Raw genomic sequence first — 72,089 nt, 5'->3', positions numbered from 1 at the left:
AGAGCAAAACTATATAACTCAAAAGATATAAGCGAAGCACATAGAGTATTCTAACAAATTCCAAATCATGTATGGCTCTCTCAAAAGGTGTGTACAGCAAGGATGATTGTGGTAAACTAAAAAGCAAAGACTCAAATCATACAAGACGCTCCAAGCAAAACACATATCATGTGGTGAATAAAAATATAGCTCCAAGTAAAGTTACCGATGGAAGTAGACGAAAGAGGGGATGCCTTCCGGGGCATCTCCAAGCTTTGGCTTTATGGGATCCTTATATTATCTTGGGGTTCCATGGGCATTCCCAAGCTTAGGCTCTTGCCACTCCTTGTTCCATAATCCATCTAATCTTTCACCCAAAACTTGAAAACTTCACAACACAAAACTCAACAGAAAATCTCGTGAGCTCTGTTAGCGAAAGAAAACAAAAACCACTTCAAGTTACTGTAATGAACTCATTATTTATTTATATTGGTGTTAAACCTACTGTATTCCAACTTCTCTATGGTTTATAAACTATTTTACTAGCCATAGATTCATCAAAATAAGCAAACAACACACGAAAAACAGAATCTGTCAAAAACAGAATAGTCTGTAGTAATCTGTAACTAACGCAAACTTCTGGAACTCCAAAAAATCAGACAAAATAGGACGACCTAGACAATTTGTTTATTGAACAGCAGTAATTGGAATCAATATTTTATCACGTTCTGGTGATTTTTAACAATTATTTTCGTGAACAGAAAGTTTCTGGAAATTACAGCAAGATCAAATAACTATCATCCAAGAAGATCCTATAGGTTTAACTTGGTACGAACACTAATTAAAACATAAAAACACATCTAATGAGAGGATAGAACAAATATTTATTCCTAAACAGAAGCAAAAAAACTAAAAATAAAATTGGGTTGCCTCCCAACAAGCGCTATCGTTTAACGCCCCTAGCTAGGCATAAAAGTAAGGATAGATCTAGGTAGTGCCATAGTAATAGGATAGATCGGTGAAACTCATCTCATACTCTCTATGTTCGGCAGCAAGTTTTCTTTGAGGCAAGCAAAAGTAATCAAAAGGGCTAAATTTAATGGGACAAAAGTCCCCAAGATCAGTTTTAGGAGGTATAGGTTCCTCCTTCAGCCCTTCGTATTGCACAACCAATTCATCATTATAAGCATTCTTTTGACAGAACTTTGTGAGCCTGTACTTAAGAGAATATCCTAGCTCATTATTTCGAATAGCCAGATCATCATTAAGTCATAAACTCTCTCAACTAGAACATTGGTAGGGACCTTTTTTCTAAGGTTTTCATTGAAAGCAACATAGTCTAGAGATTGAAAACGCATTATTTCTTCTTGATCAAAGATGATAGCTTCTATGGGAGGATGGCCAGCGTCCACCCTATAATGCACAAAGATTTCTTTGGCCTCTTTTATTATAAATCTGAACTCATTAGCCAAAAAGATAGTAGCGACACGCTTAACAGAAGAGTGCTCTATAATAGAAAATTCTAGGAAAATCCTTTGTATGCAAGGGTGCATGTGCATAAATTGCCTTTCAAGTTCAACTATAAGCATGGCAATAGCGTCCGCAAGACTACTAGTTCTATGAAGAATAGAACCGCCCATAGAAGGCAAAGCACCGACACAAGTAAAGAAATCTTGAATAACCCCTTTTCCAATAATATTACCACTACCAATTCAAAAAAAATTGTATGCAAGGTAGGGGGTTCTTCAGCAGGAGCATCAGAATTTTCCATGATATTATTATTGTCCATATCGGCAAAAATTTCCCCAATTTCAGACATAACGATAGAAAGAGCAAGGGGCAAAAAGAAGGCGAACGGAAAAGAGGGGGCGAATAAAACGGCAAGGGTGAAGTGGGGGAGAGGAAAACGAGAGGCAAATGGCAAATAATGTAATGCGGAAGATAAGGGATTGTGATGGGTACTTGCTATGTTGACTTTTGCGTAGACCTCCCCAGCAACGGCGCCAGAAATCCTTCTTGCTACCTCTTGAGCACTGCGTTGGTTTTCCCTCGAAGAGGAAAGGGTGATGCAGCAAAGTAGCATAAGTATTTCCCTCAGTTTTTGAGAACCAAGGTATCAATCCAGTAGGAGGCTACGCGCGAGTCCCTTGCACCTACACAAAAAAATCCTCGCAACCAACGCGATAAGGGGTTGTCAATCCCTACACGGCCACTTACGAGAGTGAGATCTGATAGATATGATAGGATAATATTTTTGGTATTTTTGTGATAAAGATGCAAAGTAAAATAAAAGCAAAGTAAAAAGCAAAGGAAATAACTAAGTGTTGGAAGATTAATATGATGAAGATAGACCCGGGGGCCATAGGTTTCACTAGTGGCTTCTCTCAAGAGCATAAGTATTCTACGGTGGGTGAACAAATTACTGTTGAGCAATTGACAGAATTGAGCATAGTAATGAGAATATCTAGGTATGATCATGTATATAGGCATCACGTCTGAGACAAGTAGACCGACTCCTGCCTGCATCTACTACTATTACTCCACTCATCAACCACTATCCAGCATGCATCTAGAGTATTAAGTTCATAAAAACAGAGTAACGCCTTCAGCAAGATGACATGATGTAGAGGGATAAATTCATGCAATATTATAAAAACCCCATCTTGTTATCCTCGATGGGGACAATACAATACGTGCCTTGCTGCCCCTACTGTCACTGGGAAAGGACACCGCAAGATTGAACCCAAAGCTAAGCACTTCTCCCATTGCAAGAAAGATCAATCTAGTAGGCCAAACAAAACTGATAATTCGAAGAGACTTGCAAAGATAACCAATCATACATAAAAGAATTCAGAGAAGATTCAAATAAATTTCATAGATAAACTTGATCATAAACCCACAATTCATCGGTCTCAACAAACACACCGCAAAAGAGGATTACATCGAATAGATCTCCACGACAGAGGGGGAGAACATTGTATTGAGATCCAAAAAGAGAGAAGAAGCCATCTAGCTAATAACTATGGACCCAAAGGTCTGAGGTAAACTACTCACACTTCATCGGAGGGGCTATGGTGATGATGTAGAAGCCCTCCGTGATTGATGCCCCCTCCGGCGGAGCTCCGGAACAGGCCCCAAGATGGGATCTCATGGGTACAGAAGGTTGTGGCGGTGGAATTAGGTTTTTGGCTCCGTATCTGATCGTTTGGGGGTACGTAGGTATATATAGGAGGAAGGAGTACGTCGGTGGAGCAACAGGGGGCCCACGAGGGTGGAGGGCGCGCCCTGGGGGGGTAGGCGCGCCCACCTACCTCGTGGCCTCCTCCTTTATTTTTGACGTAGTGTCCAAGTCTCCTGGATGTTGTTCGTTCTGAAAATCACGTTCCCGAAGGTTTCATTCCGTTTGGACTCCGTTTGATATTCCTTTTCTGCGAAACTCTGAAATAGGCAAAAAAGAGCAATTCTGGGCTGGGCCTCCAGTTTATAGGTTAGTCCCAAAAATAATATAAAAGTGAATAATAAAGCCCAATAATGTCCAAAACAGTAGATAATATAGCATGGAGCAATCAAAAATTATAGATACGTTGGAGACGTATCAGAGCCCATCGTGGAGGTGGAGCCTGGTCTTGGTACCCACGCGCCGCCACTGCAGGCGGCGGGTGATCCTCAGGTGGCAGTGCGGGGAGTGCGGGAGCATCTTCTTGCGGCCGCAGGATTTCCCGGCAGCTTCTTTCTTCATGTGCGGGCGCCCTGCACGGTGGGTCGCGCCGTGGGGCCGCGCTTCTTGGTGTAAGGGCGGTGCCTTGATGTGGAGGTGGTGGAGGCACTCCATGGGCTACGTCGCCCACAGCAGGAGGTGGACAAGGCAGCGAGAGAGACGGTGCGGGAGAGCCCCCAGCAGCGTTGATGAGCTCGGCGATGCGGTCCAGCTAGTCTTCGTAGAGGTCGTCGACCGGGCGGTAATGCAGGAGCTCGCGCGCCATGAGCAGCGCGGCCTGCGCGTCCGTGGGTGCGTGGGATGACGAGCCGGTCGGAGTCAGCGACGGGGTGGCGGTACGTCCGTCCTGCCGCACAGAAGGGTGCAACGATGAAGCTTGCTGCTCGTTTCCCGCCGGGCCGGTGGCGGCGTTGGCAGCGGGTGATGGAGAAGGACGGGGAGGTCCGCTGACGGGCGCCGTCTAGGCGACGCGAGCAGCAAGGGCGTCCCGACGCTCAGCACGGGCTCGGCGAGCGTTAGCCATGGATGCGGTGGAGCAGTAGTGCGTCGATCGACGGAAGAAAGGCTTCAGCACACCCCTACCTGGCACGCCAAATGTCGGATTACGGATTCCGACAAACCCTTCTGAGGTTCGAACTCTGGGGTGCACACAAAGAACACTCTCTTCCTAGCTCGCTCGCTAAACGATCTCGCGGCCTAGCTCGATGAACCCGAAGAACAAGGGACACAAGGGTTTATACTGGTTCGGGCTACCTTGCGGTGTAATACCCTACTCCTGTGTGGTGGTGGATTGCCTCGAGGGGCTGGGGATGAACTAGTATAGTGGATGAACAGCCTCAGGAGGTGAGGTGTTCTTGGCTCAATTAGTTGGTGAACTCATCTCGGTGGAATCCCCTCTCTATGGTGGTGGCTCATCCTATTTATAGAAGCCCTGGTCCTCTTCCCAAATGTTAGGCGGGAAGGGATCCCACAACAGCCAAGTTTGAAGGGGGACAACTAGTACAAGCCATCCTGACAAAAGGTGGTCTTCGCCTGTCAAAGGCTCTGGTGGTGACGCTGCTGTGGGCTCCGCGATCACCTCCGTCCTGCCGTCCCGCTGGTCTTGGTCTTGTTGCACCGATATGGATACCTTTGCCTGACACCTCGGGGCTTCTCTCCTGCGCTTGCCTCTTTAGCACCAACGAGGAAAATGGTACACTGTGCCCACTGGCGCCTGCCTGGTGTTGGTCGTCTTGGCTCACGTCACATGAACCTCGCGAGGGGCCCCTTGCACGGAGATCTCCGCTCCTTGGGAGCCAACCTAGTGAAGCTACCGCTGAGGAGGTCTTGGTGTCATCCGCCTCGCGAGGCTTGGCTCCTCGTGAGGGTCTTGAGTCGTCGCTGCTGAAGATGGGCTGTACCAGGCGGTAGGTGGAGCCACGCACGAGCCCGTAGGCAGGCAAGTCTGGGCACCCCCGATCCCAGAACGCCGACAAATTCATTCCCATTCCTTAAATGAGACCTAAACATGCACCCAATGACACATGTACGATTTCCCACCCATTTTTCTTCACTAGAGCATGTGCTTGTAGTTCAAAATTGAATTATGGACTACATTAAATGCCTAGAAAACTTAATTAATATATACAATGGCCAAACGAACAATGAACAGTTTCAAATTTCAGCACAACACTCTTTATTCTATTTTGCCTGTAGAAAACAAAGTTCAACGCGAGAAGAGGCAGCGATTATCATTTCTCCCACAAGAGGGGCAAATTTCCCTACCAGAGCCACGAGGGTTGCGAGAAGCTTCGATTTGTAAGAGGCTTGTAATATAGCTTGGCCCAAATTGGACAATTATTTTACCATGACATATGTGTGCCATGTAGTGACACCATGCCAAGTTTCATGATTTCCTGGTGAGTTTTAGATTTACAAAGATTTAAAAACCGAGATTCGCAATGTTTGTGGCCAAGCCAGGACGCCGAGACGGTTGAATACATTCCCATTCATTCCATGGGACGTAAACATGCACCCCAAGGACACATGTACGTTTTTTCTAGCCATTTTGGTGTACTGAAGCATGTATTTGTAGTTCGAATTTGAATTATGGACATTAAATGCCTATAAAACTCAATTAATGAATAAAAAAGGTCAAAGGAACCCTGAATAGTTTCAAAGTTCAGCGCGAATCTCCCGGTGTTCCGTGTTGCATGTAGAAGAAAATACAAGGCTAGAAGAGGGAGCGATAATCGTTTCGCCCACAAGGGGACACATTTCCCTATCGAAACCATGAGGGTTCTTGCGACATGCTCCGGTTTGTAAGAGGTTTGTAATAAAGCTTGGCCCAAATTGGACAATGTTTTTACCATGACATATATGTGCCATGACGTGACACCATGCCACCTTTGATGACTTTATGGTGAGTTTTGGATTTATGGGGTTTTAAAAACCACGATTCCAAATGTTTGAGGATGAGTCAGGATGCCGGTACGGTTGTAATTCATTCCCGTTCCTAGCATGGGACCTAAACATGCACCCATGGGCACATATATAATTTTTCTAGCCATTTTGGTGAACTGGAGCATGTATTTGTAGTTCAGATTTAAATTATGGACATTAAATGCCTAGGAAACTCAATTAGTGTATAAGAAGGCCAAATGAACCCTGAATAAGTTTAAATTTCAGCATGGATATCATGTCATTCCATGTTGGCCGTAGAAGAAAATACAAGGAGAAAAGAGGCAGTGATTATCGTTTCGCCCAGAAAGGGGACACGTTTCCCTATCGGAACCACGAGGCTCCTTTGAGAGAAGCTCCAGTTTGTAAGAGGCTTGTAATGAAACTTGCACCAAAATGGACAAAAACAATTCCTCGACATATGTGTGCCATGTCGTGACACCATGCCAACTTTCATGACTTTCCGGTGAGTTTTGGATTTACGGAGATTTAAAAACCGAGATTCCAAATGTTTGAGGACGAGCCAGGACGCCGGTACGGTTGTAATTCATTCCCATTCCTCGCATGGGACCTAAACATGCACCCCAAGGACACATGTATAATTTTTCTAGCCATTTTGGTGAACTGGAGCATGTATTTGTAGTTCAGATTTGAATTATGGACATTAAATGCTAGGAAACTCAATTAGTGTATAAAAAGGCCAAACGAACCCTGAATAAGTTTAAATTTCAGCACGGATATCCCGTCGTTCCATGTTGCCCGTAGAAGAAAATACAAGGCGAAAAGAGGCAGTGATTATCGTTTCGCCCAGAAAGGGGACATGTTTCCCTATCGGAACCACAAGGCTTCTTTGAGAGAAGCTCTAGTTTGTAAGAGGCTTGTAATAAAACTTGCGCCAAAATGGACAAAAAAATTCCTCGACATATATGTGCCATGTCGTGACACCATGCCAAGTTTCAAGATTTTCGGGTGACTTTCGGATTTACGGGGATTTAAAAACCGAGATTCTTCTCACGAAATGTTTTCAAATAGCACACGGTTCACTCACAAAAGCCATGTGCCTACCAAACCATAGCCGATGCCCCCTCCCCCCTACTTCGAGCGCGATCTTTGTCGTGCATTCTGATTGGCCAGAACCCAAACCCCACGGATCATACGTCTGCACCATTGGATGCTCCCAGATAGAACGGCAATCCTCAGCCCTTGCGACAACACATGCAATATATGGTAAGCACTATGCGCATGCGTCGTGCTAGCTCACGCTTCCTTCTCTACTAAGTTTTGTATATTAATGTTGTTATATATCCAAGTAGGCTACCATTTCCCGCCACTCCTCTCATCGGTTTCCCGCCTCTTCTCCCATCATTTTCCCGCTACCAGTGTCAGTGCTCATTGAAGGCTAAGCGGCGACACACCGGCCATGTAAATATCGCACACAGTTTCTAAAAGCACAAATGTGTGTGATAGGAGGGAGTAGGTCCCATAGGGTGACCAGCGTGAAACGCCTTAAAGGCAAGGAGGCAATTCCTATCAGAAAGGTGCCACTTCCCATCCGCTAGCCTAGGCGAATAGGACGCAGAAGTTAAGCGTGCTTGGGCTGGAGTAGTCCAAGGATGGGTGACCCGGTGGGAAGTTGCATATCTCAAGCTTCATTTTAAATGCCATGACACGGTCATTATAGAGATAAATATCTCTATAGTGTCCTGTCATGGCTATTATATAAACCTTGGGATCCTTGTTTTGCTAATTTGTAGACTATATTTTTATTGATTATTTTTTGCTCTAGAAAATTAAAGAATGATTGACTCTATAGTGACCTCTCATGGCCATTATATAAATCTTTTTTAGGTCGCATGCAGGGTATATGGGGTAGGGTGTTCTGATCGAGCATGTCTCCCTTGTGCGGTTTATAGACGCTGCACATATCTGTGGGCTCCCCGAGGTATATATATATATTATCCTTTACCCACAATGAGGGGGGCCCACACAATCTATCCCTTTGACCCAACAACGAGAAGGGTTTGACCATGATGGTTTCCTATTTCTATGTGTGTCATGTTAGACCAAATAAAGTTTGAGTGCAGGCGTTGGACGCCCCCTCCCCCCCCCCCCCCACCGCCTCAAAGTTGGGAAACCGACATCGTACGTATTGAACCAGGCTTGGGGTCGGGTACGGTGTTCGGTTTGTAATGTAGTTGGTGGCCCATCGAAGTTGTGCATTCGGGATTTAAACACATCACACACCACCATACCCATACATATTTTTGGGCCGCATGCAGTGTATATGGGGTCTTCTGATCGACCACATCTCCCTTGTGCGGTTTTTTGCGAAGACACGCATATCTGTGGGCTCCTCGAGTGTATATATATCATCCCTTTGACCGATAACAAGGGGTATGTGTTGGCCATGAATGGATTCCTTCTAGTTCGTGTTAGGGCCGATCACCGTCACATGTCGTTCAACCAAAGCTCGAGCTCATGCGTTGTCAGGATTCCCCCCCACATGCTCGGATTGCTAGGTTCGACCTACACCGTACCCTGTGTATCTCGTCCTTAACTACCTGGCCTTCATGGTTGTTGTGTGTATCAAGAGGTAGGAACCACATCTAAATTGTACATTATTCTATATTGAAAACACACATCACACCATCCAACATACATCATTTTGGGACGCATGCAAGAGGTGCTGGTTTTGTGGTCCCTCTTGTGCGATTTTTATGATGGTTCAATCTATTGTCCCAAGCAGTTTATCAACAAAAACAGTTGTCATTTGACCAAATGATAGATTCACTGGTCCGTCTTATGGTAGGTCATGGCGACATGCATGTATGACCAAAGTATTATTATGTGCATCCGCCCCGCTGACACGAAGTGGGAGGTGGTGGGTCAAGCAACCTAGCTAGCTACGGCATTATGTCATTATAGATATATCCAAGGGTGCTTTCGGGTTTGCGAGGCAGATGCCACCAAAGTTTTGCATTGTGTATTTAAAGTTTTAAACATCAAACCCAATATTCCTACATATATTTGGCCACTTCCAGGTGGTTCCTGACTTCTGGCCCCTCTCATCGATCTTCGACGACGCGCCCAACCGTGGGCCTGCACGGTCAAAGTTGTGCATTGGGATTTTGAACATCACAGACCACCCTTTTCACTCATATATATTTGGGCCACATGCTGGTGTGGCTGTCTTCTGACCCTTTCTAACGTTTTTTTCCTGCAAAGACTCTGATGACGCTCAACGGACACGGGTATAATGTCTTAACCGCGTGTGATGCAAGTGTGCTGTGAATCACCACGACTGCTGATACGTCTCCAACGTATATATAATTTTTGATTGTTCCATGTTGTTTTATTATCAATCTTGGATGTTTTATAATCATTTTATATCATTTTTTGGTACTAACCTATTGACATAGTGCCAAGTGCCAGTTGCTGTTTTTTCGATGTTTTTTTACATCGCAGAAATCAATACCAGGCGGAGTCCAAATGCAACGAAACTTCACGATGATTTTTTTATGGACCAAAGGGAAGAAGTTGGGACCTGGTTGCACCTGGAGGGAGTCCCGAGGAGGGGAAACCCACCAAGGCGCACCAGGAGGCCCAGGCGCGCTCTGGTGGGTTGTGCCCACCTCGGGTGCCTCCTGGACCTCCTCTTTGCTCTATAAATACCCCAAAAATACAACAACCCTAGAAGCATCGACGAAATATTCATCCAGCCACAGCAGAGTCCAGAACCACCGGATCCAATCTAGACACCATCTCGGATGGGGTTCACCACCTCCATTGGTGCCTCTCCGATATTGCGTGAGTAGTTCTTTGTAGACCCTCGGGTCCGTAGTTAGTAGCTAGATGGATTTCTCTCTCTCGCTGAATTCACAATACAATGGTCTCTTGGAGATCCATATGATGTAACTCTTTTGTGGTGCGTTTGTTGGGATCTGATGAACTTTGAGTTTTTGATCAGTCATATCTTTTTATATCCATGAAAGTTATTTGAGTTTATTTGATCTCTTATATGCATGATCTCTTATAGCCTCGTATTTCTTCTCTGATACTTGGGTTTTGTTTGGCCAACTTGATCTATTTATCTTGCAATGGGAAGAGGTGCCCGGTAGTCGGTTCGATCATAAGGTGCTTGATCCCAGTGACAGAAAGGGAACCGACACGTATGTATCGTTGCTACTAAGGATAAAAAGACGATATCTTTATCTAACGCCATAGATAAATGGATCTTGTCTACATCATGTCATCGTTCTTATTGCATTACTCCGTTTTTCCATGAACTTAATACACTAGATGCATGCTGGATACCGGTCGATGTGTGGAGTAATAGTAGTAGATGCAGGCAGGAGTCGGTCTACTAATCTTGGACGTGATGCCTATGTAATGATCATTGCCTGGATATCTTCATAATTACTTGAGGTTCTATCAATTGCCCAATAGTAATTCGTTTACCCACCGTTTGCTATCTTTCTCGAGAGAAGCCACTAGTGAAACCTACGGCTCCCTGGTCTTCTTTCTCATATATTTTCTTGCGATCTACTTTTCCTTTGCATTTTTATTCAGATCTATTAAACCAAAAATACAAAAATACTTTGCACTTTATTTATTTGCGATCTATTATTTCAATCTACTACAATTTTCTGGCATCGTTACCCGAAAGGGATTGACAACCCCTTTAACACGCCGGGTTGCGAGGTGTTGTTATTTGTGTGCAGCTGTTGTTTACGTTGTGTTGCTTGGTTCTCCTACTGGTTCGATAACCTTGGTTTCTTCACTGAGGGAAATACCTACCGTGCTGTGCTACATCATCACTTCCTCTTTGGGGAAATACCGACGTAGCTCAGAGAGCAGTCAACTGCGCAAGCGCGAGCAAAGGTGGAGGTACTGGCTAAACCGTGTGCGATGCAAGTGCGCTGTAAAATCACCACGACTGCGCAAGCGCGAGCAAAGGGTGGAGGTTCTGGCTTAACCGTGTGCGATGCAAGTGTCGTGTAAAATCACCACCTGCGCAAGCTAAAGGCGGGTAGTTTATTTAGAAATTAGGACAAACCATGTGCGATAGACTAGCTAGCTAGAAATCTAAAAACAAACTACCCGCCTTGAGCGTTGCACAAATCAGCGGTTCCGCCACTTTTCCTTATTATCATACACGCATATTCTTATTCGACCGTGCGCGATCTTGGGTACTCCCGCCCCACATCAATTCCTTTACCCAAATTTTAGTAGCCGCCGTTGCCCACACTCCTCAAGCACTGACCTTATAGTAAAATTGCAGTAGCCGAGGCATTTGAACTGTCGCCCTCTGTCGGTGTACAAAAGTAGGGGCCTTTCTATACCCCTTTACCTGTGCACGGGCAGTCGTAGCCACACATGCGGCCATGCTTGGCGGGGTAGAGAAAGCAAAGGTACAAGACTGCCAAGGCAGTGCTCAAGCTAGAAGCATGAGGAGCGAAGGGACAAGATGGATTTCCCCCGGCAACACCCTTGCCGGGGCGGCCTACATAGCCCCGGCAAGAGCCTTGCCGGGGTGACCTGCCCAACACCAGCAAGGCCACCACCCTTGAGCCTGAGAGCTCTAACGCCATTAACAACGTCAAGACCAAGACTCAAGGGCACCTGTGTGGTGGCATGCAGATCTTTGTAAAGACCAAAGGCCTACGAGTCTAGATTAGGACCAGAAGATGAAGACCCCCAGCGAGATCCTTGCCGGGGACAGACGAAGGCCCCAGGCAAGATCCTTGCCGGGGACAGACGAAGACCCCCGGCAAGACCCTTGCCGGGGACGCCCGCGAGACCCCGACAAGACCCTTGCCGGGGGTGTCTCTGGGGCCAAGGCCAGGCCAGCACCTGCCAACGTTTCGCTGCACCACAGCCGTTCCGACGTGGCAACCAGCGCACCAACTTGGCAAGCACCTGCTTGGCAGCATGCAACTTCTAGGCCAACTAGTCAAGCACCTGCGTGGTGGCATGCAGATCTTCGTGAAGACCCTGTCACCATACCAGCTCAGCAACCAGCCAGCCAGCATGGCGCTGCATGCCTTGTCAGCTTGGACGCGCGTCGAAGCAAGGCAAGGCGGCGACGGACGGGATGAGCTTCGTTGTTGTCCCCGATAAAGCAAGAGGGCACGTAGGCGGCGCATTAAATGTGTTTGTCCTACGGTGTCAGGTGATAAACTTGTAACACTATAGATACTTTCCACCTCCTGTGTGCCACTGTGGCAACCCCTTTGACATATAAAAGGAGGCCCGAGGCGTACTATGGAAGGATTTGGACTTTTTGGACTGGGCATGCACCGCAACTAGTTCAAGAGCTCAAGAACACCAAATATACACGGACAAGTAGGACTAGGGTTTTATGCATCGTTTGTGGCCCGAACCTGGGTAAAAATCCCCTCGCGCTGATCTTTTAGACCTACTCTTTGCGCAGCTCCACGCCCCGCCAGCCATAGAAGGGATTCCCCAGGATCCCATAGGTGTCGTTTCCCCTGACATCTTTGGCGCACCAGGTAGGGGGTGCTGAGGCTGTGAAAATCTGGTCTAGAAGTTAGCGCATCGACTTCTTCATGGCCATGGCTCCCAAGAAGAAGGTGATCACAGCGATCGGTTCGTCTGGAGTCGAACCGCCCATACCAGCACGGGCGGGCGACGAGGTGGCTGAGGTGGTGGCGGAGGTGTGGCCCGTGAGCATCCATGACACTCTAGCAATCGGAGCCAGGCGAGCGGCGTCGTTCGTGCCCAAGACGACGAGCCGCACGCCGCTGGGTCCAGGGGCAGTGCCGTGCTGCCCACAGGCGGTGCGGCGACCTCTAGGACGCCCCAGCCGGTGCCCGCGCCTCGGTCTTACCAGGCCGCGCATGATGAGCAACGCCGCGATGTCGGTGCCCCCGAGCACCATCGCGGGAAAAGCCCTTTGCGCCACTCTCGAGATGCACCGGGCCAGCATGCGCGGCAAGACGCTGGCGGAAACGGCGCGCGACCGCAAGACCGTGATAGAGCTCCTTCTAACATGGTTAGGAGTTGGAGCGCGTCACGGTCCATGCAGCTTTCGCCGCCACCCACGCCAGCGGAAGCGTTGGCGCACGTGCAACTGCTCCTCGACTTTCCTCCTGCCGCGGAGAAGCTCTACGAGTGGAGAGCCACCATTCGGAGCCTCATCAGCTTCGCCAATAAAGATGAACCACGGCCAGCGGGACCCTTGTGTCGGCGCTCCGTCGAGCCGGTGCACGCCAGCGGTGGAAGGACCAGAGATGCTGCAACCACGATGCACTCTCCTCCCCCATGCCAGCAACAGCAGCCGCTAGCTCATCGGGCCGACGCCCGCAACAACGTTTCCACAGCATTGTCTGATCCGCGAGCCCGCTGCGACCAACGTCAAGTTCTTCGGGTACGAGCTCAGGAAGACGCTCGGACCACTATCGAGCGGCGACGGGAAGCGCGCTATCAGTTAGATAGGCGTGCAGGGCCCACTATGGACCGCCCAGCGCCGGGGGGTTCAGTTGACCTACCTTACGAGTGGGTTGTCCAGCCTTTACCCGTGAGCTGCGGCTGTTCCAGTGGCCCACCCACCGCACATTCAAGCCTGAGGTCGGAGAAAAGTACAACGACAAGACTCACCCGTCGGAGTTCCTCAGCATCTACACTATCGCGATGCAAGCTGCCGGGGCTCGCGACAACAAGGTGCCTGCCAACTACTTCCTGTTGGCACTTAAGCCCAACGTCATGTCATGGTTGATGCACCTGCCAGTGGATTCCATTTCTTCTTGGTCGGATCTGTGCCACGAGTTTGTTGGCGCCTTTGCCAGAGGCCACCAAGCTCCTGGCCAGGCAAGTGATTTGCATGTCATCCTCCAGAAGGACGGCGAAACCCTGCGCAAGTACATACAAAGGTTCAGCCGTGTGCAGTACAACATCATAGATGTTCATCCCGCCGTTGTCATCAGTGCATTCCATCAGAATGTGCGTAACCGCAAGATGCGTGAGGAGTTGGCGATGAACAAGGTTAAGGATGTAGCTGAGCTTTATGTTCTGGCCGATAGATGTGCTCGGGCTGAGGAAGGGAGGAAGTAACCCGACGCAGAAACCGACTCCACAGACGAAGACGCCATTGCCCCAGCAAAGAATGGCCGACGCTGCAATAGGAAGCGTAAGGGCAAGACCGTGCTTGCTGTCGAGGGGTCCGGCGGCCCCGGCGCTGCCAAGAAGGCCAAGGCTGACGACCCTGGCAAGGAAGGGTCCGGGTGCGCTGCCTGCCGGGCCTTGGCGGCTGCCGACAAGCCGGGAGGCTCCGACAAGCAATACTGCAAGATCCATCGCACCAAGGGCCATGACCTCCAGAATTGCCGGCAGGTTGAGCTGCTTGTAGAGAAGCAGAAAACTGAGTATGAGAGGCGCGATAAGGAGAAGGTCCAGGATGGTGCTGAGGCATCCGGCAAGAAGCGCGGCGGTCGAGGAGGTCGCCGCGACAAAGAAAATCAACAAGACATGCCCGCTCAGGGCCGCGACAAGAAGGAGGGAAACGATGATCATGATGAGGAAGACGAGTCCGGCGAGCACGAGTTTCAGAAAGCAAGGGAGGCCATGTGCATCGACGGTGGCGCCTCATTGCACACCTCTCACCGCCAACTAAAGCAGTGGGCGCGTGAAGTCACTGCGGCGGAGCCATCGTTCGATGCCCAGAGGCCACTGAAGTGGTCCAGCACGCCTATCAATTTTGACACCGAGGATCACCCTGATCACACGACTGCGGTCGGGTGTTTGCCGTTGTTGGTTTCACCAACAATACGCAACCTCAAGGTGACCAAAGTGCTAGTTGACGGTGGGGCCGGTCTGAACTTGATCTCGCCCGCCGTGATCGAGAGGCTGCAAATCCCCGATGGAGATCTCGAGGAGACGGGCACGTTTCAGGGGGTCAACCCAGGGAGGAGTCAGCCGAAGGGTAAGATCACGTTGCTCGTTACATTTGGGGGCAAGCTGAACTATAGGACGGAAAAGATTGTTTTTGATGTTGCCAAGATCCCCTTCCCTATAATGGGATCCTCGGCCGCCCACTGCTGGCCAAGTTTATGGCAGCATCACATTATGCCTACAACACGTTGAAGATGTCGGGCCGATGAGCATCATCACCGTCCCCTCCGACAAGAAAGACACGCTCATCTGCGCCGACCAACTCTACCAGGAGGCAGTTGCAGCAGCTGCCGCCAAGGCACTTGTTCCTGCCGCTGAGGCCCAGGAGGGAAGAAAACCGGCAAGGCCTCTGCCCCTGCCGGCAAGGCCCCTTCCGGCAAGACGTCTGACCCCAGCAAGGACTCCTGCACCTCCTCCGGCAAACACGCCTCTTCAGAGCGCCGCGTTCTCGTTGAGGACGTGCCAGAGAGCTCCGCCAGCGGGAGCAAGAGGTCCAAGGCGGCCCCACCAGAAACCAAGAAGGTGCCCGTCAGGGAGGATGGCACGGGTGGAGCTTTTACCATAAGCTCCACCCTTGACAGCAAATAGGAAAGCGTGCTCGTCGCCTTCCTGCGGGCGAATGTTGACGTGTTTGCATGGCAAGCATCCGATATCCCCTGCGTTCCCAGGGAGGTGATTGAGCACCACCTTATTGTCTGTCCCCATGCGCGGCCCGTCAAGCAGAAGATCGGAAAGCAAGCTTTAGAGCGACAAGAGTTCATCATCGAGGAGATCAGGAAGTTGGAGGCGGCAGGCTTGGTCAGAGGAGTGCTCCACCCCACGTGGTTGGCCAATCCAGTGGTAGTGCGTAAAGCAAATGGGAAATGGAGGCTGTGTATTGGCTACACAGATATCAATAAAGCCTGTCCAAAGGATCCTTTCCCTCTGCCACACATTGACCAGATAGTGGACTCCACTACCGAGTGTGACCTGTTGTTGTTCCTCGACGCCTACTCAGGATACCACCAGATCTTCATGATGAAGGAAGACGAAGAAAAGACTGCATTCATCACCCCATGTGGTACGTACTGTTTTGTACGGTCGCCTTCCAGGTTGAAAAGCGCCTGTTCGACATTTGCCCGAGCAGTCCAAATTGGTTTTGAGCCCCAGCTGCATAGAAATATGGAAGCTTATATGGATGATATAGTAGTCAAAACCAAGGACAAGGCCATGCTCGTGCAAGATCTGGAGGAAACATTTGCCAACCTGCGCAAGATCAACCTCAACCTCAACCCAGAGAAGTGCGTGTTTGGCGTCCCATCTGGCAAACATCTTGGGTTCTTTGTGTCTCAACGCGGAATCGAAGCAAATCCTGACAAGGTCAAAGTGATTGAGCGGATTGAGGTGCCAAGACGAGTCAAAGACGTCCGTAGGCTCGCCGGCTACGTTGCTACTCTAAGTAGGTTCATCTCCAAATCTGCTGAGCGCACCCTCCCCTTTTTCAAAGTTTTGAAAAAGGCGGGTCCAATGAAATGGACTCTAGAGGCAGAGGCAGCGCTGCAAGATTTGAAGAAGTACCAATCCTCCACGCCAATACTAGTCGCGCCTAAACTGCAAGAGCTGTTGCTGCTATATCTAGCGGTAATGAATCAAGTGGTCAGTGTTGCGGTAGTGGCACAGAGAGAATTTGAGGAAGAAGCAGCGGCAGCGGCGGAGCCGTCGGATGATAGGTCAGAGTTCTCCCCGGCAGGGCCTGATGCCGGCAAGGCGGAACCCCCGGCAAAGCCTGGTCCAGGCAAGACAGAGTCTACGCAAGCGGGCGAAGTCGAACAGAAGAAGAAGGTGATGCAGCACCCGGTCTATTTTGTCAGTTCCCTCTTGCAGGGGGCTAGATCAAGATATTCTGGTATACGGAAGCTACTTTTCAGCCTCCTCATGGCCTCGAGAAAGCTGCGTCACTATTTCCAAGCGCATGAGATCACCGTCATCACCCGCCTCCCTTTGCAACGAATCTTGCACAACCCGGATGCAACCGGGAGGATTGTGAAGTGGGCATTGGAACTATCAAGCTTTGGCCCCAGGTTTGAAAGTACTTCAACAATCAAGAGCCGAGCCTTGGCAGAGTTCATAGCAGAATGGACCTCAACGCCTGACGAAGAGATTCAAGAGACCACCCTTCCTGGCAAGGAGACGAGCCGTGATTGGATTATGTACTTTGATGGAGCTTTCTTGCTGCAAGGTGCTGGTGCTAGCATGCTACTCGTTGCACCCACCGGGGAGCGCCTCAAGTACGTAGTCCAGATGCACTTTCCCCTGGAAAAATCAACGAACAACACGGCGGAGTACGAGGGATTGGTTGCCGGTCTCAGGATCGCGGCAGACCTCGGAATCAGGAAGCTCATCATCAGAGGTGATTCGCAGCTCATCGCCAAGCAAGTTAACAAGGATTACCAGAGCTCGTTGATGGAGGCCTATGTGGATGAAGTGAGGAAGTTGGAGGAGCGTTTTGACGGTCTACAAGCAGAGCATGTTCCCCGAGGAGAGAATAGCATTGCCGACGACTTGTGGAAACACGCTGCCCTCAAGTTGCCTATGGAACCAGGTACCTTTGTGCTTCAATTGACCCAACCATCCGTTGAGCCATCCGCGGGATAGAACAAACGAAGGAAGACGGGCCCCGACAAGTACTTTCCCACTAAGCTCCTAGGAGCCGCCAGCAAGGACGTTGCCGGGTGCCCCAAGCTTGTTGGGGAGCAGCAACCTCCAGCGGGGCCCCAAGCCCTAACCATAGAGGCAGCTGCCCCTACGTCGAAGATGAGCCTTTAGTCCTTGCCGTCGAGCCCCAGGCTCCGGCATGGGCGCAGTGCATCGTCCGTTTCCTCCAAACAGGGGAACTCCCCGAGGAACAGGAAGATGCAGAGAAAGTAGCCCGTCGGTCCAGCATGTTGTTTGTGGATGATGCCCTACAAAGAAGGAGACCGAACAGTGTGAAATTAAAGTGCATTCCTCAGGAGGACGGACTAGAGCTGTTGGCAGAGATACATGGACGCATGTGTGGCTCCCACATAGGGTCAAGAGCCCTTGCCGGCAAAGAGTTCCGGCAAGGTTTCTTCTGACCCACCGCTCTCCAGGATGCAACTGCACTAGTAACCAAGTGTGAAGCTGCCAGTTCCATTCAAAGAAGCTTCATCAACCAGCTCAAGCTGTTCAGACAATCCCTCTTTCCTGGCCATTTTCGGTCTGGGGGCTCGACATATTGGGCCCCTTCCCCCATGCTGTCGGAGGCTTTGAGTACTTGTACGTCGCGATCGACAAGTTCACAAAGTGTCCGGAAGTGGAACCGGTCAGAAAGGTGACAGCACAATCAGCCGTCATGTTCTTCAAGGGACTAGTTTGTCGTTTTGGTGTGCCAAATAGGGTCATCACCGACAATGTCACGCAGTTCACGAGCCGCACCTTCATGCAATCCATCCAAGACCTCGGCAACAAGGTTTGTTTTGCTTCTGTTGCTCATCCGAGAAGAAACGGCCAGACTGAGAATGCAGAAGTGTTGCGAGGCCTCAAGACCAGAACTTTTAACAGGCTACACAAGTGCGGAAGGCGCTGGATTTATGAGTTGCCAACAGTTCTTTGGTCGGTCAGAACGACACCAAATCGAGCCACTGGCCAGACACCCTTTGCCCCTGTATACGGGGCAGAAGCAATTCTCCCCACGGAACTCATATACAGGTCACCTTGAGTGCTCGCTTATGATGAGCTTGAGCAAGAGCAGTTGCGCCAAGATGATGCGACGCTCCTTGAGGAAGATAGTCTTCAGGCTGCTGTGCGAGCCGCTCGCTACCAACAATCCTTGCGCCGCTACCATAGCCGCAAGGTTCACGCCCGAAGCCTTGAGGGAGGTGACCTTGTTCTTCGGCAAATCCAATCCACCAAGAGTTCAAACAAGTTGACGCCAAAGTGGGAAGGCCCTTATCGGGTAATACGAGTCACCAGGCCCAGCGCAGTCCGCCTGGAGACCGAAGATGGCATTCCGGTGAGCAAGTCCTGGAATATCGAACATCTTCACAAGTTTTACCCCTAAGGCGCGGTTGTCGGGAGCCTCGGTAACCCCCCTTTTTGTACTAGACTTGCCGGCAAGGCATGTAACCCTATGTACAAAGCCGGCGCAGACCCTGTGTGCAGTCAGGGAAAGAAAACCCTTAGTATGTACAGTTTCCCATTGATTTCCATGTTTATGTGTATACGTATATGCATGCTTGTCCGGGACATTGTACTACTTTTTGATTTCAACAAATATTAATGGACCACCAAGGTTCCATGCTCTTGCTCTCTCTTCTTTCCAGCCGCGGCAAGGACGCTCGATCCCGCCAAGGACCCGGCTCCGGCAAGAAGTTGAGAAGACCGCCCGGCACGGCGATCCCCGGCAAACCAAACAGATAAAGTTTACCTCTTTCCCATTCATGTTCGTAACCTGTGACTTGTGCATTATAAAACCTCGCCACTCTCTTTTAAAAACTCGGGTGCTCCCATCCCTAGCCCGAACGCTGCTTCAGTCGGAATGGTCATAGTAGCCCTTGCTAAAAGGAGATTGACGAGGGGCTGGACCCTTTGTCTGTAACCCGGCAGATGTGATTCTCCGGCAGGTGCAGAGGGCACTGTCAGGACAGCTTGCCGGGAGGACTCGTTTATTTCCATTAAGGAGGCACTTCGCCTCTGCACGAACGTATATGTGCACGGGTTCCTGGCAAGGCTGGTCTTTTTCATTGACATGCTGATACAAGTACGAATGTTACATGACACAAGCATGGGCTGGAGAGATTACATTACTTAGAAATTAAGATTTGGGAAGTGCCTACAAGTTAAAAGAAAGATAAGTGCCTCGTGATCTCCGTTCTTGCCCCTTTCCTCCCAGGTGCGGAAGGTGAAGGCAAACAAGGGGCAACGGGGAACGCGCCCATGGAGAGCATGTCGGGGATGACCCTCGGCAAGGCGCGTGGACGAGGGAGGAGGGCGATGCGGATGATGTTGTTGCCACCGACGGTCAGCCGAAGTCGTAATCGGCGTCCTCCCGCCCGCTACCCTCGTCGTCGATGTCGCTGTCCTCCTCGGGCGAGAAGTTTCGTTGTCGATGGAGCTCTCCGCGCAACACCCTAAGCGGGTTCCCAAGTGCCCGAAGACCTTGACGGAGAGCAGGTCGTGCCCCTTCGACAGGCTATGGGTGTGGGCAAAGGTCTTCCACCCACAGCGGTGATACATGACATGACGGGCAGGGAAGTCGACGTTGACCCGCATGCCGCCATTCCCGCGGCCCCTCATATGCAGCCTCAAGGCCTGCGGTGGGTCAAGCTCCATTACCCAAGCAAACGGGGTGGGTAGGCGGAGGTGATCGCACACTGGCTTGTACAGCCTGATGAAGTACTCGCGGGGCTGGTCTCCGACATGGCCCTCCATTGGGGGAAGAGCCGCTAGCGGAAGCGCGGTCGGTGCACAGCCCCGTCCTCCTCTCCCCCGAGCGCCACGGCGGCCTCAGCCTCGCCCCCTCCCTCTTGCTCTCACAGCGGGCTCCACTGCCATGAGCTCCGGAGGAGAAGGGACACGTTATCGAGCAGAAGCCCTCGTCGCCGCCATTGGAGCGCCGGCGCGCCCTCTCACCATGGCGAAGGGAAGAAAGGGATCAGGCTGGAAGGAGACGAATGCAGGAAGACACTGTCCCTCTTCCCTTTTTATAGAGGGGCGGGGCCGGGGCTCGGCCCCCCAACCTAAGGGCGGCCGCCCCACTTGACCAATCCGGCCGCCAGAGGCGCAGGGAATAAGGACCGACCCGCTGCTCCAATCAGCAACGCCCGGCTTCCCGCCTCGGCGTTAATGCCCGTGCTCTCCGTGTCCGCCACCTACCCTTCCTAAGGCATGGGAGACACGTGGTGGGCGGGCCAGATTTAAGAAGACAAGTGCGACCGTTTTCCACCCCGTGATCGTGGGGCACGGGCGCCATGAAGGCCACGACCCGAGTCCACTTTGTAAATGAGCCGCGCCACTGCGGCTTCGACACGGGCCGCCTCTTTACTATTCACCACGAGGTGACGCAAGCGTGCTACGACCGTTCCACGCACGGCCCCCACGTCACGCACTCAATGCGGGTCATGGAGAAGTGCAACTGGCGAAGAAGTTACCACAGTTAAAACACTACCACGCATGCCCGCGCACCGTTCTGGGCCTAGCCCAACAACACTTCGCGCTTATGTGTGACCCAGGAGCGGGGGCTCCTGTCGGTGTACAAAAGTAGGGGCCTTTCTGTACCCCTTTACCTGTGCACGGGCAGTCATAGCCACACCTACAGCCATGCTTGGTGGGGCAGATGAAGCAAAGGTACAAGACTACCAAGGCAGTGCTCAAGCCATAAGCATGAGGAGCGAAGTGAGAAGATGGATTTCCCTCGGCAACACCCTTGCCGAGGCGGCCTACATAGCCCCGGCAAGAGCCTTGCCAGGGCAACTTGCCCAACACCAGCAAGGCCACCACCCTTGAGCCTGAGAGCTCTGACGCCATTGACAATGTCGAGACCAAGAATCAGGGGCACCTGTGTGGTGGCATGCAGATCTTTGTAAAGACCAAAGGCGTGCGAGTCTAGATAAGGACCAGAAGACGAAGACCCCCGGCGAGATCCTTGCCGGGGACAGACGAAGGCCCCCGGAAAGATCCTTGCTGGGGAAAGACGAAGACCCCCGGCAAGACCCTTGCCGGGGACGCCCGCGAGACCCCGACAAGATCCTTGCCGGGGGTGTCTGCGGGGCCAAGGCTTGGCCCGTACCTGCCAGCGTTTCGCTGCCCCACAGCCGTTCTGACGCGGGAACCAGCCCGCAACTAGGCAAGCGCCTGCGTGGCAGCATGCAGCTTCTAGGCCAACTATTCAAGCACCTGCATGGTGGCATGCAGATCTTCGTGAAGACCCTGTCACCGCACCAGCTCAGCAACCAGCCAGCATGGCGCTGCATGCCTCGTCAGCTTGGACACCCATCGAAGCAAGGCGAGGCGGCGACGGACGGGACGAGCTTCGTTGCCGTCCCCGATAAAGCAAGAGGGCACGTAGGCGGCGCATTAAATGCATTTGTCTTACGGTGCCAGGTGATAAACTTGTAACACTATAGATACTTCCCACCTCATGTGTGCCACTGTGGTGACCCCTTTGACATATAAAAGGAGGCACGAGGCGTACTGTGTAAGGATTTGGACTTTTTGGACTAGGCATGCACCGCAGCTAGTTCAAGAGCTCAAGAACACCAAATATACACAGGCAAGCAGGACTAGGGTTTTACGCATCGTTTGCGGCCCGAACCTGGGTAAAAATCCCCTCGTGCTGATCCTTTAGACTTACTCTTTGCGCAGCTCCACGCCCCGCCAACCGTAGAAGGGATTCCCCAGGATCCCATAGGTGTCGTTTCCCCTGACACCCTCCCTCGCCCACCACCATCTCCACCCACCATTACTAAAATTTTCAGTACCCGTGGGCGTATCCTCAAACACCACCCCCCTCCACAATCCCCCACCCGGCCCTCTCCCCCCTCAAACCCTAGCTCGCCGCGCCAACCCCTGCCGATTTGCCCGTTCCTCCTAGCTTAGATATTAAGTTCAGGTTACCCATTGATTCCCATACCATCGACCCACTCCCTTGAGTTTTTAGATGAGGCATGCGTTGTCCCTCCCCGCCAGATCCACATCCCCTGCTACAGAATGTCGCAGCCTAAGCTCAACCACGTATACCCGAGAGCCCGATGAACGTTTGGCCAAGAAGAGGTTTATCATGGCCTCTCCGGCGTACATTGGCGAGGTGGCCGCCGTTCACCCCAACCTGTCGATCCTGGAGCAACACGTCGCCGCGGAAGCTGGCGAAGACGTTAACTATGTTGCCATGATGAAGGCTTCATGTCAGCGGGCTAGCGTATTACTGTATCTCGGGAATGCTGGATATGACATCAAGCTCATCGACAGCGACGACTTCACGCGGGCCATGTCACAGGTTAAGTGGTCCATCCCAACCCCTCTGGTTCAACTGCCGTCGATCTCTTCGATGGCCCTGCCGCTGATCTCCTCTGCCAAGCGGTCAAGGATTTGCGGTCCTTGTACGCCATCGAGCCCATTTTGTCATTTCTGAAGGACACGTTCTACGGCGGTGGCTTGGGATCCTCAATTGCTAAGTTAGATCTCATCGACCATGACCAGGACCACGAGGAGGGCACCCACAAAGGTTCTTCCAACGTGAAACAACCCATCTGTGACATCAGAGAGCGCACCATGGGTCTATGCTCTTCCAACTGGAAGGATCCCGTCCATGACATTTGAGGCAACATCCTATCAGCAAATCTTACCTTTTCTAGGTTGCCAACCCGTACCCTTTGTTGTAGTAGCATTTGTCGTGCGGTGCTTTAACTGTGCCGTGTTTAATTATTCCAGTTATGCAAAAATGTATTGTTCAATAGGGCTATGTGATGTTTAAGTATGAATTGTCCACTTCAGTTTCACGAATGGCTATATTTGGTTGTTTATAGTGAGTAGATGCCTTGTTTATCTGTATTTGGTTGTTAGGTTGGTTACAGTGAGCATTTTTTCAGTTATCGAGCAGATGCCTTGTTTATATGTATTTGGTTCTTAGGTTGGTTGCAGTGAGCATTTGTCCAATTATCAAGCAGATGCCTTGTTTATCTGTATTTGGTTGTTAGGTTGGTTGCAGTGAGCATTTGTCCAGTTTTCAAGCAGATGCCTTGTTTATCTGTATTTGCTTGTTAGGTTGGTTGCAGTGAGCATTTGTCCAGTTTTCAAGCATATGCCTTGTTTATCTGTATTTGCTTGTTAGGTCAGTTACAGTGAGACTCTGTCCAGTTTTCAATGGCTATATTTGGTTGTTATACTGATCATTTATGCCTAGTTTATTTTAGTCATTCACAATGTGATGTTCATTATGTGCAAGTCGGAATTGTGCCGCTCGACTGCATCAATACCAGTTTGAATGGCTATATTTGGTTCCAGTTATGCCTGGTGTAGTTTGCCCTTTGTTTCAGTTTTACACATTTATCCAATGTGATGTTTAAGTATTACCTACGTTCTATGCATTTCAACAATACCAGTTTGAATTGCAATATTTGATGGCTGTGAAACCTGTTGTCGGTAACATTGCCTTCCATTTTATATCTGCTTTAACATCATGTTGAAACCAACACATTCAAGCTATCAATTGGAGATGATGTTGTTTACCTTTGCTATATTTGTTTGATGTTAAGGTTATTGTACTTATCATGCCTTTCCACTACTTACGCCGGACAACAACGGGAGTGGCCACCATTTTCCGCCGAGGTTAGTTTCATCCCTCGGCTTGTACTCCCCCCGTCGTTCCATAATGTAGTGCATATAGATCCAGGCTTGGACACTTGTTAGCTTCTAATGTTGACTTGTTGCTTGTAGGTACATATGCCCTTGGCAAGGATTCACGCATCGACCCTTTTTGTGTATGGGGCAATGAGATATTCATGAACAAGTATCAAGTGAGGAAACTGCTAGGATTATTAGCAAAAAGATACGAATGGTGGCAAGCAAATTATTTGTTTATGCTCTATCCAACAAAACAGTGAGCTGTAGGATGGTAACTACAAACTCTGCACCCTTCTCTTTTTACTGCCCATAATGAGTTGTTAGACAACAATGTCTGAATCTTTTTGTTCGCAGTGGTTCCCGAAGCAGTTCACTCAAGATTACCTCTTAAAGCACATGACTGGTGGACACGCAATTAAGGTTAAAGTATTTCATCCAGACTACAATGAGCATCGAGAATCCCTAATGAAGATAGTGAAGGATGGACGGGCAGCCATCACAAGGGGTTGGCCTAGAGTCGTGCGCGCATTACGCATGCAGGAGGGCACAATATGGGCATTCCGCTTCACCTTATCCAGCAACCAGAATGTCTTTCGCCTCTCTCTTTACAGTCTTTAGTACAACTGTGGTTCATCATTCTTTACTTGGTGCTTCTGTAGTTCTTGAGTATATGTACCTGTGCATCGAATTATGCATTCGTGGTTGAACCTATATTTGTAATAAACATGGTTGGATATGAAATACGTTATTGCCTACTTTAAAATTCAAAACATGTGATTTTTAAATTAGGGATTACACTACATGCTGTTTGCTAAAGCGAAACGTCTGCAATAGATGTGGAGATCAGACACATTTCTAGGATCCACTACGTGTGCGATCAATCTCTACTACACAAACGATCAGCCAAGAAAAATGTGTGCAATTAACAATAGCATCGCACACAGTTCTTTCTTATTAAATGTTTGCGATAGTCACCTTATCACACACGCTTCGCAATTATTGACAGTTTATGATGTTGTGCGCGTCTCAAACGTTTGGTCATAGAAGAACGTGTGCGATAGGTCGATCATCCGACGCGGGTACGACGGATGAATCGTGTCGAATGTATTCAAGCTTCGCATATAGTTTTATAGCGATAACTGTGTGGGCTCTTACATCAAATCGCACACAGTCGAGGAAACATATGTGTGTGATTGTCTACTTCTATAATCATGTACTGTATATGCATCGAGGCTCCCTATCCCCGACGGTTTCTGGGTCGTGTGGGAAGGACCCCCCTATCATAGTCACTCACTTGGCGACGGTTCAGAACGCCGTCGCGGAAAGTGGTTAAAATCGTTTGTATAGCACCTCGCTGTACCAGTGAATTAAGATAAATCTAACCATAGCATGAAACATATGGATCCAAATCAGCCCCTTACGAAGCAACGCATAAACTAGGGTTTACCCTTCTGTCACTCTAGCAACCCATCATCTACTTATTACTTCCCAGTGCCTTCCCCTAGGCCCAAATCATGGTGAAGTGTCATGTAGGTGACGTTCACATAACACCACTAGAGGAGAGACAACATACATCTCATCAAAATATCGAACGAATACCAAATTCACATGATTACTTATAATAAGACTTCTCCTATGTCCTCAGGAACAAACGTAACTACTCACAAAGCATATTCATGTTCATTATCAGAGGAGTTATAATTATCATTCAGGATCTGAACATATGATCTTCCACCGAATAAACCAACTAGCATCAACTACAAGGAGTAATCAACACTACTAGCAACCCACAGGTACCAATCTGAGGTTTTGAGACAAAGATCGGATACAAGAGATGAACTAGGGTTTGAGAGGAGATGGTGTTGGTGAAGATGTTGATGGAGATTCACCCCCTCTCGATGAGAGGATCGTTGGTGATGACGATGGCTTCGATTTCCCCCTCCCAGAGGGAAGTTTCCCCGGTAGAACAGCTCCGCCGGAGCCCTAGATTGGTTCTACCCAAGTTCCGCCTCGAGACGGCGGCGCTTCATCCCGAAACCTTCCTCTTGATTTTTTCAAGGTCAAAACACATCATATAGCAGAACATGGGCACTGGAGGCCTGCAAGGGGGGCACAAGGCAGGGGGCGCGCTCCCCACCCTTGTGGCTTCTTGGTGGGGCCCCTCTGGTACTTTCTTCGCCCAATATTTTTTATATATTCCAAAATAATTCTCCGTAAATTTTCAGGACTTTTGGAGTTGTGCAGAATAGGTCTCTCAGATTTGCTCCTTTTCCAGTCCAGAATTCCAGGTGCCGACATTCTCCCTCTTCATGTAAACCTTGTGAAATAAGAGAGAAAAGGCATAAGTATTGTACCATAATGTGTAATAACTGCCCATAATGCAATAAATATCAATATAAAAGCATGATGAAAAATGGATGTATCAACTCCCCCAAGCTTACACCTCGCTTGTCCTCAAGCGAAAGCCGAAATCAAAAAATATGTCCACATGTTTAGAGATAAAGGTGTCGATAAAATAAAATACGGACATGAGGGCATCATGATCATCTTTAGAATAGCAACATATATTGTTATAAAATTTATTATGCTAAAGTAACAATTCATTCACAAGGTAAAGTATGAGTCAAAAACTTAATTGAAAACTAACAAACTATGATCTCAGTCCTTGAAGCAATTGCAATTTATCATAACATCGGAAAGAGTCAATTTAAGAGCTTTTGTAAAGCAAGTACACATACTCAACCATCTTTTAGTCTTTCATAGTTGCTAACACTCACGCGATACTTCTGGGTTCAAAGCCTCAGTCGGACACAGAGAAAGATAGGGGCTTACAGTTTCGCCTCCCAACCTCTTACCTCAAGGGTAATGTCAACAATAATGCTTTATGATAACCTACATCCGAGTGGATATATATCTGGATCTTTCTCCAACACATAGTGCTTGCCAAAAAAGAAAGAAGTGTAAAAAGGAAAGGTGAAGATCACCATGACTCTTGTATAAGGGTAGAAGATAAAAGTAAAAGATAGGCCCTTCGCAGAGGGAAGCAGAGGTTGTCATGCGCTTTTATAGTTGGATGCACAAAATCTTAATGCAAAAGAACGTCACTTTATATTGCCGCTTGTGATAAAGAACTTTATTATGCAATCTGTCGCTTTTATTTCTTCCATATCACTAGTTCGTATAAAGCTTATTTTCTCCACACTAAAATATCATACATATTTAGAGAGCAATTTTTATTGCTTGCACCGATGACAACTTAGTTGAAGGATCTTACTCAATCCATAGGTAGGTATGGTGGACTCTCATGGCAAAACTGGTTTAAGGGATATTTGGATGCACAAGTAGTATCTCTACATGGTGCAAAGTATTTGGCTAGCATCAGAGGAAAAAGCAAGCTTAACATGTTGGAGGATCCATGACAATATAACTTCTATTCAGACATAAGAAAGCATAACTCATTATGTTGTCTTCCTTGTCCAACATCAACTTTTCAGCATGTCATATTTTAATGAGTGCTCACAATTACAAAAGATGTCCAAGATAGTATATTTATATGTGAAACCTCTCTTTATTTATTACTTCCTATTAATTGAAACAATGACCAAAACTATGTTTGTCAACTCTCAACAAGTTTTATTCATCATACTCTTTATATGTGAAGTCATCACTCTCCATAAGATCATTATATGATCTTCTTTATTTATTTTTATTCTTTCTCTTGTTTTATTCCCTCAAGATCATAGCTAGAAAGCAAAGCCCTCAACTCAAAACTTCTCTTTATTATATATAACTCACGGACTCGATTACAGAGGTAGATCTCAAAACAAAACTCAAAGCTAGATCATACTAAAAACTTCATTCTACTAGATCAAGATATAGCCAAAAGGATCAAACTAAGAAAAGGCGATAAAAGTGAAGGTGTGATAGTGATACGATACCGGGACACCTCCCCAAGCTTGGGGGTTGCCAAGGGGAGTGCCCATACCCATGCATTTATGTCTCTTCCTTCGGAGGTGGCGATGATGGAGTTGTTGATGATGAAAGAATCTTACCTCCATCTTCCAAGGCATAGGGTTGACCATCGTAAAAAGATGAACGAGTCTCCGGGATCCTCAAATCTATAGCCAAACTCATCCTCTTAAATCTGTATTCATACTCACAGTTTTGGTTTTGCAGGTCATAGATCTGGGCTTGGAGATGCTCGATTTTCTCATGAAACTTGAAGATGGCCTCCCCAATGTTCTTGGCATCCAGCTTGTGACCATTGGTAAATTCAGCGATCATCATGTGATTGGCGTCGAGTCCACGTTCCACCATCCCTTGGCACTTGAAGACTTGCTGCTCCATTGCTTCGAGCCTTGTCTCCACGCTTTTGGTCCTATTTGGCCCTTCAACATCGTGGATGTGCACCAACCCCTCATGCATCTCAATGGTTTGAGGGTGTCGTAGCACCTCAGTGAGATAAGGGTTGATGACCTTCTCGAAAAATTTGTCCTTGGGGGTGCTTGGAGACGTCATGGTGAACTGGATCTGTCAGAAAAAACAGCTCGAAACAAGAACAGGAGGTATGCCATGGTACGGTGGTCAAAACCTTCGGGAGATTATATAATGAATTTTTACCGACCAAAAGAAGTATTGTGCAAGAAAACAGAGTCCAGAGGGCACACGAGGTGGCGGCAAGGTACAGGGGCGCACCCAGGGGGTAGGGCGCGCCCCCCTGCCATGCCGCTTCCTGATGCACTTTCCTGACTACTTTAAATTTTCCTAATTTTTGAAATATTCCAAGATGGAGAAAAATTTCCATTAGAACAGTTTCGAAGTCAGTTTACTTACTATACCACATACCTATTCCTTTTCGGAGTCTGAAACGTTCTGGAAAGTATCCCTTATGTACTCCTCCGGTGTTATGGTATTAATAATATTTGTCTCAACATTTATGGGAGTACCTCAAATATAATGTTTGATTCTTTGACCGTTTACCACCTTCGGGTTAGTGCCTTCGGCGTTGTTGATCTTGATGGCACCGGAATGGTAAACCTCCTCGATAATGTAAGGACCTTCCCATTTAGAGAGAAGCTTCCTTGCAAAAAATCTTAAACGAGAGTTGTATAGCAAGACATGATCACCTACATTAAACTCACACTTTTGTATCCTTTTGTGATGCCATATTTTAACTTTTTCCTCAAACAACTTGGCATTCTCATAGGCTTGGGTTCTCGATTCATCAAGTGAGCTAATATCAAATAACCTCTTCTCACCGGCAAGTTTGAAATCATAGTTGAGCTCTTTGATTGCCCAATAAGCTTTATGTTCTAGTTCAAGAGGTAAGCGACATGCTTTTCCATAAACCATTTTATACGGAGACATACCCATAGGGTTTTTATAAGTTCTATAAGCCCATAATGCATCATCAAGTTTCTTAGGACAATTCTTTCTAGATCTATTAACATTCTTTTGTAAAATCAACTTAATTTCTCTATTGCTCAATTCTACATGACCACTAGACTGAGGGTGATATGGATATGCAGTTCTATGGTTGACATCATATTTAGCAAGCATTTTACGGAAAGCACCATGAATAAAATGTGAACCAACATCAGTCATCAAATATCTCGGGACTCCAAACGTTGGAAAAATAACCTCTTTAAGCATCTTAATAGAAGTGTTATGATCAACACTACTAGTTGGAATAGCGTCTACTCACTTAGTAACGTAATCAACAACTAAAATATGTGTATACCCATTAGAGCAAGGAAACGGTCCCATATAATCAAAGCCCGAAACATCAAATGGTTCTATAACAAGTGAATAATTCATAGGCATTTCATGGCGTCTACTAATATTGCCAATTTTCGGGCATTCATCACAAGACATGACAAACTTATGAGCATCCTTGAAGAGAGTAGGCCAATAAAAACCAGATTGCAATAACTTGTGTGCGGTTCTATCTCCAGCATGGTGTCCTCCGTAAGCCTCAGAGTGGCACTTGCATAGGATCTATTCCTGTTCATGCTCAGGTACGCAACGTCTAATAACACCATCTACTCCTTCTTTATAAAGGTGTGTGTCATCCCAAAAGTAATGTCTTAAATCATAGAAAAAGTTCTTATTTTGCTGGTATGTGAAACTAGGTGGTATACATTTAGCAACAATGTAATTAGCATAACCAGCATACCATGGAGTATTACGAGAAGCATTCATGAGAGCTAATTGCTGATCAGGAAAGCTATCACTAATAGGCAGTGGGTCATCAAGAACATTTTCTAACCTAGACAGGTTGTCTGCAGGTTGCCACGTACCTGACAAGATCCACCTAGCCATTTGAGAGCTAGACACCACATTGATTAATCGCTTACATGCGATGAGGTGGACCGGTGGCGTTTTGGCGGGGGTCTGCCACTACGAAGCCTGTCGGGATCGATCTTGAAGGCCCCAGGAGCCTTGCTGATGCGATATGGACTTGGCCCTTAGATGTAGTCTCGCCCCGGCCGGGCTCTCCTGCCTGTTGAGCTGATCTTCTTAATGCTCTCCTTGATCTCATGAAGAGCGATTCTCTGGCTTGTCGGTGCTTATGCTTGTTTTCAAATCTTCTTTACTTCTTCATTAACCTGGGCTGGGTTTTGCTTCTAAGTCTCCCATGGCATATTCAACATCCAAACGGTGTGCTCCGTTCGTGTTGGAAACCAGGGGCGCCCACGTCCACGGGAGTCCATTAAGATGTCTGCGCGTGAACCGGGGGTAATTGTCATTTATCTTTACCTCGCCCACTACGCCTGCCATTTTTGCCATGTGCGCCGCATGCATTGCGCGAGGTTGGTGGTGGACGCGCAGGGCACGGGAACGTGTGCCGTTGGAAGAATGCACAACAGCCCTGATTGGTGTAGTGGGGCGGCAGATAGATTAGGACGCCATTAGGGGCGTAGAGGGTTGGATTGGAGGAGTGGGGCGGTTGACCCCGAGTGGTGGAGAGCCAGCCCCCTCCGCTTCACTATAAAAGGGAGATGTGAGGGGCCGGCAATGCTCATCCATCACCTCTTTCTTCCTTTCTTCTTGCTTCGGCTTCCACCATGGCGAGGGGAAGGGGCTGAGCCCGTGCTCCGGCGGTAGCGATGAGGGCTTCTTCTCGGCATCTTGCTGCTGCCTCCATTGTAGTGGCAGGGGCAGAATCTAGTGCGCAAGGTGAAGCCGCGCGGCATGGTCGTGGTCGACGCAGCGCCCGTTGCTGGGGCGGACGAGGCGGTGCACCCGCGGCTCCTCCGCCAACGGCACCAACACCAACGAAAGGCCATACGGGGGACACCGCACTGGAGTTCATCGTCAAGATGCGCGATCCTCCCCGCAGTCACCTGTGGCTCCCTCGCCCCTTTGCCAGGGTGATGGAGGCCGACTAGCCACTTAGGCTTGATTAGCGCATGAGCGGCTGTTGCAATCGCGCAGTGTGGGCCGACGTCGAGTTCCCCACACCGCACGTCATGCTCCTTAGGCGTGATTGGAAAAACTTCGCCCGTGCCCATTATTTGGCGAAAGGGCACGTCCTTCGCTTCAAGCTGGTGGAGGCTGATCTACTCCTCATCAAGGTCTTCGGGTGTTCAAGTGCTCGCTTAGGCTGATGCACAGAAAGCTCGAGCGATGACAGCTCCTCCTCAAGCGAGAGCGATGAAGAGGACTCTGAAGACGTGTCCCCAGTCGTCAAGCATGAAGATGACAACTTGAACTCCGGCTGAGCGTAGGACGCACCGACACCATCAGCTAGGTGTCGGCAGCACCATCATCTGCAGCTGGGCCCCGATAGAGTGATTTGCCGGGGGTGCTTGGCCTGGTCATCACCGCTTCCTCCAGCTGGACCCCGACAGGCTTCCTCGTGGACTCTGGCTTTGTCTTCCCTGCCAGTGTTCCTTCTGTTGCGTTCCTCTGGTCCTGGCGGGGGTGATCAGGGCATTGCCTAGCCGCTCTCCCCATCCCCGGCATCTTCTTCCTTGCTGGGGAGGCACCCTCCTGATCTTGTCAGGCAGCGTCCCGCTGGTCCTGACGGGGTTAGGCTGGGCTTCTACCTAGGCCCTCCTTTTGCCCTCTTTCCTTCTCAATGTAACTCCTAGGAGGAGAGGGACAAGAAAGGCATTACAGGGCACTTATCTTTTTTCATATCAAAAGATGTAGGCACTTACCAAACTTTAATCTAAATTATGTAATCGTTCGACCATGCTAGTACTTGTATGATTTGTACTTGTTTGTTCACGTAAATATGGAAAAAGAGCTTGCTGGATATTTGTGCATGTATTTAAATATACTGATGAGCGAACCTTCAATACTCCTTAGTAAACAAAATTTTCCAGCAAGACATCTTGCCGGCCTTCGGTGCAACTGCAACTCAAACCACGTTTAACGTGCTCGAAAATAGGTTAGTGAGCGTGATCAAAGGCCAACCCCCCGCCAACCCCTCCATATGTAGCTACAACTAAACTTATCGAGTGGACTCGAGTCAAGGAGAGGAGTGCGAATGGCAGAAGTAGCAAGGGCTTCTCTATGTGCAAGCTCTTCATACTTAGGTGTAGCATGGAATGAAGGGATACCCTGAAATGTACTTATGTCTCTTATCATTTAAGATATGGACATGTTGTCAGGGATCAGTGTCTGGGCTTGTATTCATCCTTCTTCCCGGGAAATTATCCATAATAAAATCCTTCTGCTGTCAACAGAGGAAATGGAGAAAGGAGAATAGCATATTGCCCTTTACTGCATGTTAGTCACCTTATTTAAGAACTACTGTAATCACAATAGGATCATACTTAAACAAGCAGGAAATCATGCATGCGGGTTTTTACGAAAGCGCTTCGTTTTATTCAACTACACACAGGGTCCGCGCCTCGCTTTGTACAAAGGGTTACAAGTCCTAGGGACTATGCTTGTACAAAACAGGTTGCTGGGGTAGGGCCCGGCAACCGCGCCTTACGGGTAGAACTTACGAATATACTCAATATTCCATGACTTTTGCATCGGGATGCCATCTTCGGTCTGCAGACAGACTGCGCCAGGTCTGGTGACACGTACTACCCAGTAAGGGCCTTCCCAATTTGGTGTCAACTTGTTTGCACCCTTGGTGGACTGAACACGCCTAAGGACAAGGTCACCTTCCTCAAGGCTTCGGGCGTGAACCCTATGGCTGTGATAGTGGCGCAGGGCCTGCTGGTATTGTGCAGCATGTACAGCTGCTCGGAGACGATCTTCCTCAAGGAGCGTGGCATAGTCATATCGTAGCTGCTCTTGCACTACTTTACTGTAGGCAAGTACTCGAGGTAACCCGTGGGGAGCACTGCTTCTGCACCATATACTAGGGAGAAGGGTGTCTGGCCAGTAGATTGATTTGGTGTCATCCTGGTTGACCAAAGAACCACCAGCAACTCATCAACCCGGCGTTTGCCGCATTTTCACAATTTATCGAAAGTTCTTGTCTTGAGCCCTCACAGCACTTCAGTTTTCATCCATTTAGCTTGCCCGTTGCTCCTGGGATGGGCAAGAAAAGCAAAAGAAACCTTGCTCCCAAGGCTCTGGATGTACTACATGAAGGCGCGGCTTGTGAATTGGGTGCCATTGTCGGTGATCACCCTGTTGGGCAATCCAAACGACACACCAATCCTTTGAAGAATTTGATAGCTGATTGCGCAGTCACCTTCCTCACTGGCTCTACCTCAGGCCACTTTGTAAACATGTCGATCGCTACATATAAGAAATCACTGCCCCCGGTGGCACGGGGAAAGGTGCCCAAGATGTCGAGCCCCCAGACCGCGAAAGGCCAGGATAAAGGGATTGTTCGAAGGGCTTGATCAGGTTGATGAATATTCTTGGAATGAAACTGGCATGCTTCACATTTAGTGACGAGCTCAGTTGCATCCCGGAGGGCAGTGGGCCAATAGAACCCTTGCCGAAAAGCTTTCCCGACAAGCACTCTTGTTCCCAAATGCGAGCCACACACACCTCCATGTATCTCTGCCAGCAACATTAGTCCATCTTCTTGATTGATACACTTCAACTTCACACCATTTGGCCTCTTTCTGTACAGAGTGTTGTCCACAAACTGATACATACTAGATTGGCGAGCCACTTTTCCAGATTCCTCCGGATCATCGGGAAGTTCTTTAGTTTGCAAGAATTGGACTATATGTTGTGCCCATGCCAGAGCCTGATGCTCGACGAAGAGGACTAAAGGCGTCTCCTCTACCGTGAGATCACTAGCCTCAACAGCGAGAACTCGAGGCTCTACTGGAGAATGCAGTTCGCCAACTAGCATAGGGTCTCCCCCCGCAACCTTCCCACCAGTGGCTCCAGGGAGCTCTGCCGAGAAATGTTTGCCGGTATTGAGCTTCCCTCTTTTTCTGGCCAACGCTGATGGGGAAACCGATGGTTGAGTTAGATGGAGTACAAAGGTTCCTGGTTCCATTGGAAGCTTCTGAGCAGTGTACTTTGGCAAGTAGTCAGCGATGCTATTTTCTGCACGAGGTACGTGCTCCGCTTGTAACCCATCAAAGTGCCCCTCCAACCTCCTCACTTCTTCCACATATGCTTCCATCAGTGGGCTCTGGTAATCTTTATTTACTTGCTTCACAACGAGCCGAGAATCGCCATGGATGATTAGCTTCTTTATCCCTAGTTATATCGCAATTGTGAGGCTGGCAAGTAGCCCTTCATACTCTATTTGTGTTGTTGGTAGCATCTTCCCTGGGAAAGTGCATCTGCATAACGTACTTGAGGTGCTCTCCGGTGGGTGCAATAAGCAGCACTCCAGCTCCAGCGCCTTGCAGCGAGAAGGCTCCATCAAAATAGATTACCCACTCTTTAAGGGTCTCTTTGCCGGGGAGAGTTGTTTCATGCACTTCTTCATCAGGTGTTGGCGTCCATTTAGCAATAAATTCTGCCAGTGCCCTGCTCTGGATAGTTTCCGTGCTCTCAAACTTTAAAGCAGAACTTGATAACTCCAGTGCCCACTCTACTATCCTGTCGGTAGCCTCGAGATTTCTCAGAATGCGCTGCAATGGAAGGCGAGTCACAACCGTGACCTCGTGAGCTTGGAAGTAATGGCGCAGCTTCCTCGAGGCCATAGGAAGGCCAAAGATCAACTTTTGCACCCCCAGAGTACCTTGACCTAGCCCCCTGCAAGAGGGAGCTGACAAAGTAAACTGGTCGCTGCACCATCTTCTTCCTTGCTAACACCTTCTGATTATCAACATCTGCTTGTGGCCTCTCTTCTCCATCTGTATCACGGCTTGCCGGGGATAGGTTTGATCCATCACTGGGTGGCTCGGCCGCATTGACCCCTTCGCTATCCACTTCCCTTTGTGCCACCAAGGCAGCACTAACCACTTGATTCGTAGCTGCTAAGTATAGCAGCAGAGACTCTTGTGGCTTAGGTGCAACCAAGGTTGGCGCAAAAGACAGGTGGGTTTTCATGTCCGTAGTGCAGCTTCTGCCTCCGGGGTCCATTTTATGGGACCAGCCTTCTTCAAGATTTTGAAGAACGACAAAGCATGCTCGGCGGATTTTGAAATGAATTACTTAGTGCGGCAACACAGCCAGCCAGTCGTCTCACATCCTTGACGGTTTTAGGGGCTTGGATCTGCTCTATTGCTTTGATCTTGTCGGGGTTGGCTTCTATCCCTCGCTAAGACACAAAGAACCCAAGAAGCTTGCTGGACGGAACGCCAAACACACATTTATCTGGTTTGAGTTTCAAGTTGATCTTCCGCAGGTTTGCAAAAGTTTCTTCCAAATCTTGGATGAGTGTAGACTTATCGAAGTCCATCCATGTAGGCTTCTATGTTTCTGTGTAGCTGAGGTTCAAAAGAAATCTGCACAACCCTCACAAATGTACAACCGACGCTTTTTAGCCCGAAAGGCATACGTACAAAGCAGTACGTGCCACATGGGGTAATAAACGCGGTTTTCTCTTCATCTTCCTTGGCCATGAAGATCTAATGGTATCCGGAGTATGCATCAAGAAAGGAGAGCAAATCACACCCTGAAGTGGAGTCAACGATCTGGTCGATGCGCGGCAAGGGAAAGGGATCCTTTGGACATGCTTTGTTCAAGTCAGTGAAGTCAATACAAAGTCTCCATTTCCCATTTGCCTTGCATACCACCACTGGATTTGCTAACCAAGTTGGGTGCAACACACCTCTGACCAAGCTCGCTACTTCAAGTTTCTTGATTTCTTCAGCAATGAACTGTTGTGGCTCCAAGGTCTGCTTCCTCACTTTCTACTTGACGGGATGGGCATGAGGGCAGACAACAAGGTGGTGCTCGATTACCTCCCTGGGAACACCGGGGATGTCAGATGGTTGCCATGCAAAGACATCGACATTCGCCCGCAGGAAGGTAACGAGCGTGCTTTCTATTTGTCATTAAGGGTGGCACTAATGGTAAAAGTACCATCAGCACCATCCTGCCTTGCCGAAACCTTCTTTGTTGCAGGGGGAGCAGCCTTAGGTCTTTTGCTAGCCGAACTTTCCAGCAAGTCGCGACTGGGCGTAGCGTACTCCGAAGAGGCGTGCTTCCCAGGGTCCTTGTCAGCTTTCTTATATTTCTTTTCCTCCTTGGCAGGAGTTGAGGTCTTGACGGCCTCTGCTGCTACCGCATCTCTATACATCTTGTCGATGCATATGACCGCATCTCTCTTATCTAACGAATGGAGATGACTCCCATAGGGCCCAACATCTTCAAGGTGTTATATGCATAATGGGACACCGCCATGAACTTAGCCAAAGCCGGGCGACCAAGGACTTTGTTGAATGGCAGGGGAAGTACAACGGCATCAAACACAACCTTCTCAGTCCTGAAGTTTATTTCCCCGCCAAACATTACCGGCAAAGTAATCTTTCCCTTTGGCTGGCTCCTCCCTTGGTTGATCCCTTTGAAAGTGCTAGTTTTCTTTAGGTCTTCGTCAGGAATTTGAAGTTTCTTAAGCACATCAGGGGAAATCAAGTTCAACCCTACTTCACCGTTAACCAACATCTTTGTGACCTTGAGGTTGCGGATTGTTGGTGAGACCAACAACGGCAAGCATCCAACTGCAGTGGTGCGATTTGGATGGTCCTCAACATAAAAAATGATGGGCGTGCTGATACGTCTCCAACGTATCTATAATTTTTGCTTGTTCCATGCTGTTATATTATCATTCTGGGATGTTTTACAATCATTTTATAGCAACTTTATATCATTTTTTGGGACTAACCTATTGACATAGTGCCCAGTGTGAGTTGCTGGTTTTTGCTTGCTTTTTATTTCGCAGAAAATCAATACCAAACCGAGTCCAAATGCAGCAAAAGTTTTAGGAGGTTTTTTTTGGAACAGAAGACACCTGTTGGGCCAAAGAAGTACCAGAGGGGGGCTCCAAGGGGAGCACAACCCACCTGGGCGTGCCTGTGCGGGTTGTGCCCACGTCGGCCGCCTCCCGCACCGCCTCTTTGCTCTGTAAATACCCCGAAAATCCAAAAACCCTAGGGGAGTCGACAAAACACAATGCCAGCCGCCGCAAGTTCCAGAACCACCAGATCCAATCTAGACACCATCACAAAGGGGTTCACCATCCTCATTGGTGCCTCTCCGATGATGCGTGAGTAGTTCATTGTAGACCTACGGGTCCGTAGTTAGTAGCTAGATGGCAGAAAATCCTCTCTCTCTCTTTTGCTTCTCAATACAATGGTCTCTTGGAGATCTATTTGACGTAACTCTTTTTGAAGTGTGTTTGTTGGGATACGATGAACTTTGAGTTTATGATCAGATCTATTTTATCCATGAAAGTTATTTGAGTCTTCTTTTGATCTCTTATATGCATGATTACTTATAGCCTCGTATTTCTTCTTTGAGTCATTGGTTTAGTTAGTCCGCCTAGATCGATTTTTCTTGCCACGGGAAGAGGTGCTTTGTGATGGGTTCGGTCGTGCGGTGTTCTTTCCCAGTGATAGAAGGGGCAGCAAGACATGTATTGATCGTTGCCATTCAGGATAACAAGATGGGGTCTATTCCTACATGAATAGATCTTGTCTACATCATGTCATTGTTCTAATTGCATTACTCCGTTTCTCCATGAACTTACTACACTAGATGCATGCTGGATAGAGATCGATGTGTGGAGTAATAGTAGTAGATGCAGTCAGGACTCGGTCTACTAATCTTGGACGTGATGCCTATATAATGATCGTTGCCTGGATATCGTCATAATTATTTGAAGTTCTATCAATTGCCCAACAGTAATTTGTTTACCCACCGTATGCTATTTTCTTGAGAGAAGCCACTAGTGAAATCTGCGGGCCTGGGTCTATTCTTCTTCATATTTGCTTTCCGATCTATTATTTGCCACTTTTATTTTCAGATCTATATTTCCAAAAACCCAAAAATACCTTGCTGCACCTTTTCTTTATTTTTTATTTTTTATTGCGACATCTATTTATGCAATCTACCACAAACTTATCTATGTTTTTAGCGTGGAGGGATTGGCAACCCCTCTTACGCATCAGGTTGCAAGTATTTGTTCTTTGTGTGCAGGTACCATTTACATAGTGTTGCTTGGTTCTCCTACTGCATTGATAGGTTTCATAACTGAGGGAAATACCTAGTGTAGTTGTGCTGCATCATCCCTTCCTCTTTGGGGAAATACCGACGTAGTTCAAGCGACATCACATATGGGGCCATTCAAGTGGTTCTCGTGCATTTGCTACTGGTTCTGCCGCATTGACCTCACGTGCCCACTGCTTGAGATGGCGGTGAGAGGAGTGCAGGGATACTTGCTACTTCTTGAGCTTGCATTGGTTTTTCCCTTGAAGAGGAAAGGGTGATGCAGCAAAGTAGAGATAAGTATTTCCCTCAGTTAGAGAACCAAGGTATCAATCTAGTAGGAGATAAGACACAAATCACCAATACCTGCACAAACAATCAAACACTTGCACCCAACACGATAAAGGGGTTGTCAATCCCTTCACGATCACTTGCAAAAGTGAGATCTGATAGAGATAGATAAAACTAAACAAAAGATAAAGTAAATATTTTTGAGGTTTTTTGGTTTATAGATCGGAAAGTAAAAGATTGAAAAAGAGTAGATCGGAAACTTATATAATGGAAAATAGACCGGGGGGCCATAGGTTTCACTAGAGGCTTCTCTCAAGATAGCAAATAATACGGTGGGTGAAAAAATTACTATCGAGCAATTGATAGAAAAGCACAAAGTTATGACAATATCTAAGGCAGTGATTTTGAAATATAGGCATGACGTCCGTGTCAAGTAGACCGACTCCTGCCTGCATCTACTACTATTACTCCACACATCAATTGACTCTTGCCTGCATCTAGAGTATTAAGTTCATGAAGAACAAAGTAACGCTTTAAGTAAGATGACATGATGTAGAGGAATAAACTCAAGCAATATGATGTAAGCCCCATATTTTTATCCTCGATGGCAACAATACAATACGTGCCTCGCTACCCCTGCTGTCACTGGGCGAGGACACCGCAAGATTCAACCCAAAGCTAAGCACTTCTCCCATTGCACTGGGTGATGGCGGAGGCAATCCGTCGCGTGTCCACGAGGAGTACCACCCCGAGCCCCTCTCTTCGCAGCAGAGGGAAGAGCTTCGCCGCCGTAACATGGATGCACTTCACACTCCTATCGTTGGCGAAACCCCCGAGGCCCGGGCCTTGGAGGAGGTGCGCCCGGCGAACATGGCTGAGCGCACTCGACTGGAGAATCTGCAGCACGCACTCGACAAGCATGCTCGGCAGCGAGTTCCTGAATCCAGTCGACGACAACTTTTTCCGCCTCCAACCCAGGTATATCGAACTCTGATCTAGAATCTCACAGCTGCTGCCCGAATAGCAGAGTCGATTCAGCCTTCCCAGTCAGAGGCTGGTAGGGGTTTGATGCAGATCCAGTCTTTGCTCCGGGCGGCGGGGGATCAGAACACAGCAGTGTCACAATCTCGGAATAGGATTCATAGTAGGTCTGTAATGGCAGACACAGTTAAGTCGGCTCACAGCCCAAGATCACCTCCAAGGCGTGAGGGACGTGGACATCGATAGGATCAGTACAGAAACCGTGAGCAATATGATCATCGTCGAGTACCCACGCCTCCCCCAAGGAGTGGGTCATACGCGCCTCGACAACACGATGACAGGCGCCTTCACAGTGGTAGGCGAAGGATTCCAGTCGACCCCCGGGAGCCGGGCTTTGACGCGAGATCCATTCTCGTTCAAGGTCTGGTTGACAGGAACAGAGCACACAGAGATGGCCACGATAGAGATTACCCGACCGGCAACATGGTGCATGTTTCAGGTCCCGAGTGTTTCAGCAGAGCCATCAGAGCAGTAGTGATTCCTCCCAACTTCAGGTTGGCGACTGGAGTCAGCAAGTTCACTGGTGAGTCCAAGCCTGACACTTGGCTTGAGGACTACCGAGTGGCTGTGCAGATTGGTGGTGGCAATGATGAAGTGGCCATGAAGCACCTTGCTTTGATGTTAGAGGGCTCGGCCAGAGCGTGGTTGAATCAGTTAGCACCTGGTAGTATTTATAGCTGGGAAGAGCTTGCCCGAGTGTTTGTCAGAACATTTGAAGGTACATGCAAACGGCCAGCAGGGCTAACAGAGCTACAGTCTTGTGTGCAGAAGTCGAATGAAACTTTGAGAGATTATATCCAGATGTGGATCACGTTGCACCACACGGTGGAGAATGTGTCTGATCACCAAGCAGTTTGTGCCTTCAAGGAAGGTGTCAAGTATCGAGAATTGAATCTGAAGTTCGGTCGGACCAGAGATATGTCTCTGAGTCGAATGATGTAAATTGCCACAAAGTATGCTAACGGCGAAGAGGAGGATCGGCTCCGGAGTGGCAAACACAAAACAGTCGCCCACGAAACCGGGGGAGGGAACTCGAGTCGGAAGCAGAAGCGTAAAGCCGAGCCAGTTGCTCCCGGAGAAGCCTTAGCCGTGACTCAAGGAAAGTTCGAGGGGAAGCCCAAAGGGCCATGGAACCCCAAGAAAGTAAAAGATCAAGATGGAAATGATGTGTTGGATTTACCATGCCACATTCACACCAAAAAGGATGAGGAAGGTAATCTCATTTATCCGAAACATACCACTGGACAATGTCGGCTCCTAATCCAGCAGTTCCGAGAGAAACAGCCCAAAGAAAAGGAGAAAGAATCAGACAAAGTTGAGGATAAGGAAGAGGACGATGATGGTTACCCCCACGTCAATTCCACCCTGATGATTTTTGCTGATGTTGAGAGCAAGAGTCGACTGGAAGTCATCAACAGAGAAGTGAACATGGTCGCTCCGGCGACGCCCAATTATTTGAAGTGGTCTCAGACTGCCATTACATTCGACCAGTCTGATCACCCAACACACATAGCCACCCCTGGGAGGCAAGCGTTGGTGGTCGACCCAGTCATCGAAGGCACTCGGTTGACTAAGGTTCTGATGGATGGTGGCAGTGGCCTTAATATACTGTATGCGGAGACCTTGAAAGGAATGGGCATTCCGATGTCCAGACTCAGTGAAAGCAATATGAGTTTCCATGGAGTTATTCCTGGCAAGAAGGCTGAGTCACTCGGCCAGATCACCCTCGATGTGGTTTTCGGTGATTCCAAGAATTACCGCAAAGAAAAGTTGACGTTTGAAGTTGTGGATTTCTAGAGTGCTTATCATGCTATTCTGGGCAGGCCGGCTTATGCACGTTTCATGGCTCGACCATGTTACGTTTACCTCAAATTGAAGATGCCTGGTCCTAAAGGAGTGATCACTATCACTGGCAATCGGAAGAAGGCAGAAGAGTGCTTCCAAAAGGGATAAAAAATCGCCGATGCGCAAATGGCAGTAGTGGAATTGCAGGAGTATCAAAAAAATGCACATCCGAGTGATTTGTTGCGAGCTAAGAAGCCTGCCACGGATTCAGCATTTTAGTCGTCTGGTGAAACGAAGCCGATTCATATTCACCCGACTGACCCCAATGCTGCTCCGACTCACATTTCGACAACACTCGACTCCAAATAGGAAGAAGCGCTCATCCAGTTCCTCCGTGAGAACTGGGACATCTTTGCGTGGAAACCTTCTGACATTCCGGGTGTTCCCAGGGGGCTGGCTGAGCACCGTTTGCGAGTCGACCCAAAAGTGAAACCAGTCAAAGAACATCTTCGACGGTCCGCCGTGCAGAAGAGAAAAGCAATTGGTGAAGAAGTGGCTCGGCTCCTAGCAGCTGAGTTTATCCGAGAGATTTACCACTCTGAGTGGTTAGCCAATGTTGTCATGGTCCCCAAGAAGGACGACTCACTTCGCATGTGCATTGACTTCAAGCATATCAATCGGGCCTGCCTGAAAGATCACTTTCCTCTCCCCCGCATCGATCAAATAGTCGACTTGACTGTAGGGTGTGAGCGCTTGTCCTTTTTGGACGCCTATTCCGGGTATCATCAGATCCGACTATATGGACCCGATGAGATAAAAACAGCTTTCATCACTCCATTTGGGTGCTTCTGTTATGTCACCATGCCATTCGGCCTGAAGAATGCTGGAGCCACATTCATGAGGATGATTCAGAAGTGTTTACTCACTCAAATCAGTCAGAATGTGGAAGCATACATGGATGACATTGTGGTCAAGTCACGTAAAGGTTCCGACCTGTTGGCTAACCTTGCTGAAACTTTTGCCAACCTCAGAAGGTATGATATCAAGCTTAATCCATCAAAGTGCACATTCGGAGTTCCGGGCGGAAAATTACTCGGCTTCCTCGTTTCCGAACGGGGGATCGACACTAACCCAGAGAAAGTTGGTGCCATTCTCCGAATGAAATGCCCTGTGTGTGTGCACGATGTCCAGAAGCTTACACGTTGTCTGGCCGCCTTAAGTCGATTCATTTCTCGCCTCGGTGAAAAGGCATTGCCTCTTTACCGACTGATGAAGAAGTCTGATAAGTTCGAGTGGACTCCTGAAGCTGATGCAGCATTTGCAGAGCTCAAAGCCCTGCTTTCCACCCAGCCGGTGCTTGCTGCCCCAATCAGCAAAGAGCCTTTAGTGCTTTACATTGCAGCCACTGGACAAGTCGTCAGTACAGTACTTACGGTCGAGCGGGAAGAAGAAGGAAAAGCCAGTAAAGTTCAGCGCCCAGTATATTATGTTTCTGAAGTTTTGACTCCATCAAAGCAAAGATATCCACATTATCAGAAGCTTGTTTATGGGATTTATATGACCACGAAGAAGGTTGCACATTATTTCTCTGACCACTCCATTACAGTCGTCAGCGACGCTCCATTATCAGAGATTCTGAACAACAGAGATGCAACTGGTCGAGTGGCAAAGTGGACGATTAAACTCCTTCCCTTGGATATTAAGTTTGAGGCAAAGAAAGCTATCAAGTCCCAAGCAATAGCAGATTTCCTCATCGAGTGGATCAAACAGCAACTGCCGACTCAAGTCCACTCGGAGCACTGGACCATGTTCTTTGATGGTTCCAAGATGCTGAGTGGTTCCGGTGCTGGGGTGGTACTGGTATCCCCCCGAGGAGACAAGCTCAGATATGTTCTCCAGATTCACTTTGATTCCTCCAATAACGAAGCGGAAAAGCACTCTTATATGGGTTACGTATGGCCATCTCACTTGGCGTCCGTCACCTCATGGTATACGGCGACTCAGATTTGGTAGTCAATCAAGTGATGAAGGAGTGGGACGTCATAAGCCCAGCTATGACTGGTTACTGCAATGCGGTGAGGAAGTTGGAAAAGAAGTTTGAGGGGTTAGAGCTCCATCATATACCCCGACTGAAAAATCAAGTAGCCGATGATTTGGCAAAGATAGGTTCCAAGAGGCAAGCCATTCCCAGCAACGTGTTTTTGGAACACATTCATACACCTTCAGTTCAAGAAGATCCTGTCACTGAAGAGCCTCCGCAGCCTAAGAGTGCCACAGATCCGATTGAAGTCGAAGTCCCAGCCGTGTTCAACCTGATCATGGAGGTTTTGGTCATCACTCTCGACTGGACAGTGCCATACATTGCGTATATCCTTAGGAAGGAACTCCCAGAGGATGAAGAAGAGGCTCGACAGATCGTCCGTCGATCCAAAGCCTTTAGTGTGATAAGAGGACAACTGTTCAGGGAAAGCATAACCGGAGTCACCCAGAAATGCATAATACCAGAAGAAGGTCGAGTGATCCTCAACGACATCCACTCGGGGACCTGTGGTCAGCATGCGTCCTCTCGGACTATTGTGGCCAAAGCATACCGAGCTGGATTTTATTGGCCACGAGCAAATGAAATGGCGAAAGATATAGTCGACAAATGTGAAGGATGCCAGTTTTACTCCAATATGTCCCACAAGCCTGCGTCAGCCCTAAAGAATATTCCACTCATCTGGCCCTTTGCTGTTTGGGGATTGGATATGGTTGGACCCCTGAGGACTGGTAGGAGCGGCTTCACTCATGTGCTTGTAGCAGTCGATAAGTTTACCAAATGGATTGAAGCCAAGCCTATCAAGAATCTTGAAGCCAGTACTGCCGTCAGCTTCATCAGAGAATTGACATTCAGATATGGAGTTCCGCACGGCATCATCACTGACAACGGGTCGAACTTCGATTCTGATGAGTTCAGAGCCTTCTGTGCTTCCCAAGGCACACGAGTCGACTATGCTTCAGTCGCCCACCCCCAGTCGAACGGACAAGCAGAAAGAGCAAATGGTTTGATTCTCAAAGGACTGAAACCCCAACTGATGCGTGATCTCAAGCACACAGCAGGCGCCTGGGTCAATGAACTTCCATCAGTTCTTTGGGGATTGAGGACAGCACCCAATCGGTCGACTGGCCGAACTCCATTCTTCTTGGTTTATGGAGCTGAAGCTGTTCTACCGAGTGACTTGCTTCACAATGCACCCCGAGTCGAGCTCTTCTCTGAAGATGAAGCAGAACAGGCCCGGCAGGACGCAGTCAATCTCCTAGAGGAGGAAAGAGAGATGGCCTTAATCCGTTCGACCATTTATCAGCAAGACTTGCGTCGATTCCACGCCAGAAACGTGAGGGGCCGAGCCTTTCAAGAGGGAGACTTGGTTCTTCGAGTGGATCAGCAGAACCACACAAGCTCGCCCCTGCTTGGGAAGGTCCCTTCATTGTCACCAGAGTTCTCCACAATGGAGCATACCATCTTTACAATGTCGAGCATCAGAAACACGAACCACGGGCTTGGAACATGGAGCTGCTCCGCCCCTTTTATACTTAAGTACTCATTCGGATGAGATGTAATAAGAAATACCTTTGTAGTTTGTTCATCAAAGACAGGAGCTCTACAGTCTTCCTAAATGGTTGTTGTTGCTTTTGTTTGCGTCTGAAATCCCCCAGTGGGTGACTTTGCCGCGAATCCGTTTCGCCTAAAGTTTGAAAAATCCTACTGAGTGGTGAGCAAGCCTCTCACTCGGGGGCTTAGCTGCAGTCCAGTACTCGCCTAAGTTTGAAAAATCCTACCGAGTGATGAGCAAGCCTCTCACTCGGGGGCTTAGCTGCAGTCCAGTACTCGCCTAAGTTTGAGATATCCTACCGAGTGATGAGCAAGCCTCTCACTCGGGGGCTTAGCTGCAGTCCAGTACTCGCCTAAGTTTGAGAAATCCTACCGAGTGATGAGCAACCCTCTCACTCGGGGGCTTAGCTGCAGTCCAGTACTCGCCTAAGTTTGAAAAATCCTACCGAGTGGTGAGCAAGCCACTCACTCGGGGGATTAGCTGCAGTCCAGTACTCGCCTAAGTTTGAGAAATCCTACCGAGTGATGAGCAACCCTCTCACTCGGGGGCTTAGCTGCAGTCCAGTACTCGCCTAAGTTTGAGAAATCCTACCGAGTGATGAGCAACCCTCTCACTCGTGGGCTTAGCTGCAGTCCAGTACTCGCCTAAGTTTAAGGAATCCTACCGAGTGATGAGCAACCCTCTCACTCGGGGGCTTAGCTGCAGTCCAGTACTCGCCTAAGTTTGAGAAATCCTATCGAGTGATGAGCAAGCCTCTCACTCGGGAGCTTAGCTGCAGTCCAGTACTCGCCTAAGTTTGAGAAATCCTACCGAGTGATGAGCAACCCTCTCACTCGGGGGCTTAGCTACAGTCCAGTACTCGCCTAAGTTTAAAAAATCCTACCAAGTGGTGAGCAACCCTCCCACTCGGGGGCTTAGCTGCAGTCCAGTACTCGCCTAAGTTTGAAAAATCCTACCGAGTGGTGAGCAACCCTCCCACTTGGGGGCTTAGCTGCAGTCCAGTACTCGCCTAAGTTTGAAAAATCCTACCGAGTGGTGAGCAACCCTCCCACTCGGGGGCTTAGCTGCAGTCCAGTACTCGCCTAAGTTTGAAAAATCCTACCGAGTGGTGAGCAACCCTCCCACTCGGGGGCTTAGCTGCAGTCCAGTACTTGCCTAAGTTTGAAAAATCCTACCGAGTGGTGAGCAACCCTCCCACTCGGGGGCTTAGCTGCAGTCCAGTACTCGCCTAAAGTTTGAAAAATCCTACCGAGTGGTGAGCAAGCCTCTCACTCGGGGGCTTAGCTACAGTCCAGTACTCGCCTAAGTTTGAAAAATCCTACCGAGTGATGAGCAAGCCTCTCACTCGGGGGCTTAGCTGCAGTCCAGTACTCGCCTAAGTTTGAGATATCCTACGGAGTGATGAGCAAGCCTCTCACTCGGGGGCTTAGCTGCAGTCCAGTACTCGCCTAAGTTTGAGAAATCCTACCGAGTGATGAGCAACCCTCTCACTCGGGGGCTTAGCTGCAGTCCAGTACTCGCCTAAGTTTGAGAAATCCTACCGAGTGATGAGCAAGCCACTCACTCGGGGGCTTAGCTGCAGTCCAGTACTCGCCTAAGTTTGAGAAATCCTACCGAGTGATGAGCAACCCTCTCACTCGGGGGCTTAGCTGCAGTCCAGTACTCGCCTAAGTTTGAGAAATCCTACCGAGTGATGAGCAACCCTCTCACTCGGGGGCTTAGCTGCAGTCCAGTACTCGCCTAAGTTTAAGGAATCCTACCGAGTGATGAGCAACCCTCTCACTCGGGGGCTTAGCTACAGTCCAGTACTCGCCTAAGTTTAAAAAATCCTACCAAGTGGTGAGCAACCCTCCCACTCGGGGGCTTAGCTGCAGTCCAGTACTCGCCTAAGTTTGAAAAATCCTACCGAGTGGTGAGCAACCCTCCCACTTGGGGGCTTAGCTGCAGTCCAGTACTCGCCTAAGTTTGAAAAATCCTACCGAGTGGTGAGCAACCCTCCCACTCGGGGGCTTAGCTGCAGTCCAGTACTCGCCTAAGTTTGAAAAATCCTACCGAGTGGTGAGCAACCCTCCCACTCGGGGGCTTAGCTGCAGTCCAGTACTTGCCTAAGTTTGAAAAATCCTACCGAGTGGTGAGCAACCCTCCCACTCGGGGGCTTAGCTGCAGTCCAGTACTCGCCTAAGTTTGAAAAATCCTACCGAGTGGTGAGCAACCCTCCCACTCGGGGGCTTAGCTGCAGTCCAGTACTCGCCTAAGTTTGAAAAATCCTACCGAGTGGTGAGCAACCCTCCCACTCGGGGGCTTAGCTGTAGTCCAGTACTCACCTAAGTTTGAAAAATCCTACCGAGTGGTGGGCAACCCTCCCACTCGGGGGCTTAGCTCTAGTCCAGTACTCGCCTAAGTTCGAAACACGCCGATATCCGCAAGGACGACGAGGTGCAGGTCGACTGCAACCTTCTCCTTCGGAGCTGCGCCACAAGTACAATGTGCGCTCCATCCCTATCCGCAAGGACGACGAGGTACAGGTCGACTGTAACCTTCTCCTTCGGAGCTGTGCCACAAGTACAACGTGTGCTCCCTCCCTATCCACAAGGACGACGAGGTACTGGTCGACTGTAACCTTCTCCTTCGGAGCTGTGCCACAAGTACAACGTGTGCTCCCTCCCTGCCCGCAAGGACGACGAGGTGCAGGTTGACTGCGACCTTCTCCTTCGGAGCTGCGCCACAAGTACAACGTGCGCCCCATCCTCATCTGCAAGGATGGCGTGGTGCAGGTCGAGTGCAACCTTCTCCTCGGAGCTGCGCCATAAGTACAATAGCTGCATCTCAAGTACAAAGATTATTCCAATTGAAGAGCAAATTCCACTCGAAGGCAAACACAAGCATATTCAGAGATAAACCAAGTTCTGGACGACGGATCAAAAGTATTCGAGCATCAAGCCCGAAGAAGTTTAACGATTACACAATCACTCGGCATTCCGTGGCAAATAAAGGTGGAGCATAATGTTTCTCGGTCACGCGTCAGGAGAAGGACTTGCTGGGTCGCAGAAACTGTCAAGGTCTATGCTGTCTGCAATGCGAGTGGCGGCGTCAAGGAAAGTGTCCATGAAGGATTGGAAGGTTTGCCTCTTTGTGTTAGCAACCTTGAGCTCTGCCAGCTTGTCTTCTTTGACGTCTTTGCAGTGCACTCGGACCAAGGACAACGCGACATCAGCGCCACAGCGAGCAGATGACTTCTTCCATTCTTGCACTCGGTCAGGTATTTGATTCAGTCGAGCCATCAGAGACTCGAGGTCTTTAGACAGTTCCGCCTGAGGCCAGAGTTCAGTATCAACCCGAGTCATCGCTGCCTTCAGGCGGGCAAGATAAGCATCCACGCTGTCCATGCGAGATTCCAGCCGCAGCACATTCATCGCAACATCATCCTTGACTGGACAATTTATGGGATCGAGACCCGTCTCGGCCCACCCAGTTTCCGCTTCAAAGTCTTGGCAAAGCTCTACACAGTTGAGTAAATGGTGAGTCGATGATATGATCAGGCTTGACAGTCGACCGTAATAAGTCAGTCAATCATCAGTACCTTCAAGTTTTAGGACCAGCTTTGCAGCAAGCTGACCCAGGTAAGACTCCAACTCGCCCTTCTCGGCCTTGAGGCTCCCAAGCTCGTCAGTCAGCTTGTCCTTGTCTTTCTTCAGTCGCTTGACCTCCCGATTGGCGTCAGAAACAACAGTCTTCAGTTTGGAGTTCTCTTCTTCTAACTTGCCGACTGAAGCAAGCTTCTTGTCAGCAAGCGCCGTTTTCTCTCGCGCTTCCTTCTGTACAGCAGCAAGATCCAGATCCTTCTTCTACAAAGCCTGCTTCATTTTCTCTAAAGAAATAACATTCTTCAGACGAGCTTGGAGTTGACGGTTTTCACTACATACATCTGCTTGAGTGGAGTCACTCGGTTCAAAAAATGGAAAGGAAAAGTGCCAGCAGTGAGATAGACAGTTGACGATTGGTTACCTCCCATGGCAGCTACTTCATCACGAGCAGTCTTGAGATTCTTCTTGGCCAATTCCAGATCAAGGTTGAGGCTGATTTGCTGCTTGTTCATTGTAGAAAGCTGAGCCCCAAGATCACAAGATTACTGCAGTATAAGCCATATCAGTTGACTAAGATAAAAAGACATCACAGTGATAACTACTCTAAGACTACCACTGAATCAAACATTCAACGGCAGTCTCGGAGACTACACCCAGTGGGTGCACTTAGCGTGCCCCCACTGGTTTGAATAAACACTCGACATGATCTGCCCAGCGCGAGAGTAAAAAAAAGCAGTTCTCAGACCATAGTCGACTGCCCGCAGTCAACCACGGTCTCGGGGATTACACCCAGTGGGTGCACTTAGCATGCCCCCACTGGTTCTGGTTTCATTCGACCTGGTCCGTCCAGACCGAGTGAAAAAATTCAGATTCTCAGACCACAGTCGACTGCCCGCAGTCAACTATGGTCTCAGGGACTACACCCAGTGGGTGCACTAAGAGTGCCCCCACTAGTTCAACGATTCAATTCAAGACGACTCAAATTGACTCGTGCAACTTCAAAACAGTCACACCCCAGTGGGTGATCAGATGAGAAGTATGATCAATCAGAAATCAACTAATCTGGACATTGGTCTGCAGACCAGCTCCGGCGTTGAAGGCCACCTGACTGGCCTCATGCACCACTTTCATCTGCCCCATCACAAGGTTCAACTGAAGAAGAGCTTCCTTGGCGGCAGTCGGTGGGTCGTCCGGGGTTTGATACGTAGTGAAAAGCGATGATGGCAGAGCAGTCGGAGCAACCGCTGGGTCTGATGCATGGAGTTGTATTGGTGTAGCAGAAGTCTGAGCAGCTGATCCTGATGGGCAATCAGTCGACAGTAGGATAGAGAAAGTGACGTTGGTACGTGCCGGATCAGTCGATCGCTCGACTGCCATCCCAGGCATCTCAGTCGACTGAGGAACCTGGGCCTCAGGCGCTTTCCCGCTCAGTTCCTTGTCCCTCCTCCTCCTTCCCCTCAGCGGTACTTCTTCTTCATCGTCCGGGAGCACAACAACATCCCGTGGTGCTGCAACAAACAAAGAAAGTCAAAGAGATAGCTGACAAACAATCCAGTCGTCCAAATAAATTCGAGTCGGGCAGACTTGTTGGCTTTGGAGGTAGCTGCATCGTCGGTTTCCTCATCGTCTGGGGTCTTGTCGATATCCATATCAGTCGCAGCCGAGGCCGGGCTATAAAGGTTCATCATCCACTCGGTCAGTACAAGAGAATCGGCCAGAACAAGAAAATACGGGGAGAACATTTACCCAGAAGCAACAGGAACGTCCATCTTGATTCTAGGCAAGGTCTTTCGAGCCTTCGAAGGATTGATCTTGGGCTACTTGGTGACCTTCTCAGCCAATTCTGGAGTCGAAGACCAAGCGCGCTTTTGAGATGGAGCACTCGAGGCCACAGCCTTGCCGCGCCTGCCCGCGGGGTCATGGTGCTGCTTGGATCGACGTTCGGAACGAGGTGGTGAGTTGGCTACCTCCTCGTCGTCCGACTCATCGCTCTCATCTTCATCATCGTCGGCTGGTGACTCCCACTCGCCGCTCTCCTCCGCGTTGTCCTCGCCTTCATGGTCCTGCTCCAGAGCTTGTTCGCCACTGGGCATTGAGTACATCTCTGTATAAATCTACAAAACAAGGAGCCAAGTGGAAATTAGTCGGATCAACAAATAGTCAGAAAACACATCCAAATTCAATCAGTTGTAGTGGCCAAACCTTGTCTAGCTGGTTGCTGTCGCTGAAAGGGTTGATTCTCCTGGCGCCCCTAGGGTTGTCCTTGTTCCCGGTGATGCCCCTCAGCCACTGGGCCACTGTTTTGGCCGCCACCTCCTCCGGATGAACCCGAGTGGCATCACCAGCCCCGGAGTACATCCACATGGTGTGGTCACGAGCTTGGTGTGGTTGAATGCGCCGATTGAGGAACACCTCCAGTAGATCCATGCCGGTGACACCTTGCTTGATCAGTTGAACTACTCTCTCGACCAGCATGCCCGTCTCCGCCTTCTCCGCGGCGGTCACTTTCAACGAAGATGGAGTTTGAACACGATCAAAAGAGAAAGGGGGAAGTCCAGTCGACTGGCCTGGGGTCACGATATCCTGGCAATAGAACCAGGTCGACTGCCAGCCCCTGACCGATTCAGGAAGAGTCATCGAAGGGAAGGAACTCCTCTTCCTCTTCTGAATACCCAGACCCCCACACATCTGGATAACATGGGTTTCTCGTCGTTCGAGTTCGCTTTCTTCACTGTTTGGGAGCGGATGGTGAAAATGTTCTTGAAAAGACCCCAGTGCGGTCGACACCCCAGAAAATTCTCGCACATGGACACGAATGCGGCAAGGTATGTGATGGTGTTGGGAGTGAAATGATGGAGTTGAGCCCCGAAGAAATTCAAGAAACCTCGAAAGAAGGGGTGTGGAGGAAGCGAGAAGCCGCGGTCGACATGAGTGGTGAGCAGAACACACTCACCCGATCGCGGTTGTGGCTCCGTTTCCCCCTCCGGCAGCCGTGCGGACTCATGGACGATCAGCCCTAACTCGGCCATATCGTCCAAGTCTTCCTGTCGAAGTGAGGATCAGATCCAATCTCCCTGGATCCAACCCGACGGCAGCCCCGAGAGCGATGAAGATCCCCGATTCGTCTTCTTGCTTTTCGCCGCCCCCGTCACCTTCTTCGCGCTTTCCAGTGCCGCCGTTCCTTCCCCACCACGGCGGAGCGGCGGCGTCGAGAGTGGAGAAGCTGAACGAGGTAAAGGAGCAAGAGGAAGAAGAAGGAGAATGGGCATGCATAGTGTGGACGCCTCGGCCTCGCCGCTTTTAAAGGCCTACTTCCGAGTGACTGACGCGTGGGCCCGGACGATCCTGTCAAATCCCTTAACAGTCGCACACAGGATACGTGGCGAAAAAGGTGGCACGGAAATCGAAACGTCCTACTTATCTACTCCGCTTACCACGGCGCGCTCCGCCTGGCGCGCTTCCACCAAAATTTCGAATCCCGCGAAATCCGGGATCCTCTACAACCGATCACGCCAAAGATTCCATGTCAAGGATAACACTCGACGGATGACATTAAAAAAACCAGTCGGTCATTTCTGAATCGATCAAGGCGACTGAAACGAAGCCGAAGTTCCAACAACTGGCATCCATTTGGAGATGAAAGCAAGAGTCAAAGCAAGGTCAACTTCAACCTTCTTTTTCACTTGGACCTTAATCCATTCGGGGGCTAATGATGAGGGCATAGACCTGGGGTAGGGTAATAGGCCTGACCTATACCTCCTACCTAAGGTCCTTGTCCTAGAAGCAAAGAGGTTCAGGAGTAAATAGAGGGGACCCAACGAAGGTGTCGAGTGCAATCCACTCGACCTACCATTCACTCGGAGACCCCCCCCCTTATTTAGGTCACTCGACCACTAAACCACTCGACGTGTAGAAGACCTAAAGCCACTCCGCGCAGCAACGGTCGGGCATTTACCCTTAGACTTAATAGTCATTTATAGCACTTTACTACGGACGTTACCTGTAACGCTCCTTCTTTATGAACATTGAACCCTGTGTAACGGAGGGGAGCTGGGGTCCTGGCGCACTCTATATAAGCCACCCCCTCCTCTGGGACAAGGGTTCGCACCCTCTATAACACACACGCATATAATCCAGTCGACCGCCTCTGGGCTCCGAGACATAGGGCTGTTACTTCCTCCGAGAAGGGCCTGAACTCGTAAAACTCGTGCGTACAACTTCTCCATAGCTAGGATCTTGCCTCTACATACCTACCCCCCATTCAACTGTCAGACTTAGAACCACGACAGTCGGTCTACTAATCTTGGATGTGATGCCTATATAATGATCATTGCCTGGATATCTTCATAATTATTTGAAGTTCTATCAATTGCCCAACAGTAATTTGTTTACCCACCGTATGCTATTTTTCTTGAGAGAAGCCACTAGTAAAATCTGCGGGCCCCGGGTCTATTCTTCTTCATATTTGCTTTCCGATCTATTATTTGCCACTTTTATTTTCAGATCTATATTTCCAAAAACCCAAAAATACCTTGCTGCACCTTTTCTTTATTTTTTTATTTTTTTATTGCGACATATATTTATCCAATCTACCACAAACTTATCTATGTTTTTAGGATGGAGGGATTGGCAACCCCTCTTACGCGTCAGGTTGCAAGTATTTGTTCTTTGTGTGCAGGTACCATTTACATAGTGTTGCTTGGTTCTCCTACTGCATTGATAGGTTTCATAACTGAGGGAAATACCTACTATAGCTATGCTGCATCATCCCTTCCTCTTTGGGGATTTGGGGAAATACCGACATAGTTCAAGCGACATCACATACGGGGCCATTTAAGTGGTTCTCGTGCGTTTGCTACTGGTTCTGCCGCATTGACCTCACGCGCCCACTGCTTGAGATGGCGGTGAGAGGAGTGCAGGGATACTTGCTACTTCTTGAGCTTGCATTGGTTTTTCCCTTGAAGAGGAAAGGGTGATGCAGCAAAGTAGAGATAAGTATTTCCCTCAGTTAGAGAACCAAGGTATCAATCTAGTAGGAGATAAGACACAAATCACCAATACCTGCACAAACAATCAAACACTTGCACCCAACACGATAAAGGGGTTGTCAATCCCTTCACGATCACTTGCAAAAGTGAGATCTGATAGAGATAGATAAAACTAAACAAAAGATAAAGTAAATATTTTTGAGGTTTTTTGGTTTATAGATCGGAAAGTAAAAGATTGAAAAATAGTAGATCGGAAACTTATATCATGGAAAATAGACCCAGGGGCCATAGGTTTCACTAGAGGCTTCTCTCAAGATAGCAAATAATACGGTGGGTGAAAAAATTACTACCGAGCAATTGATAGAAAAGCGCAAAGTTATGACAATATCTAAGGCAGTGATTTTGAAATATAGGCATCACATCCGTGTCAAGTAGACCGACTCCTGCCTGCATCTACTACTATTACTCCACACATCGATTGACTCATGCCTGCATCTAGAGTATTAAGTTCATGAAGAACAAAGTAATGCTTTAAGTAAGATGACATGATGTAGAGGAATAAACTCAAGCAATATGATGTAAGCCCCATATTTTTATCCTCGATGGCAACAATACAATACGTGCCTCGCTACCCCTACTGTCACTGGGTGAGGACACCGCAAGATTGAACCCAAAGCTAAGCACTTCTCCCATTGCAAGAAAAACTAATCTAGTTGGCCAAACTAAACCGATAGTTCAAAGAGAATTACAAAGATATCAAATCTTGCATAAAAGAATTCAGACGAGATGCAAATAATATTCATAGATAAGCTGATCATAAATCCACAATTCATCGGATCTCGACAAACACACCGCAAAAGAAGATTACATCGGATAGATCTCCAAGAACATCGAGGAGAACATGGTATTGAGAATCAAAGAGAGAGAAGACGCCATCTAGCTACCAGCTATGGATCCATAGGTCTGTGGTAAACTTCTCACGCTTCGTCGGAAGGGCAATAGAGTTGATGTAGAAGCCCTCTATGATCGAATCCACCTCCGGCAGGATGCAGGAAAAGGCTCCAAGATGGGATCTCATGGGAATAGAAGGTTGCAGTGGTGGAAAAGTGTTTTTGTGGATGCTTCTGGTGGTTTGGGAATATATGTGAATATATAGGAGGAAGATCTAGGTCAGGGCGTCATCAAGGCGCCCACAAGGTAGGGGTCATGCCCTACTCCCCTGGGCGCGCCCTCCACCCTTGTGGCCACCTCGTGGCTCTTCTGACTTGCACTCCAAGTCTCCTGGGGGTGTCTTCTGGTCGGAGAAAAATCGTCGCGAAGGTTTTATTCCATTTGGACTCCGTTTGGTATTCCTTTTCTGCGAAGCTCAAAAACAAGGAAAAATAAACTGGCACTGGGCTCTAGGTTAATAAGTTAGTCCCAAAAATAATATAAAATAGCATATTAATGCATATAAAACAGCCGAAACAGATAATATAATAGCATGGAACAATAATAAATTATAGATACGTTGGAGACGTATCAATACTCCCCCGTCAATGCCTTGTGCACGGACAGCAAACCACAGGCCTAAGATCAAGATTACAACATCCAAGACCAGACCAAGCACAAGAGATCAACTCTTTGAAGAATCAGAGTGCAGATCAAGAAGACCAAGTCCAGCCAAAGGAGCAAGACACCACTAAGGGAAAACCTCCCTTGCCGGGCAGGCAAGCCTGGCGAGATCAAGGTTACCTTGGAAGCAAGCCTCAAGACTGTCCTGGTAGGCCTGTTGGGCCCTATGAAGGCAAACCACCTCACCAAGGCTTCACCGCTCCACCTCACAGCGACACAAGTAATCAATCGGTGCGGTGTCAAGCCCCGAAGTGACTAGGTGGCTGCTTCTTGCCACATGGCAGCCACTTCCTATGGAAATCACCTCCAAATGACACCCATCCAGAGACGTGTCAAGCAGGCAGGTGAGAAGCTGGACGAACTGCCCGGCAAGGCTTGCCGGGCACGCCGTGATGTGACACTAAGCGGCACATTTAATGCGCTCTGCCCTGCCTGCAGAGTTAGGTATGATGGCGCTGTTTGCTATCTAATCAGTACACAATGATAGATTTTCCACTGTGGTGACCCCTTGATCTATAAAAGGAGGCCCATGGCAACCATAGGAAGGATTCGGACCCTTGTACACTCATACGCGCGTAGCTACTCTCGCCCGAGGCCACCCTGTCGGGCAAGAGCGCTGCACTTCCACCACAATCCACCATCAGTGCACCAAAGCAGGAGTAGGGTTTTATGCCTCGCGGCGGCCCGAACCTGGGTAAAATTGCCTGTGAGATCTCTGTCGTGCCGCTCTAAGATTCTCCGCTCTTTGTGCAACACGCTCATCCCCCCGCCAAACCACAAGGGGCTCATAGCCCCATAGGTGGCCATGGTTTCCCACGACATCTTTGGCGCGCCAGGTAGGGGGGCCACGCTTGCGCGAACCCAAGAAGCGTACGTAGCACGTCATCTTCATCATCGTTTTCTTCATCGACGGCTCCATCGCCCATGGCGCCTAAGAAACAGCGGGCGATAATTAGGAACGGAGAGGGGGAGCGATATCGCTTCCCCCCGACACATCTTGTTCGATCTCCATCGCCTCCCTTCGCTATAGCTGCCGCAGTGACAAGAATCAATAATGATAAGCGGCGAGCCAACCCTGATGGTCGGGCGACGTGGTCGCCATGTGAGTCCCATCCCAGGGAAAGGAGCAAGTGTATAGGTACCAGGTTTCTCTTTCCGCCAGTCTCACTTATCAATAATCGAGCCACTCTGGGTTCCAGCACCATCAACGTCGATAAGTACCGCGCCTGACTCGGTTCAGTATTTACCCTACTTACGGAAATCCTGAGTGGAGCGCTGGTGAGAATCCGTTGATCGACGCCCCGACAAGTGTGCTCCAGCAAGGCCGTCCGCATTAGCGTGTCCTCTATGCTAGCCGCCACCAGATTGTTTGAAAAGTATGGAGTGGAGAAGAGAAAAACCGGCCGTACCTTGCACCGCGTCCTGCCACCGCAAGATACATATGAGTTTTCTTATCGGCCCCTGCCGGGAGCCTGAGAACTACGCACATGACATCCATCCTTCCCGAAGCGTGTGAACGCACCAAGTGATCACGGCAGAAGGGGATGGGAGGAAGCGAAGATAAAAGCTAAGTTCCTGCAGTTAGTACTCCCTTATGAGTTTAAGATTTCGCATTTTTTATCACTTGGGTATTGAAGTGTTCGTATGAGGAAATCCTTCGTGTAATGGCACCTTGCTAGTCTTTCTGTCTGCACCCTCGTTCTGTTCCGAGCCAGCTCGCAGAATGAGTGGCTGCGTCGAAAGCTACCAAGGAAAAACTTGCCGGGACGCATCCACGCCAAGATGAATGCTAAGGGCCTGACCCTTATGACAATTGCGGCAAATATGATAACGGCAGGCAACCAAAACATGCATAGGGGCTAATCATACGAACACTGGCGAGTGAACTCTAATGGGTAAACACACATTTAAGATTAAGCAAAAACATTCGTTCCACGCGAGCATAAATAAATAATGTCTAAACACAAGACATACATCATGTTTTGTTACAGGACAGCGCAAGTGACGAAGACAGTTCAGCACCGGGCTTGGCGACCGCGTGGAGCCATTGGGACAGAAAGGACCTTGGCAGCAAGTGGAGCGGCCATCTCCTCAGCAACAGGAACGTCCGCGCCCTCCGGCGGCTTCTTGAAGCCATCGACAAGGTCAAGGTCTGGATGGCGGCAGACGATGTTGCTCAGAACCATGAAGAGGGCGTCGCGGGCAAGCTTCTGAGATTCAGTCACAAAGCGACCGGCCCTTCCCTCTTCATGTGCCTTCAGCTTGTCGATCAGCTCATTGAAGAAGACCCCTAACTTGATGCTGGGGACCTCCTGCCCGCTAGCCGAAAAGACTGGCCCATCCATGCCCATCGCTGCAGCTTGGGCGGTGAGACGCTCGGCAATGTCGATCAAGCTCTTGATCCAGAGGTTGACCTGCTCAGTATGATTCGCCAGCTTGTCCTCTGCATCCTTCCGGAGACGCCTGGCAGTGTCCAAGTCCTTTGTCAGTTGTTGTTCCCGGGCCCCGCTGGACTCTACCAATCTCTCCAAGCTGTCGATCCTGGCCTTCAAATCTTCAGTGGTGTTGTTGGTGGTCTCAAGGAATTGACTCTTGGAGGAGAGCTATGATTGTAAGTCCTTCGGAAGGATCTCTGCTTTCTGCGCCTCCTCCTTAAGGGTCATGCACACGTCCACATTTAGTGGGAGATGGCTTGACATGGAACATCTTGGTTGATCCACAACCAAGATTTCCCAGACTGGGGTGGAGCAGTACTGGTCTGAGTGCAATTACGAGCAATGTGGTCTGGCTCGCCGCACTTGTAACAAATCATGGAAGTAGGATGTGGACCCGCATTGGCAAGCGGTCGACCAATAGGCATGGGTGGAGCATACTGCTGAACTTGGTGAGGCACCACATAGTATGGCTTGGTGCATATCCGGGTGGAAGAGCGGTGTTCGGAACCCAAATCTGGCGCTTCTGAGAGCTAGATTTGGAGGAAGAACCCAAGTCACGAGTGTGCTTACGAGACTCCTCGTAAGTGAGCTGAATTGTCTCTGCATTAAGGGCCTTGTTCACTAGGGCCTGGAAGGTATCGCAATGGTGTAAGTGAAGATCACGACACAACTTAGGGTTGAGACCCTTCCGGAACCTAGGCTGCTTCTTGGCGTCCGTGGACACCTCCTGTGTGGCATAGCGAGCGAGGTTCCCAAACTCTCTACTATAAGCATCAACAACCATCTTACCCTGGTTGAAATTACAAAACTCCTCCCTCTCGCGGTCAATGAGACCCTGAGGAATGTGGTGGTCGTGAAAGGCCTCAGTGAAATCTCTCCAAGTAGGAATCTGGCCAGTTGGAAGCATTGCCTGATAGTTCTCCCACAACAGACTGGCAGGACCCTCCAGGTGATATGTAGCATAGGTGACCTTGTCACCTTTAGCCACGTTCATGGAACGCAACTTAAGAGTGATGCTACGGAGCCAGTCATCTACATCGAGTGGCTCAATGGAATGATGGAAGGTGGGTGGGTGTGAAACGATCGATAAGATGGGTCTAGAGGGGGGTGATTAGACCTTTAACAAGTAAAAGTGGAAGTTTTTAGTTTCTTCAAGTTAAGGTTGAGTTTTGCACATGTTAATGGGCACACCATACATTTTACACAAGCATATCAAGAGTATGAGCAGCGGAAAGAGTAAAGCATGTAAGTGCAAGAATGTATAGGGATGGGATTGGAGTGTGCAAACGCAATGGAGACGTGGCGAATTTTGGGCGTGGTTCCGATAGGTGGTGCTATCGTACATCAATGTTGATGGAGACTTCAACCCAAAAAGTGTAATGGCTGCGTGAGTCCACGGAGGGCTCCACCCACGAAGGGTCCACAAAGAAGCAACCTTGTCTATCCCACCATGGCCACGAAGGACTTGCCTCACTCACGTAGATCTTCATGAAGTAGGTGATCTCCTTGCCCTTACAAACTTCTTGGTTCAACTCCACATCATGTAGGAGGCTCCCAAGTGACACCTGACCAATCTAGGTTTTTTCTCCCCTAAGCATGAACTTCCTCTCCCCTGAATCTAACACTTGATAATGGGAGTAGCTAGGGTGAGAATCAGAGCAAGCTGTTGTCAAGCTAAGACTTATCAAGATCTCAAATAGATTTGCAGAGCAAATGAGACTATAGCAATGCAAGCTCAACGCAAAATATTAACTAAATAATAGCTCACATGTCCCTCCCCTCTTAAAGACATGATGACTTATCTCCTCTTATGAAGGTGCATCTCTATTCCTTTCTTAGAAGAGCTTCGTAAGGATAAGCTTTCATTTGCTCTCCCCCTTTCACATCAATTTCTAAGAAGGGTAGTTTTCATGGATATGAGTCAAGTGAGTGTGGTCCTTGAGAAACACACTTAAGCAGAAGGCAGCTTAAGATACAAGTAGACGAAAAGAGTCATTGAGTGGAGCTGAGAAGAATAAACACTTTAAGATGGAAACATGTTCTCTCGGCAGTGAAATCGGTGGCGCCGATTTGTGTCGATCAGTGACTCCGAGATGAGGCAGTCACAGACATAGCATATCAGAGAGACCAAGTTAGTCCGTTTCGGTAGAACCGATGAACTGTGTACAAGTAGAACTTGTGCTTCGGTCTTGCCGATAGGATTGGATCGATGGAACTGAGTTCAATGCAGAGGAAAGATTTTGTCAACTGAGCTCACTTGTAATTGAAATTCACAAAGATATTGAATGAATTTTGATAGAGTTTGCAATGAATTTACTTAAAAAATAGCAAAGTGAGAGAAAGATAAAAAAGATCTAGATGAAGTTTTTTTTGGTCTTTTATGTTTGTGTCTCTAACTCGAACCCACTACTCAGATTTGCCCCTAATAACGAAGCCTGCTCAAACTTGCCCCTCTGCCGTTAGTTGCACTAATAAAAATATCCTTCCATGTTGTTTCCGTCCAGTCAAAGCCGTTTGACCGCTATCTAGCCGTTTCTTTGACATTTTTGCCCTTGGAAAAAATAGAACAAATTTTAAAAGAGCATAGACAGAGAGGGATATTACCTTTTGTCCCAAGACGGCCCAGCCAGCCCAACCCACTGGTTCGCCTTCTTCCTTTGATGAGGCCGAGTGCGTGTTGCCCACGCGCACACCCGAGGCCATCTCTGGCTTGCGCAGGAGCTAATCCCCTTGCCACAAACGCCGCAGGGACATCCATAGTACACACCTGGCGCCCTAGCACCCTCTCCCAACCCCCAGGTCTCTCCGCTGAAACTGCCCGAGAGCCACCGCTCGCTGACGTTCGATGTGCCCGTGGGCAACGAGCTCTGAGAGACCTACAATGTTGTCGATTGGAACCTCCATGTTCTTAGGAGCTTCTTCTCCATGATTATGGCCCAAGCTTCGGTAGCAGAATGAATCGACACCATGAACCTCACCTGAAGTCGCTGAACACCGTTCTTGATTCGTCGCGCTTCGACCGTCCTCGATCCATATGACAGGACCACGAGAACCATTGTGAGCTCCGCTACCATAGCCCTCTCCTCTGCACCTCGAAACCTTCCTCTAGCCATCGCCCGGTGAGCTCAAGCACCGTCAGCTGCCATGGCCGATGAACACGTCGTTGTAGAGCTCGACCAAATTTTTCTGCCTGGCGTGCTCCAGGATCCCCATGGATGCTACTTGCCCCTTCATGTTGCTCGGCCATGACCCTCAATTTCACTTGCAACAACATCATGCCACTGCCGCCGCAAAAACTCAAAGACGGCGATAGTTTCCTCCACTTCGGTGACCCCCTGACATCTAGCGAGGTGTGAGGGAGTCCTAGATTAGGGGGTCCTCGGGTGTCCGGACTATTCGATATGGGCCGGACTGATGGGCTGTGAAGATAAAGTAGAAGACTATCCCCCGTGTCTGGGTAGGACTCCTATATGCGTCGACGGCAAGTTTGGTGTCCGGATATGTTATTTCCTTCCTCTGCAAACCGACTATGTATAACCCTGGGCCCCTCCGGTGTGTATATAAACCGGAGGGTTTAGTCTCTATAGGCCATCAGAATAATCATATGCTAGACAGCTAGGGTTTAGCCATTACGATCTCGAGGTAGACCAACTCTTGTAAACCCTATAGTCATGGAATACAATCAAGCCGGACGTAGGGTTTTACCTCCTTTAAGAGGGCCCGAACCTGGGTAAACATCATGTCCCCGTCGTCCCTTGTTACCATTGATCCTTACACACACAGCTTGGGACCCCCTACCCGAGATTTGCCGGTTTTGACACTGACATTGGTGCTTTCATTGAGAGTTCCGTTGTGTTGTCAATAGAAGAATCGATGGCTCGCCTCGTCAGCGACGACAACGCTGTTTCTGAGGAGGCCTTTCTCCCTGGCCAACTCTTTGGTTTGGCGGCTTCACGCTATGTGCCAACTCGACCGGCCGCCTTGAGCAAGTCGACAGCTATGCCCCTGGTCAGCAGATCAGGTTTGGAAGCTTGAACTACATCGCTGCCATCCGAGGAGATCTGATCTTTGAGTGGTTCACGGCCTCGGCTGCCGCTCTCCACCCATACGAAGAAGGCCCTTCGGATCCACTATCAGATCCCGTCCAGGGATCGACTCTCATGTCCGCCCTGGCCATAGATCCAGAGCGAAACACTTCGTCCGAAGACGGGAGGGTGAACCCTGCCGGACTCTCTCCCATCACGGAGCTTCAAGTCAAAAACCCAGATGCAACCACACCGTCCATGGACCCGGAGTCAAACGGGACTCTCCCCGTCATCGGGAAGCCGGAATTGCCTCTGGACACTAGCTCCGAACTCTCGAGGTCCGCGTCCCTCGGGCTCGGTCAAGTGGTTATCACCGAGCCTGGCTCCGTAGATCCTCAGACGTGTGTCCAGCTTTCGTTCTTAAACAAAACACTGGACCTAATACAATCTCTCGCCATCACGGAAGTGTCACCTCCCAACTACACCTGGCTTGAACTGGGGGCTGAGAGTAGGGAATTTTACGTCCCACCCACCACCCACTTAATAGCCACTGTCGAAGACTTAATCGACATGCTAGACTAGGTCCAAACCCACCCATCAGTGGGTGTTGGACGGCCCACTTCCACCTATGATATATACATGGTGGACACACCTGAGAAGAAGGACGACGATGGCACTCAAGACCCATATGAGGCTAAGCCCGTCGATGAACCACCAAAATGTCGGCGTCAGCGGCGCCAGTCACGATCGCGTCGGACAAGGAAAGCAATACAGACACCGGAGATAATAACACTCCAGATAACACCGAAGACCCCGATCATCCCGTTGAGCCTATGTTCGAGTAGGATGAAAGGGAAGAGGGTCAATACAGCCCCGAACACGCCGATCACGAGGATTCGGAGAATAGTAACTATTTACCTGCCTCTGAAGAGGATGTTAGCCTCGGTGACGAAGAATTCATCGTCCCAGAGGAACCCCTCGAACAAGAACGCTTCAAGCGATGGCTTATCACCACTGCACGGAGCGTGAAAAAGAAATAGCAACAGATCCAAGCCGAACAGGATACACTCAATGACAGATGCACCAAGGTCCTAGGCGCCGAAGAAGGATATGGCTTTGAGCGCCAAACAAAAAGTTATCCTAAATGCAGGCTACTGCCACAATTCGAGGACGGGGCCTTCAAGCCAATACCGTCAAAATACAATCACGCCGATCAACCAGACTGACCATGTTGGCGTTCTGGGACAGGTGATGCCCAGACTTGCCTGCATGCGGCCCATGGCGTGGCTCCACCAATGGCCTGGTACGGCCCATCTTCAGCAGTGACAACTCAAGACCCTCGCGAGGGGCCAAGCCTCGTGAGGCGGACGGAACCAAGACCTCCCTGGGGACAGTCTCACTAGGCTGGCTCCCAAGGAGCAGAGATCTCTATGCAAGGGGCACCTCGCGAGGTTCACGTGATGTGAGCCATGACGACCAAGGCCAGGCGGGTGCCAGCGGGCGTAGTGTACCAGTGCTAAAGAGGCAAGCACAGGCGAGGAGTCCCGAGGCGTCAGGCAAAGATTTCAATGTCGGTGCAACAAGACCAAGACCAGCAGGACGGAGGTCACCGCGGAGCCCACAACAGCGACACCACCAGAGCCTTTGGTAGGCGAAGACCACCTTTTGTCAGGATAGCCTGTACTAGGTGTCTTCCTTCAAACTTGGCCGTTGTGGGATCCCTTCCCGCCTAACATTTGGGAAGAGGACCAGGGCCTCTATAAATAGGACTAGCCACCACCATACAGGGGGATCGATTCGACCCGGACCATCTCATCAGCTCATCGAGCCCAAGAACACCTCACCTCCTAAGGCTGTTCATCCAATGTACTAGTTCATCCTCAGCCCCTCGAGGCAATCCACCACCACACTGGAGTAGGGTATTACACCACGCGGTGGCCCAAACCAGTATAAACATTTGTGTCTCTTGTTCTTTGGGTTCATTGAGCTAGGCCATGGGATCGTTGAGCGAGCGAGCTAGGAAGAGAGTGTTCTTTGTGCGCACCCCAGAGTTCGAACCTCACAAGGGTTAGCCGGAACCCGAAATCCGACATTTGGCGCGCCAGGTAGGGTGCGCTGAAGCCTTTCTTCCGTCGATCAACGCACCACTACTCCGCCGCATCCATGGCCGACGCTCGCCGAGCTTGTGCTGAGCGTTGGGCCGCCCTTGCCGCTCGCGTCGCCCAGACGGCGCCCGTCGGCGGACCTCCCCGTTGCTCTCCATCACCCGCTGCCAACGCCGCCACCGGCCCGGCGGGAAATGAGCAGCAAGCTTCATCGCTGCACCCCTCTGTGCGGTGGGATGGACGCACCGCCACCCCGTCGCTGAATCCGGCCGGCTCGTCGTCCCACGCTCGTGGCACACCCATGGACGCGCAGGCCCCGCTGCTCATGGTGCGCGAGCTCTTGCATTACCGCCCCGTCGACGACCTCTAAGAAGACTGGATGGACCGCATCGCCGAGCTCGTCAGCGCCGCTGGGGGCTCTCCCACACCACCTCTCTCGCTGCCTCATCCACCTCCTGTTGCGGGTAACGTAGCCCATGGAGCGCCTCCACCACCTCCACATCAAGACGTCGCCCTCGCACCAAGACGCGCCGCCCCGCGGCGCGACCCACCGCATAGCGCGCTCGCGCGTGAAGAAGGAAGCTGCCAGGAGATCACGCGGTCGCAAGAAGATGCTCCTGCACTCCCTGCACCACCACGTCAAGATCGAGCGCTCCCTGCTGCGGTGGCGCGTGGGTACCAAGACCGGGCTTCGCCTCCGTGACTGGCTCTAGTGACCACGGCGAGCTGCCGCACCTTCACCCCCGAGCTGCGCAGCATCGTCTGGCCCGAGAAGTTCAAGCCCGACCTGCCTCCATGCTACGACGGCACCCCCGACCCTACTGAGTTCTTGCAGCTCTACGAGCTGAGCATCGAGGCGGCTAACGGCGACGAGAAGGTCATGGAAAACTGGTTTCCATGGCTTTCAAATACGGTGCGCGCTCATGGCTCCTGAACCTGCCCGCGGGATCGATCTCCTCCTGGGGCGAGATGCGCGAGCGTTTCGTCGCCAACTTCCAAGGCACTCGCGACCGCCCGCCTGCCGCTGGTGACCTGCGGCACATCAAGCAGCAGTCGGGGAAGACCCTCCAGAAGTACATCCAGCGTTTCAACAACGTTCGCCTCAAGATTCCCAAGGTGACGGACGGAGCCGTCATCTCAGCATTCTCCGATGGCGTCAGACATGTCAAGATGAAGGAGGAGCTCGCCATACACGAGGACCTGTGCACAACTCTGGAGATGTTCAACATGGCGACCAAGTGCACAAGAGCTGAGGAGGGACGCCTCTCCCTCCTCGAGCTCCCAGCCGCCGACCCGGAAGACAAGAAGGCCAAGACCAAGGATGTGAAGCGCAAGGGGGTTGCCGTGCTCACGGCGGAGCCAGAGATGAAGCGCGGCTGCGACCACCCCGAGTCATCCAAGGCCAGCCGCCTGTTCTGCGCCTTCCACAACGTGCACAGCCACAACACCAATGACTGCCAGGAGCTCAGGGCCATCCGCGATGGGCGCTTCGGTTGACGCCCCGAGCGCAACGACCGAGGCTACAACCGTGGAGGAGGCCGAGGTGGAGGACGCTGGGATGACCGCGCCCCCCGCCAGGAGTGGCGCGACCGGCCTCGTGAGGACCACTGGCACAACCAGCCTCGCAAGGGCGCCTAGAGAGACCAGCCTCGTGAGGACCGCCCCCAGGGCAACGCTGGCCTCCCTCAGCTGCCGCCACCACCAAGGACGAGGGGGTTGGGGGCTTCCAGGAGCCTCACGCCATTGCTTGCATCTTGGGTGGCGCTCAGCCCCAGCCTCTCAGCGTATCTTCAAGCAGTTTGCTCGCGAGGTGAACGTGGCCCTCCCCAGGCTCGAGGCCACGTGCCCTCTCAGGTGGTCCAAGTGCACCATTACCTTCAGCTCCTCCGACCAGCTCAAGTGCGCGGCAACTGCCGGCGCCCTCCCGATGCTCTACTCGCCCATCATCAGCAATGTCCAAGTCACCAAGACCCTCATCGACGGCGGCGCTGGGCTCAATGTCTTATCCGTCGAGACGTTCGACTGCCTCTAAGTGCCATATGATCAGTTGCAGCCTACCAAGCCCTTCTCAGGAGTAACCGACGGCTCCACCACCCCGATCGGGCAGATCCGCCTCCCTGTCACCTTCGGCAAGCGCGACAACTACCGCACCGAGCTCATCGACTTCGACGTCGCCCACATCCGCCTGCCGTATAATGCCATCCTTGGGTACCCAGCCCTGGCCAAGTTTATGGCAGTGACTCATCATGGCTACAATGTTCTCAAGATGCCAGGGAGTTGCGGCGTCATCACGGTCGCCTGCGAGGAAAAGCATGCGGTGTGCTCTCTCGAGCGCGCTTACCAGGCTGCAGCGGCCGAAGACCCAGATAACGAAGGTGCCGTCTACCCTCCTGAGGCCGTCCCCAAGAAGAAGAAGCAGCAGCTCCACCAAGAGCCTCAGGAGGGTGGCGTCTTCGGCGGCACCACCTCAGGACCTGCGCCTGCAGATGGGGCAGCTCCCTCTCTCGCATAGGAAGGCGCGCCCGGCGCCCTCCTCAGGCTGGGCTCGGGGGCTCTCTTCTGGAGGGCCTCAGACCTAGTCAACGTCACGAGGGAGGTGCTCGGGCACCACATGGAGGCATGCTTCACTGCACGCTTCCCTCAAGAGGGCACAAGGCGTTGAGTGCCTGGTGCTCAGAAGTTCTTCAGCAAGGCGACCAAGGAGCTTCAAGAGGCAAGAGCCATGCGCGGCGACCGCTGCCCACCACCCAGCGCAACTCCTTGTCTTGGCGAGGACGACGAGCTATGCGTCTGTGTCGACATTCCAGGGCTCAACAGGGCGGCATCTCAGGAGCGCTTCTGGCCTTCTCGCATTGGTTGGTGCAAGGGTCCACCTCACAGCTATGTTTGCGTGCATTTCGGCCTGCTGAACGCAGCTGTCACCTACCAGCGCCACTTGTGGATCGTTCTGGCAGCTCAAGGGGCCAGGCATCACGTTGTCCTGGCAGAGATGGTGACGGTACTTCATGAGCCGCCCGGGGCCCCGAAGCCTCACGAGGCTCAGGACCCAGGCGACTCGTGAGGAGCAACTTCTCCAGCACGCATCTTCAGCTACTCCAACACCTCTCCAGCAACGGTACCAGGTGACTCTTTCTGATTCATTCTGATGGGGGCGCCCCTCAGGCAGCATTATCCCCAAGTCGCACGGGCCTGTCCCTGCGACGCGTATCCTTTTGCATCCCTAGCTTACTCTGTTGGGGGCGCCCCTCAGGCTGCATCATCCCCAGGCCGCGTGGGTCCGTCCCCGCGGCATGTATCGTCCTTGCAGTTATCTAAACTAGCTTGTCTCCTTGCATGAGTTGCCTTATGATCATCGTCTGCCTGTCCGGTACTGCGATACCATGAATGTCGTGCGCCCTTGCAAGCCTGCCCACGACCGCCTCATGATTAAGGACTGGCACGGCGCCTGTGCTCGGGTCCGTCCCTGCAGCGCTGCTAAAATCCAAGAGGCTGAGCTCTGGCTCACGGGCCAGCTCTCGTGTACGTCACCTCCCATGGACTTGGTGCCTTGTTCTCGCATGAGCTAATCACGGACGAACGAGCCAGGGCACGCGACCCGGTGCCTCGTCACCACTGGAGCCGCACGCCGGTTGTCTTTCTTCAGGATTTTTTGCATGAGAAGACTGGGCACCGCGTCTGTGCTCGGGTGCGTCCCTACAGCGTCGATAAACCCAACGACTGAGCTCTGTCTGGCGGGCCGGCCCCGCTCACGTCACCTCCTGGGGTCATTAGTGTCTGGCCTTCTCATGTGATCACTTCATTAGATTCATTCAGCGCAGGTCACCTGACCATCTCGTAGGACCACCACAGCTATCAAGAGCCAAGACCAGGCGCAGCCCGCCTTGAGGTAGGGCCTCGTGAGTCCCGCACTGGCTCGCGAGTGCCCAGACACACCTCGTCTAGCCCTGTCGTGCAAGCCACATGCCAGGGTGGGGCTGTACACGCCCCGGGGGCTTCACTCAAAGGGAGCCCCCACCCACGCACCAGTGGAAGCACCATGCTCCGTGCTGGCAGTCAACATGGTCGAGGAGCGGCTATGCCCATGCAAGTGGGGAAGCGCTATGCGCCGCGCTGGTGATAAACAACTGAGGGCGGCCCCATGGCCGTCCCAACCTCAGGGACCCTCCAGCTCAGTGTCCAGCCTCGTCGCAACACTTCCCCCTCGGGAGAGTCGCGCGAGGGGGCTGGGCACGAGGGCTACGCTCAGGTCACACCCAAGCATACGCCACCCTGCCAGGTCCCTCGGACCTGGTCGTCGCGTGCCCCTCCCGAGCAGGACCTCGGTGAGGACAGGTATGGAGGTATGTTCATATGTCAAGGGGGACTCCTGAGCATCATGACTCAGGAGCCTAACTGGCCACGTAGCCCCTTACCCCTTGGTCTCGTCCTAGCGATCCGGACGACCCAACAGCAGCTGAGGTACGCGCCGGGTCAGGCCCTGCCGACGCAGAACACTAAGGCCTACTTTCGCATCTCCTTCCCGCAGGTCGTTTGTGCGTCAAGGGGGACTCCTCAGCATTGCGACTCAGGAGCCTAACTGGTCATGTAGCCCCTCACCCCTTGGTCTCATCCTTGCGATCCGGACGACCCAAAGGCGGCTGAGGTATGCGCGGGGCCGGGCCCCGCCGACGTAGAACATCAAGCAACGGGAAGGAAATCGCAGAATCTAATTATTACAAGACATATTGTTCTTCCAACACCAAACATAAGTTTAATGCCTCCACGAGGAATGGTGCATGTTGCAGGAAATTAAAGCGGAGGGGAGCGTCACCAGCAAGCCTTCCCTTCAGCCTTGGGCGTCGCCGTCGCCTGTGCCGTCGGCCATGGCCGTAGCATCGACGGTACCTTCGGCCGAAGGCGCGGGTCGATGGCGAGGAACTTGGTCAGCAAGGCGTCCACCCAGTCCTTCACGGCTTTGGCAGCGGTTGTGCAGCGCTCCTCGTCCACAGGTTCAAGCAGGGCGCTGAGGTCGACGTCGGGGTCATGAAGATGAAGGTGGCTCAAGACGCGCGTCAGGGCCGTAGAGGAGAGCGCGCGGGCTTCCCCCTCCACCATGGGGCCGATCCCATTAACAATGCCCTCGAGCGCGGTGACGAGCTGAGGGAGTAGCTTGGCGGGGCCTTCCTCATCAGTCGCCAACGGCTTCTTCAAGCCCTTCCCGTAGAACTCTTGCAGTGCCTCGCGGGACTTCAGCTCAAGGGATTTGAAGGCCACGCGATCTTCAGCAAGAACCTTTGCCTTGACTTCCAGCTGGGCCTTCTCCGCTTCCACCCTCTTCTCTAGCTTATCCAGGCAGTCGCGTTCCATGGACTACGCCTGCACCAGCTGCTCCGGCTCAGGGTCACTGCCAGCAACCGCGTCTTCTCGAGCCTTCAGCTTCTCCTCTCGCGCCCCGTGTTGGCGAGCCTCGGCAGCGCGTTCCTTGCGCAGGTTCTCCAGCTCGGCCTCCGCCACCCGGCAACGCTCCTTGGCGGCCTCGGCATCCTTCAACACCACCTCATAGGAGGCTGCGGCCAGGTCGGTGGTCCGCTTACCCTCCTTAGAAGCTGCCACGGCCTGACCCCATGCCGCCCTCATGGATGCATCGGATCGCAGCCACCCCGCGACCAACTCCAGTCGCCCCAACGCCAGCCGACTGTCAGCACCCTGAAGGTCAGTACGAAGCTGGGTCAGCTCGAGAAGGGCGTCCTCCAGGGCGTCACGTGAAGCAGGAGGATCACGGCCCAACGGTGCGACGAAACTGGGAAGAGACGACATCAGCACTAGGTTCTGCAGATTTGCGGTAGCAGGAGGAGCCGGGGGCTCCTGAGCCTTCGCAACCTCAACAGGTGAGTTGGGGGCGGAGGCATCAAGAGCCAGCTTGGCTTCGGAGATCGCTTTCTCCCGAGGACGGGCTTCAGGATCTCGCGAGGATGACCCGGATGCTGAGGCTCGGGAGTCATCGCCATCCCTCCGCACCGGAGGAGGCACGGCAGCAGCTGGCTGCTGACCCTCAGGGGTTGCAGTCGCCCCCTTGTTCTTCTTCACCACTGACGTTGGCCTATCAATGCAAAGGGAGACATCAAGAAACTACAGCAAGGACAGGAACGAAAGAGTAGGACGAAGCACTTGCTGGTCTACGGCGGCATACTCCCTCAGCCTTTTCTGAAGCACCAAGCCCGGAGGCTTCGCGGGCTGGGGCACTGGCACACGAGCCCCAGGGGAAGGCAAGGGCACAGCGGCCGGACCCGCGGCAGCACCGGCTGGCGACAGAGCAGAAGCGTCACTTCGGGAGACCAGCGCTGATCTGCTCTTCTTCGGGACCCCGGCCGACGACTTCTTCGGAGTGGTGCCCCCGGACCTTTTCGTGACCCCAGCGGGGTTCGGCGACTCCCTCACCGGATGCTCGCCAGCCTCGTCATCGTCAGGGAAGGTGCGGAGGAGATCCGTCGCGCGAAGAGGGGAAGTCTCCCCCGAGCCCTCCCGGGTCGCCTCCGAGTCAGGCCTCTCCTCCTCGCCGGACTCGCCGGAGGACACCATCACCGGGGCAGCCACCACCGGGGCCCCGGTACGCGTCGGCGGCTTGAACCCGCACTCGTTGAATACGGGCATGGCAGCGGCGATCTTTGCCCCATCCGGGCAGTGGTATAGCAGAAGATGGGTTCACGCGTGTACCCATGATCCTCCGCAACCAGGAGGTGGAGAACCTTGTCTAGCTCCTTGTCGAACAGGGCATCCGGGCGCAGACGGAGGTCGCCTCCCTCGTCCGAGAGCTTCCACAAGGGGTGCGAGCGTGCCTGGAGCAGAGCCAGGCGCTGCGACAGGAACTCCTTGACGATCATGGCCCCCGTCAGCTTCTCCGCCCTTGGATAGTCAGGCTTCAGGTCGGCATTCATCCTCCCCAATATTTGCTCCGCCCGCGGGTCGGTGAGCTTCGCACTACTCCACCCGTCGTGAGGCACAGTCATGCCCGTCGACAGCACTAGCCGAGGGTAGGGGCTCTTGGCATCAATGAGGACCCACTTGTTCCAAAAACCATCCGCCTTCTTCCCAGCTCTAGAAATTGCGTTGCTTCCATTGGCCGCAACGAAGTTGGCGCACCCCGAGCATGGGCCATCCTTGTTCCAGAGGTAGAAGAAGTGGCGAAGCAGCACCAAGGACGGCATCACCCCCACGAATGCTTCACAGTAAAAGGCGAAGATCGACAGGAGGAGGACGGAGTTGGGATGAAGATGGAGGGCGTGGAGCTTGTAATGGTGGAGGACGGCGTAGAAAAACTCAGAGAAAGGGGCGACTGTCAGATTACGGGTTCCAGCAAACCCTTGTGAGGTTCGAACTCTGGGGTGGACACGAGGAACACTCTCTTCCTAACTTGCTCGCTAAACGATCTCACGGCCTAGCTCGATGAACCTGAAGAACAAGGGACACAAGGGTTTCTACTGGTTCGGGCCACCTTGCGGTGTAATACCCTACTCCAGTGTGGTGGTCGATTGCCTCGAGGGGCCGGGGATGAACTAGTAGAGTGGATGAATAGCCTCAGGAGGTGAGGTGTTCTTGGCTCATTGAGTTGGTGAACTCGTCTCGGTGGAATCCCCTCCTCTCTATGGTGGTGGCTAGCCTATTTATAGAGGCCCTGGTCCTCTTCCCAAATGTTAGGCGGGAAGGGATCCCACAATGGGCA

This window comes from Aegilops tauschii, chromosome 5 (genome assembly GCF_002575655.3).
Source record: "Aegilops tauschii subsp. strangulata cultivar AL8/78 chromosome 5, Aet v6.0, whole genome shotgun sequence".
NCBI classification, from domain to species: Eukaryota; Viridiplantae; Streptophyta; class Magnoliopsida; order Poales; family Poaceae; genus Aegilops; species Aegilops tauschii.
Note: the sequence above shows the minus strand (reverse complement) of the source record.